Below are 71685 nucleotides of genomic sequence, written 5' to 3'. Positions count from 1 at the left end.
ATTAATAAGAGTGAGTCCCGAACTCTGGCGAACCCCGTTCTTTTACAGAGCTGAAGCTGCGCATCTCACTTAAACAAAACAAAATGTTAGCCAATGGAGTCGCCCATATGCTAATTACAGAGGCGTTCTTACTCGCTATAGGTCACGCTGCAGTGCTAGTCAGGCGTAGGGCGGGGTTTCACGAGCTGGAGTATATAAACGCTTGGCAGCGCGAGCACATCTGATAGTGTCAGTGCCACAGCGCCTTTGGAGTCTTTATTTCGGACATTTTGCGATTTTTTATTTGAAGAAAATGAAGGCTATTAGTCCCGTCCGCTCGGTGAGGAGCTGCTACGAGGCCGTATGCTGCGTTTCGGAGCAGAGTCTATCTATTAGCCGCGGACGGAGCCAGTGCGAGTTGTCGGACATGAACGACTGTTACTCGAAGCTGAAGGAGCTGGTGCCCAGTATCCCGCAGGACAAGTCCATCAGTCAAATCGAAATTCTGCAGCATGTCATCGATTACATCTTCGACCTCCAAATCGCGCTGGAAAACGAGGCGGAGAGAGTGAAAAACTCCCAGGACGTGCTCCGGGTTCTGCAGGTGAGTTTCAGCAGGTTCCATGGGAACACCGTTCTGTAAAATTCAGCCATCAGTTTGAGAATTTAGTTTTTATTTCGGTTCTAATTCTGTGTAATTTCTTTATTTCCCCCAGAGCTCCGAAGTGTTCCCTGAAGGAGACGGAGCCCTGTGTCACTGAGGCGTCACTGAGGGTCAGTCTCCTTCCGTTAGCCGCCGTGCTAACCCCCTCCCTCAGACCCACACCCGCTCGTTCCGCTTCATTCACACAATAAATAAAACACCTCACTATCACTTTTTACTCAGGGCATGGAGCTTAAAAACGAAACAGAAATACAGCAACGTTTTACAAATCTAACAAGTGTATTAGCTTGTTTTACCATAAGAACGTCTGACTTGAAAATGTAACCTCATTATTTCTCAAGAACAAAACCAAGCTACCGTTTCATTTTTATAAAAATACAGACCTGCAATCTTAAATTCGAACTACAATGTTAAAATGTAGCTGGTTTCAACATTATTCCTCACAGGGAACAGCCTCAGTCTCTTAATGTTCATTTTACAGATCTACATAAACATAACGAAGATTGAATTCATTTATTTTAAATAAAATAACTACGTCCTTCACAGATGTATTTTTTTATGAAAATGAAAAATACCGTGTGAGTGAAAACCCGAAGCCAAAACCCTGGAGTTCTGCTCCCATCAGCCGGCGCCACACTGTCTGCAGCTTGAATGGAGTGTGTGTGTGGGGGAGACAGAGATATTGAGGGGGTGCTGACTTTATTTTTCTTTTTCCTGTCTCTGCTGCAGGTGCTGAAGTTTCTCAGCTCGTGGGTGAGACAGAAGGAGACGGAGGGAGCGTGGCTCTGTTGTGGAGACTGTGGGAACAGACAACCCCCTCACCCAAACACACACACCCTGCTGAACCCCCCCTCTGAAGTTTGGAGGAAAACGCTCTGACACAAACTGCTTTTATTCTCCAGCGTCTCGAGTCATTCCTTTTCGTGATGCTACAGTTGGGTTTACAGTGTTTCTGAAGACATTCCACACCATCCGGACTGATTCTCCCGCTCTCCGGTCCCTGCTCGCCTCACTGTGCTTTCTGGAGTTGTCTACTTTTTTCTCGCTCTCCCACACACACACACTTTCTCTCAGACTGCTGTGTTTTAAACTCCTGTGCCACGTGCTGACAGAAAGACTTTTACTGTTTTATAATGTGTACATATTCTTGTGTGTGTGTATGTGTGTGTGTGTTGGGCAGTTTGTGGATTATAGATTATATAATGTAAACTCTATAAATATAGAGTGAATTGTAAATGTTTGTGGGGATTCTACATTTCTGCAGACTGTATCTGCTGAGTTTTATAAACTCCTTTATTTTTGCTTTCTTTTGTATATGTTAACTTTTTCTCACAAAGAAATAAATCACTTTAAGGAGAAAGTCCAGTGGTGCACCTTAATATTCAACTCTTACTAAGACACAGATATCTTTCAGAAGGTCTTTTTGTTTAATGTAGATAGCTGCAAATGTCCTTTATAAAGATCTTTAGAGGGAAGTATCTTCAGAGTCTCAAAGTTTACACTGAAATGTTTTTCCAATAGCTCTTTATTTCCTATTTCCAAGTCTTAATACTGGAATGTCTAACTAAAAATGTAAACATCTTAATGCAGAGTCGGTATCAACAAAATTGATCTAAAAAGCCGTTCAGACGTGTGAACACATTGTTTTAAGGTTAATGTTTGTACATTTTAAAGGTGTGTGGGGGGTGTTGTGGACATAAGTTTCTTCATGATGACGGAGTTGGTGTGTTTCTGCTGCTGTTGGGGGAAGGCCTTAGTCCAGATGATGGAACATTGTTGTGAGATTTGAATGCATTCAACCACAGGAGCTGTAGGTCTGTTACTGAAGGTGGCTGATGAGCTCAGGATTAGTCCAGAGGTGTCAGACAGAGCTGCTTCTGTGAGCAGACTGTGAAAGACCACCCCACCCTGGGCCCAGCGAGCTCCGGGGCTCCAGTTTTCCTGCGGTGCTCACACTGTTCAGAGTTAAGCGTCTGTCAACACAGTGGCTGCTCTGTTACTGGAATAACTCGGGTTAAGGTTCTGATGGAGACTCAGCTCTGAGATAAACAGGTTTTTAACAGTTTGGTGACACCGCTTGTAGAAACAGTGGTAGTGCAGAAGGCCTCAGTGCTATCACCGCAGCAGATCACTTTTGGCTGATCATTACATTTCTGATATTAATAACATAATATCATTTATTGTTTTCTAATTCTAAGATCTGGATTAATCTACAATAATCTCATCCACACAGTTGCACGGCAGGAAGTGTCTCTCACAGCTCCAGGGATATGTGTGTGTGTGTGTGTGTGTGTGACTGAGTGGGTGTGTGTGAGTTACTGGGTGAGTTTGTGTGAATGACAGGGTGAGTGTGTGAGTGATTGGGTGAGTGTGTGTCTAACCCACCGTGACTCTGAAATGAAATGAAAAATTCTAGTTGAAAAAGTGATGTAGTGCTCCACCTTGTGGCTGTTTAAATAATATTAAAACTGCGGTTCTAGGAAGAGTTTACAGACTGTGGAACACTGCTGTGAGGTTTTGATTGTGTTTCAGTGACAGGAGATATATAAATTTCCACTATTTCTTTGCATCTCCAGGTCTTTAACCCGCCACTAAACAACACTCAGCCTTTCACTGACCACAGTGACTCCTCTGCAGCTGCTCCCGAGACTCCCTTCTTACCTATGTGTCTTCGTACCTATGAACTTGAAAAACAACAATTTATTTTAGAACAGTCCGTAAACGTCATCATTAAAATGTTATTACACACTTATTACAATCTGAAGTTGTCCAGTAGAGGGCGCAACGGCCGATGCTTTTTACTCAGCAGTGAATTTAACACAAAATTAAAGCAGTAACATTCACTCTCTGAGACAGAACATGTTGATAATGTTACATCAGTCCGTTTAGATTTGATTAAAATATATTTACTGAACCCTCAGGCAGACGGCTCTGTGAATGTGACACTTCAGTTTCTGCTGAGTTCAAATGAAAAGATTTTTAAAACATTTTGTCTCAGACCACAGTGAAGTAGGTGCAGATGTAAGTTTACTACGGCCTCGTTTAGAGCAAAGCCCTGCAGTTTGCTCACCACAGAAATGACCTGGCGCTGCCCAAGTGACCGATCGGGCATCGTACAAACCACAGGCAACCTCCAACTCACTGACACATTTCAACAACCAGCTCACAACAACCTCGTAAACAGAAAAAAATACACCCTACCCCCAGTGTCCCTCAGAAATACACACCCTCCACAATGCCCCTCAGAAATACACCTCACTCCCAGTGCCCCCCCCCCCCCCCCCCCCCTTCCAGGGTCACTTAGATATACAACCCACTCCCAGTGTCCATCAGAAATACACCCCCTCTCTGTGTGTCCCTCAGATATACACACCCCACCCAGTGCCCCTCAGAAACACCCCGCCCTCAGTGTCCATCAGAAATACACCCTCTACCCATATTCCCTCAGAAATACCACCCCCCTCAATGTCCCTCAAAAATACACCCCCCACACAGTCCTTCAGATATACACCCCACCCTCAGCGTCCCTCACACCAAGCTGCCATGGCAGGACGTGGGAGAAACAGTCCCCTCTTCCTCTAAACACTTTTAGTCAGTTTACTTGAAGGCGGTAACTGTGGCAAAGGTCTCAGGGCGGCGGTGTGTGAGAGTATGTGCGTGAGTGTGTGAGTGTGTATGTGTGAATGAGTGAGTGTGTGCAAGTTAGAGTGTGAATGTGTTAGTGTGAGTGAGTGAATGTTTGAGTGTGAGTGTGAATGTATGTGAGAATGTAAGAGTGAGTGTGTGTGTGTGTGTGTGAGAGAGAGAGAGAGAGAGAGAGATGGCAGGGTGTGAACTGCAGTAGTTATCTGTGTCATTGGGAGTCTTTAATCTCCTTTGTGTGTGTGGAGGTGATAAAATGTGAAGCTTCACCTCCTCCATACACACACACACACACCCTGCTTTATTTCAGTTCAGCAAAATTGTAAAACTGATTCAGATTCAGTTCTGAACTGTTTGGGGCGGGGCTTACACTTTACACTGTGATGTTGCTCTTCAGTGGTTCCATCACTGTGAAATGCCCCCTTAAACTTGTGTGACTGTGGCTGCACTTGGGTGACCGCTCTGGGCCTGGGTGACCGCTCTGGGCCTGGGTGACCGCTCTGGGCCTGGGTGACCGTGGGCTGTATCCGGCTGTCCCTGAACTGGAGTGACCGCGCTGCTGTCATTTGTTTCCTGAAGCGGCAGAAATCTCGCACTGTTTCTTTAAAATGGGCGGAGCAACGGCTCCAGACAAACGTGTGTGTGACTGAACGGACCAATCAGAGCCCGATATGGGCCGCGGGAGAATCTGAATTTCGCGGGACGTAAATTTGGCGCTAAAATCAGACAGAGAGAGAGAGAGAGAGAGAGAGCGGAGAGAGAGAGAGGGGGAGAGAAAACAAAGAGAAAGAAAGATAAGAACAAGGAGAAAGAGAGGAAGGCTCTTGTGGTGTTTATGCAGTGGAACACAGACAAAGAGCTCGTGGCCGGTTCCATTCGGTTCTGAGGATTTCGGGCAGATTATCGGCCTGCTCTCGCGCTCGCTGCCCCGGTGTGTCCGGTTTGCGTCGTGTTTGTTGTTGTGGGGAAGTTCTGAACCCGGATCCGGCCTGGTTCGGGATGCTGGCGGTGTCCTGCAGTGTGAGAGCGGAGGGAGGTCGCGCGGGGAGCTACAGCCCCTACACCCGGTTACCGGTAAGACCCCCACCCGGGCTGGGCTTTGTGTTTATAACACTGCTATAACCTTGTAGTGACCTTTATAACGCTGTAATAACGCGATGCGACTGGAAGAATCCGGCGGGGCTTTAAAGGGAAACACCACCAAGTTTATTTACAATTCCTGGAATGTAATAAATCTGCAGAATAAAGGCCTGAGACTACAACAATTAACACAAATGACGTCACAGATATTCAAACTAGAGCTATAAAGGGCACAGTCAACATCCTTCACACTGCCGCAGTGTTTATAACAGTGACATTTATTATTCTGTAATACAGATACAGTGACTGAATAAACAGAGTCTCTGTGTGTGTGTTTACTTATTTATTAACAATCAGTGAATATTTCAGTATATTTTCTTCTAATGACACAGTTCTTTAGCTCAGACTCGGCTCGGTTACAGACCCAGGCTTAGACCTGGTTTAGTGTGAACTGTCCATCTATTCATTCATGTTCTTTCATTTTAATAAGGTGTGTGTTCCTGTTTGGCTGGAACAGAAGCTTCTTTACAGCAGTGTGTTATTTACTACACACACACACACACACAATCACATAGACACACAACACACACACACATGCTCTGGCTTTAAGAACCTGATCCCTGGGGGAATAACTCAGACGACACTGAATTATTTTGTTTATTTAATGTGTTCATCGCATGGAAACTTTTCATTCATTCATAATTCATTCATATTAATTGAGTCACACACTACACACAACACCCTCACACTCCAGGTGTGAGACTGGCCAGTTTGTTCTCTTTTATCCCTAACAACTCTTTATTGCCCTTTTAACAACCACCCCCTTCTCCCCACCACACACACACACACATACAATCACAGAGATGGTCACAGGCACACACACACGCAGTCACACAGACAGACACACACACACACGGTCACACAGACACACAGACAGGCACTACACCTGTCTCTCTCTCTCTCTTTGTGCTGTTTGGTAAAAATGCTTATTCATGCCTCTGAGAATCCTGGATGTGAGGGAACATCACACACTTCCTCTCTATTGTTTAACTTTACCCTCTCTTTGTTAAGCTAAAGTAATGAAACAGTTCATTAAGAGGGTCACTTCTTTACGTTTATTAATTATTAAAATAATAAAGAGAAAAATAATGTTTTCACACGTTCACAAAAAAATGACAAAAAATAAAGAAAACAAATCGGTTTGAAAGAAAACATGCTCTGATTTGTGCAGTGCTAACTGCTAACTGGGTTTCACAATGTGTTTAATACAGACTTTATCCATTTACTGAAGCGTCTTCTGGAGGAGCGTTGGACTGACGACTCTGCTGCTCTTTAATGTAAATGGTGCAGAGAGCTGAGGGCGGGGCAGGAGGGGGCAGGGCCTGTAGAGATGGGTTGGTTGTTTGTGTGAAAGCTCAGTGTTATTTACATTTATCATTTATTTACTTTAATGGCATTAGGCGCAAAGCTTTTTCCTCAGACACTTACACCATTTAATCAGGTCACACAGTATTAGGCGTCCTGCCCAGGGACTCGCTGCGGTATTTCTGCCTTAGCGGGGAATAGAACGCCAGCGTCCACTCACTGTCTCACTTTCATAGTCAGTGCCTTTAGGAAGAAATCTGTTCTCAGATCCACTTTAGGCCAAGTGTGAGTTTACACTGAGCTGAGTGCTCTCTCTGTCTCTTTCTCCCTCCCATGCTCTCTCTTTCTCTCAGGCGAAGCGGAGGTTAGATTTGGAGGATCCTCTCTATCTGCAGGGTTTCCGGACTCCGAAGGGAAAAGTGAGCTCAGTGAGACTCTCCAGTCCCAGCAGTGAGTGTCGGAGCAGAGACGTTAGTTCCATAGTAAAGTTCCACAGTAAAATTAAACTCTTATTAAACACTTTCACTTTCTCTTATTGTTAGAAATGTACAGGTTCGTCTCAGGTGACATGGTTCTGGATTAATATTAAGTTTCATGTGTTTACTGACATCATTAATAGATCTTTAGCATTTTAATTGAATTAAAGAGCAATTTTCTGTTATTGTTGGTGTTTATGGCTCTGATCTCTGGACTAATCCTCGTTCTCTGTCCCCCCTCAGCCCCCAAGTCTCCCGGAGAGCGTACGAGGTACGACACCTCCCTCGGGCTCCTCACCAAAAAGTTTGTGGGTCTGCTGAGCGAGTCAGCTGACGGGGTTTTGGACCTGAACTGGGCCTCAGAGGTCCTGGAGGTTCAGAAGAGACGCATCTACGACATCACCAATGTCCTGGAGGGAGTCAAACTCATCTGCAAAAAATCCAAAAACAACATCCAGTGGCTGTAAGTGCTCTAATGTCTTCAAATCAGCACCGTAATGAGCAAAAATATATATTCAATATGTATATTAGTTAATATTTAACCATAAATCTAATGTAATATGAAATCATCCACTAAAATCTCTGTCTGAACTCCACACAGAAAATTAACCCTGAACAGAGAGTTTTCCAAAACATGATTAAGAACCGAACTGAAATGTAAGAACAGTTTAAAGAGGGAGATGTTTCAGTGAAACGAAGGAAGCACCATGTGGTGGAGCACCCTGTGGGAACTGAAAGTTTCTGAGGGGCTTTAAGGGCTGAAGTAAAGGTTAAAGCAGCCGCTGTTGCTCTGTAGAAAATGATGGGAATATTAGTTTATCACTGAGTTTAAATAAAACCAGGAAAATAATAAATAAATAAAATAATCTACAAATCTTTAATTATATTTGTGTTAACATCTGTCCATCACCTTCCTGTCTCATGTTACAATGTGTGTGTCTGTGTGTGTGTCTGTGCTGTATCTGTGTGTGTGTTCTAGAGTGAGTGGTGTGTTTGAAGGCTCAGCTGTTAGTTCTGAGCGGTCCAGTTCTTTACGGAGGGAACTGTTGGAGCTGGAGAGAAAGGAGAAGGCTCTGGATGAACTGATCCACTCGAGCAACGTCCAGCTCCGAGATCTCACTGAGAACAAGAGCAACCAAAGATATCCTCACGTCTCTGACCTTAAAACTCACATCTGTTCTTCCAGCCAAGGTCCTTTCCTTGGAGAAACACACTGTGCTGTCAAGGCTGAACATTGCTGTGAGGGAATTCAATTGCATTCAGCCACGAGAATACCAGTGTGCTCGGGGTCTCTTAGAGGCTCCTGTGGCTGGACACAATCAAATTCTCACAGAAATGTTCCAGTGCTTAGAGTGGACTCTTCCCATATGGTCGAATATCAATTAAAGTGAAGGATGTTTGTGTTCAAAGCTGTTTACCCTTGACTCGTCCCACATTTGGCTACGTAACCTATCAGGACATCCGCTCTATATCTAGTCTTCAGGAACAGACCATCATTGCCGTCAAAGCTCCTTCGGGAACGAAGTTGGAGCTGCCGGAGTCAGCTGAGGTCAGTGAAGCCCAGAGATGGGTGTCTTTTTTCTCTGGACACTTCCCTGAGTCCAGGCCAATCACATCACTTTCTCCAGGTCATTGGCCTATGACCCATCCACTCTCCATCTGAAATACATAATAATTAAATACTTACACATGGCCTCAGTCTGGCACCTTTAGTCAGAATCCTGGAGGAGGGGCTTAAAATATGCTTTTACTCACAATAAAACATTGCCTCACAAAACCCTGAAGAGGAAACACGGCTGTTTACTTCATAATCATCACATTTATCCTTCATGTTTTCCAAGTTGTTGAATGGGACCAAAAGAGTAATCAATAGAGGGTGTGTTCAGAATGTTTTGGCTGAGAGGATAACCGATAATTGGCACCTTGGAGGAGCTGATACAGATATTAATTGCAGATCATTTCATCTTTTTGTAATTAAAACAAATTCACATTTGGATGAAAGCAAAACAAATTCTTTTTATCATGTGTTTGTCATAGGACAAGCCTTTCTCCAGGATTAGTACATTTCTGCACGCTTGACTTTTATCTTTTAAGTTTTTTAGTTGTCGTTAATCTACATTTTACAAAGTGTTACTGCTGGTTCCGCATGAATAGTTTCTAGAGGGGCACTAATTAGTGCAGCACTAGGTTTGCTTTGGAGAGCAAGGGAGAGACTTGAGAGCGGCATAAAGCAACTCTGAGGGAGCGAGAGAGAGAGAGAGTGTTTGTAATAGTTTATCATTGTGTTTCAGTAATAAATTCAGACTCTGAATGACACTATTTTCATGTGTTTTATATCAGAAGGGCTCCTGCACTGTGGTGGTGTACTTTAATCTTTTTATCTTGTAATATCGATTACAATTATCTTGTAATATATACTGACCACCGATATATTGTGCATCACTAGTTATTTCTGGTACATTTACAACTTTACAAATCTACTAATTTGCTTTCTCCAATAAAGAAATGTCTCCCTGAACACTGACTAACACACCTTCTGTTTAAAGGAGGAATTCATTTTTGGTAAATTAATGTTTTTATATATTTTCTAAAAAGTTTTTTTCTCGCCCCCTCAGCATGGCACTATGCAAATTTACCTGAAGAGTAGAAACGGACCCATTGAGGTTTTCCTGTGTCCAGACGAGGGGCTGCAGGACGCCAGTCCAGTGAAGATGGCCAGGAAGGAATTTACCAACGGGGTCACAAACACCCCCCACAACAGCCTACAACCACCCAAACACCAGCAAGAAGGTGAGACAGGGGATGAAGGGTAAACCGTATCTGCAGAAGTAAATAAAATAGAAACCATTGTGTTATAAGAATAATATTGTTTGGGATTTTAATAGTGCCCCAATAATAACTCACATTTCAAATAATAAAACAAAACAAAACAAAAATAACCATCAACACACGTCTGTCCTGGAACACTGACTTATGATGGAAAATAAACAGATGTAAATAAGCTAATTATTTACTAATTACTTACTTAACATTGTTAACAAGCTTCTAATAAACATTTCTCAGTGCGTCCTCTTAGAATGTCTTTAACAAACATCCAATAAACAAACATTTTTCAGCCCCACCCCCTAAAGGCAACATTAACAAACATCCAATAAACAAACACCACTAATGCACCCTCTTTAAATGTTTTATAACTGCAAACATCCAATAAACAAACACCACTCAACGCTGTAGGTTTAGGAACATTAAATAAATGGTAGATTTTCAAATAAAGAATTTTAGAGTACAGAGCCAATGAAATGCACTGGGTTCTAACCAGAAGTGCAATATACAGTATTATTTACATAAAGTGCAATAAGTAACTTGTACAGGGACAAATAATACAGTAGATTGTAAAAAATAAATATAACTATTGCTTAAAAATGTTAGTTATTACTACTGAGCAATACTGTAATAGGCTTCTGCACATTAGCAGCATGTAAAGAACAAGGATGCAGTTAAGTGACAGTGCAATGGTTTCAAAGTTATTTTCATTATTTATCACATGTTTGTCTTAAATCTCTGAGCTGTGTGATGCAGTGTATAAATCTTATATAATTTATAAATCTTGTGGTTACCGTCAGATTTCTCCTCCATAGCTCCACAGTCTCACACTCAGTCATCTGTGGAGGGCAGCAGTAATGGCGCCCCCCTGCTGGACGTGGAGGGAATCCTGGGTCTCCCTCCCAGTCTTCTCCAGATCACCGAAGACCAGCTTCCCAGCACAGCCTTCGCCCCTGACCCCTCCTTCGTCAGTTTCTCGCCCCCTCTTGATCATGACGACTACCTCTGGGGTCTGGAGGACGGGGAAGGGGTCTCAGATTTCTTTGACACCTACGATCTCGGAGATTTACTGAGAAGCTGAGTTTCACTAATTTCACTAAACAGCTTAAAATTGAAAAGATACGACTGTGTAATGTTTGGATACGTCTGGTCAAACAGAAGAGAGGTTAATACGGAACAGATGTTTTACATTCGAGTTAGTGTTCCCCAGTAAACGTAAATAAACAAAAATCCTGCATTAAAATGTGCAGAAAGTGATCAATTCAAATGTTTCCCTTTGAAAATGAAAATGTACCAATGATACCAAAGGTATTAAAACATTTGCATACAGTAAAATGTATTAATAATTCTATTTGTATTTAGGAATATCATCTAGGAATATATTAGCAACATATTTCAGTTGATTTTATTTCCCTCCGGGACGAACTGAACTGTGTCGAGAGGCTGGAGTGACTGTAAAGTTCACACAATTTGATATAGAATTTAAACCCTGAACTTTTGCTTAATCCTAGGATTAAACTTAGTTCTGGGTCTCTGTGGTCATTCGTTCTGAGGTTCTGCAAGACTCTAGGATACTTCTTTAGCTCTTTAGTGTTAGGGTTAGGCTCCAGGTTTAATTCCGAGGCAGAAGAACCTTGTGGAGCTCAGGGCTCAGTTTTTCTTGTTGACAGTAATTTGTGGTCGTACCTGAAAGTGTAGAATTAGAAGTTTTTATCCGTATTTTTCTTTTGGTTTGACTCCTCCACTTGCTCTCACCCCCAGAGGATGTTCCCAGTATTGTCTAGTACAGGGGAGGGGGTTAATGTTTAATCCGACCATGTCTCAGGCTGAGTCTGAGTCTCTGTGCTTTATTTTTCAAACGCCTTCATTTCCCGCCGAGGAGTGAGAACATTTCACACGTTTCCAGCAAAATGCAGCGACTAACACTGATCAAAATAGTATTTATTATTTTCACTGTTTTCTTTAAAGCGCCGCTCTGAGGAGATGAACACTTGAACCGCGCTGTCGCTCCAGAGTGAATCAGACAACTCTTCGCTGAGCGGGTCCCCCACGCGGGCGTTCGTTTTTAAAACAGGTTTAGGGCAAGAGTCTTAAAACTTCCAGGCCACCAGGTGTCAGTATAACAGCTGTTTATTAGAGAAAATGGCTTGTTTAATAAAGTAATTAAATGTTGAGCCCCCTCTAGAGGGAACCCAGGTAGATTTGATGAGGCCATTAATGTTTTATATTAATGAATGAATCAGTGAAATAGTTTTTCTGAAATGTTTAGCTTGAGATAGGTGTTTTTTACTATTTTAAAAGATTGTACTTTTTATATTTTAAATAATTTAGTCAGCTGTGTGTTTTGTTTCGGTCGACACGGACTGAAGTTGTTTACACTGTTTATGAACTGAACAGCCAACAAGCCTCGAATATTTAAAAACAAATTTAAACTCAGGAACGTTAAAGTCTTCCAAAGCTGAAAAACTGTGATTGTGTTGATTGCAATTGAATAGTGTTTCCAGTAGAGGGCAGGATTAGACCAGTCTCAGTATCTGCCCTTGTTTGGGGGATTGTATGAGGGGGGTGGAGGTGTTGGATGTGGGGTTGGTGTGTGTGTGATGGGTTGGTGTGTGTGTGATGGGTTGTTGTGTGGTAGTGATATTATAAATAAAATAAAGTCTTGAGGAAGCACCAACAGGTGTTATCATGGAAAAGCTGAAATGAACCAGTTTTGTCCTTTTAGGGCCCGGGTAGTTTTCTGTCCAGGTCAATGTTGAATTTTCCCCGGGGTTTTTCTTAATTCCTCGTCCCAGTTGTGGACAAACGTCCTGTCCTTAAAACTTGAACATAGTGTGTGTGTGTGTGTGTGTGGATCTGGAGGCTGTTTTTTGGTAATAAGCATTATATATATATTCTCCTCTTGTACAGAATGGCTGTATTTATGAAAAATTCAGCAGAATTAATTTTACTGTGTAATATGTAAATGAACTTCTGTAAAATGCAGCACTTAACGTTTTTTAATTTTGTGTTTTTTATTTATTTTTTATTTTTTGTTTTAAACTAATAAAAGCCTGGTGTGAAAAATACTCACTTTATCAACAACGGTTCTCTCTGTCTCCATAGTAACAATATAATGAAACTTGGGCGCACTGGACTTGGGGAGCTGCTGCTGTGTCTGCATGTACTTTGACGCCGTTGGCTATCGCCTGTATTGATTTCTTGACAGAATACACACACTGAATGCGAGGAGAAGGTGTAGTGAGTTTCCTGACGGCGAGTGTCATTTCAAAATAAAATTAAAGTAAAAACGTTAATAGAACGTCTGTTACAATCTTTAATTAACTAAACTGAAAGCCAGTGATGCACTACCCAACTGTTACGTTGTGACAAATTATTTTTTTGGTGCCCACAACTTTGTCTTTTTAAACCAAACTTTAAACAAAATGTGAGAAACTAATCCTTGCTAGGACATCTGGTCCTAGAAAATATAAAAATACACCACCCCACACAAACAAAGTCAACTTCTGTATGATATAATAGTAATAAATAAATAAATAAGATTATGTCGCTAAAGTGTCCATAGATCGTCATTTCACCATACAGCAACATTATTTAATAATAACTTTGTGACAACGTTGTTCAGACAACGTAACTGATGTTAAAAAAAAAAGCAGCTTCACAAACAAAAACATAGCAGCTTCGCAAGCTTCATAAGACAAAGTTTTGACATGAAATGTAAAGATGTAAAAATGAGAGTAAAGTGTGACCAGGTGAGCAAGACAAGGGTGACAGTGGCAAGGAAAATCTCCCTCAACTGAGGAAGAAGCCTTGGGAGGAACCAAAGCTCCCAAGGGGTGACCAAACCTCCTCTGGTCAATCTACTGGTGATAATAGTTAGGAGTCCGTGAAAACTTCAGTGTAGTGGGTGGGCAGCTCCAAGGAAAGTGGTGGTGGCTGGAGCGTGGGCAGCTGGTCTGAAGCATTTAGCAGGAGCTCGACAGTCATCCATCAGTGTCCAGTCGGACAGGTGGGTAGTCTTTTACTCAGATAAAGGTAAAGGGATGGAATTAGTTTTAATCTGTTTGGTGTTTGTAAAGCAGAACATTTCCAGAGTGTGGCTAATGACTCCGGCAGATCTGACTATGACAGCTTTAACTAACAGGAGAGAACCAGGAGGACACACAGACACGGGAGCATCCTGAAACACTGGCATCCCTCCGCTCCACCGTCAACAAACCTGAGTGATCGCGAGAAGCGGCGGGACGACAGCACCAGCGTCTCAGTTTACTATAATTCCCTGTGTCCATGGACCCCCTGGATATGCCACATTTATCTATGGGGGAGCATTAGCTACCAAAACTAAACTAAACAAATGAGTTTTTAGCCTAGATTGTCCCAAACATTTTCTGGAAGATCATTCCAGAGTTTGGGGGCTTTATAAGAAAAGGCTCTTCCCCCAGCTGAGGCCTTCTGAATTGTGGGAACTATTAAAAATCCAGTCCTCTGTGATCTGAGTGAACGTGGAGGTTCATAATAGGAAATAGTAACTTGAAGGTATTCAGGAGCGAACCCATGTAGAGCTTTATATGTTAATAACAGAATTTTGTAATCGATGCAGAATTTAACAGGCAGCCAATGAAGTGATGATAAAACTGCTCTGATATGTTCTAATTTCCTAGTCTTAGTGAAGACCCTGGCTGCAGCATTTTGAACTAGTTGAAGTTTTCTTAAATTGCTGCTGGTGCATCCTGACAGTAGTGCATTACAGTAGTCAAGCCTTGAAGTAATAAAGGCATGTACTAATGTTTCTGCGTCCTGGAGGGATAAGGCATTTCTAATCTTAGCAATATTGCGAAGATGTATACAAAGCTGTCCTAATGATACTGTCTATGTGTTGATCGAATGGTAAATTCGGGTCAAATATGATGCCAAGATTTTTTGCGGCTGGACCAGGTTTAACTGGGAAGTCAGCAAGATTGAGGGAACAGGAGAGAGATTTTCTGTATTAAATCCCAAACACACTCAGTGATGCTAATGGCTGGGCTCTGGGTCCATCTATTGTTCTGAGAACACCTGCAGTTTGATTGCAAATGTTCTTTTTGTGTCTAGGTAAGGTCTAACTCTAATCTTAGCCCTAACCCTAAGCACTGATCTGTTCTGTTCGTTATGGAAGGGTGTTCACAAACAACTATATATTTGTTCAGATCTTAAATTCTTAAGTGAGTTGTAGCTGAAGAAGTGTTTTGTGCAACACCAGAATATATATTATATATTTGCCTGTGTTTAACTCACAGCAACAAAAAACTGGAATTTCTGAATGCTGAAAGATAAATGAGATAGGAATGCTACAAAATGTATGATTAAAATGTGCAGTGTGTGTTGGCTCTGTGTCATTTTATATATTTAATTATTTTCTGGCTCACAACAGAGGATGAATCCTGCAGTAGTACCCACACCTGGCGTGTCCTTGGCAGGAACCCCCACTGATGAAATATCCTGCAGCATGAAAACCTGTAGAAATGTCACCATTCAAATCACCAATCACAGTGAAATTTACACTTTAGCAAATCCAAAGTAAATACATAACACCAGTTATTTTTTTAATTCTTAAATATAAATGTAATTCACTGTAATCATTTCAAGAAGATTTATCAGTTTGTATTATGTTGTCTTAAGCCTGTGTGTTTTAAAAGAATCACAGTCTGCCCCATTGAACTTGTCAATTTTTAGGACACACACCATTCGTGGATGCTGCTAACATCCTCCACAGCCCACCATTGCGAAGAATACCAGTGAAGTGTGCTGCTTCTGCAAAACACCATTTGTACCTCGTGGAGCTGTTGGAGTCCTGACTACCAGAACTGGCCGTAATGTTCTCCGTACCTTTTGACTATAACTGGTTTAAAAACTGGTTTGCTGTTGGCATTTTTAATGCGCTCACTCTCTGTAATTCTGATCTGTTCTACCAAATGTATTACGCTAGTGGTCCATTCATCAGACATGAAGGTAAAGGAAATTCCATAACACATTCTGGCAGTAATGTTCGTGTGGTGGGAACAATGTCAGCTGCTGGGAAATCAATAATGAAGGTTGAATTTTGGGATGAGTAATACGCCTTTTACAAAAACCTGAAGAAAACAATAACCTTTAATTTCCAATATACACATTTTCTAATGAGTGCTTCTTTAAAGTTCATCTACTGCTGAAATCTGGGTTCAAATAATATTCTTCGAAATTCTTAGCTTTATCCCAAATCTACATTTTCTCCTTTCATGACTATAGAACTGACATGTTTTTTCTGTTACTGAATATTCCTTCAAGACAATTTAGTTGAAGGTATGAAAGCAAAATAAGCTACAATCATCAGCAAAGGAACATGATTTAGCAAAGATTAACATCCTCCTGGTGTTCATTATAAGGCTACAATTATCACACACATTCACACCAAAGCAGGCAGCCTAGGGCATTAAGCAATTAAAGGCAGTTCATCGAAACATAGACAGTAGCAGTGTTGTTTTTTTCTTCTCAGTTTGCAGAGCTGTGATGTTAGCCACAGTGCTAAACTACAATGAACGACTGAATGAATGAATTCATTTTTGTCATCTGTGGACACTGAATGAGAGAGGAGACAGAAATATACTGAAATGAGAAAAGTGTTTTAATGAATACAAAATAAATACAACAGATAATATATACAGGCAGAATTAACGTAAATAAGATGCTATGTCAAAGACAGAAACATCAGTGAAGCACAACGCTAGACTGCACTGCCAGAGAGCTGCAATCACATGACCAACTAACAGCCCAACGTGAGTGTGTTGATTGTAATTGAATAATCTTTCCAGTAGAGGGCAGGATTTGACCATGTTTTTTTTTTTTTCTTTTTGCATTACATTAACTTTACATAATATTATAATATTGAATATTAGACTCCAGCCTTGTGCACTGAGTCTGTACAATTTCAGACTCTCCTAAAGACTCTGGCAAAGCCTTAAAAGCTTAAAAACCCTGACACAGAGTTTTATAACGTAACACTTTCTTAATTATTCCTTTTCTGTTGACTCAAATACATTATTCATTCATTCATTCAATCATTATCTGTAACCGCTTATCCAAGTCAGAGTCGCGGTGGGTCCAGAGCCTACCTGGAATCATTGGGCGCAAGGCCAAATACATTATTATTATTATTATTATTATTATTATTATTATAACAGACATTAATTTAATAATTAAGCAAATCTGGAACATGAACTTAATGCTCTCACCATCTGTATTTCTCTCTCTCTCTCTCTCTCTCTCTGGTCCTGACTGTCTCTTACACTGTCTCTCTCATCTGTTAATTAACTCATTCACTCATTTTGGGGTTTTCTTTGTGTTTAAAACTACACTTTCTCTTGTCCTCTGATAACAATAAACAGTGAAGAGTTCAGTCCACTGCAGGAGAAACACATACAGGTTTGTCTTGGCTGAGTTCCTTCCCAAAGGATGTGCTTCAATATACATTTTACCAGAGAATCTCTGTGATTTTAGTCTGTCCAAAAACAGTCAAGCGATTTTGTGAACTGCACATCAGTAAAGTTCACAGTGCTGTTTTTCCAGTATCAAAAAAACTGTAGAAATTAACCCATGTTATATGAATACTGTGAAAAATGAAATAGTGTTGTTACAGCTTAGCATTTAAATTCACAGACGAACTAACACAGCTCATCTCAGATCCTCAGTCCTTGTCAGAGCACGTCTGCGTCTGTGTCTTAGGGCTAAAATCTTTACTAAAACCAACAGGACTGCAAGTATGAGGAACATTTTGATTAATACTAAATACAAAAGCGTGAAGATTATTGAATAAAAGGAGCTTGAGCGCTGAAATAAGACACATTGTTTTTATTAATTACATTTTTATTACATGTAAAAAAAACAGTACCAAATTAAATATTTTTAAAATGATTACAGAATAAATTAATAAAAGCATTGCCAAACTACATTTCTCTTGTGTCTTGTGATGAAAGGTCAAGATAATTTGTTTCCGGAATAAGTACGTGTTGTCTGAATTCCCCCTTTTGTGTCGCTCACTGGTTCCCTATATAGTCTTCTACATAGTACAGCCTATACAGTGATCAGTGAACGAGTGAACAAGTCGATCATTTCAGACACAGCCTGAGTCTTAGTTGATGTTTGCCATTTGAATTGTTTTGTGATGAGTTCTTTCTCTAGTGTCCTTTAGCCTGGTTTACTGTCTGCTCCTTTGCTCTTTTACTTGGTCCCTGGTCTCTTTGGGAATTGATTTTGTAATTCCTAGTGTTTATGTCCTTATCTTATTCATTCATTCATTATCTGTATCTGTATTCATAACCTTATCCAATTCAGGGTCACAGAGCCTACCTGGAATCATTGAGCGCAAGGCAGGAATACACCCTGGAGGGGGCGCCAGTCCTTCACAGGGCAACACAGACACACACACACATTCACTCAGACACTCACACCTACGGACACTTTTGAGTCACCAATCCACCTACCAACGTGTGTTTTTGGACTGTAGGAGGAAACCGGAGCAAACCGGAGGAAACCCACGTGGACACGGGGAGAACACACCAACTCCTCACAGACAGTCACGGGAGCGGGAATCGAACCCACAACCCACAACAAGGCCCCTGGAGCTGTGTGACTGCGACACTACCTGCTGCGCCACCCTGCCACCGCCCTTATCTTATGTTATTCTGGACTTTTTTTTCATTGTTAGTATATGTTACCTTTCAGGTTTCCTGGTTTGAGTCATTTGAGTTTTAGGTTTTGTTTCCTTTTCCACTTTTTAGAACTGTCTAGTCTTTGTTATTGTGAGCTTGTGTAAGTCCTGTTTTAGGTTCTCGTGATTTTCTATTCTGTATTGTGCCTTGGTTTATTTACATTTGTCTTTGGCCTTTTTCTTGTCTGGCTTTGTGTATCTTATGCTTTGTTGTACTTAGTTTGTTGTAGCTACACTGTCAGAAAATTTGTTACTGTGGTGGTACCTTTTACTGTCTCTGTGGTGGTACCCCCAAGGGTACATATTTGTACCTTTAATTAGGGAATATAATTGTACCATATTTTGTTATGATTGTAGAGTTTAAAATTGTGTTGATTTCATACATAGTTTAATCTCCAGGACTACTGTAACGTACCATTAAGGAAAAAAGCTGGATTTTTAAACACTGTTGTACCATTAAAGGTAAATTTACACAGTTTGTAACATTAGTGACCAATATTGTACCTGTACTATAGTAAAATACTATATACCTCTGGGCTGTTGTTTGCAGAAAACAATGCGACAGGAGGAGTACAGGTAAAGGTCTAAACCTGAGATGTGTGTCTGGGCTGAGAATGCTGACTGGTTTGACGAAGGATTTCTCACGCTGACGTCTCAGTAACTCTGACAATGAACTCACACTAACCCTGATTCACTTTAACTTCTCGGCTCCTTCCTTAAAAACCAGCGACTAAAATAGTGCAGGAGCCAAGAACGGAGAGCAGGTTCCGAATAAATTATACAGAGTACAGTAAAATAATACAAATATAATAACATTATACACCATACAATATTTCATTAATGCTATAAAATTAATACAATCTCTTTATATTTGAAGACACTCTTTAAACTTTCATTCATTCATTATCTGTAACCCTTATCCAGTTCAGGGTCGCAGTGGGTCCAGAGCCTACCTGGAATCATTGGGCGCAAGGCAGGAATACACCCTGGAGGGGGTGCCAGTCCTTCACTGGGCAACACAGACACACACACCACTGTGCCTCCCAAGCTCTTGTTTATTAATTACTGTATTCTATGGTGGTGTGGAAAAATAAATAAGTTTATTAGAGATTACACTCTTCAGTGTGTGAAGATTTAGCCATGCAGTTAGCACCATGCTAATGTTGTATATTTACTTTGTGCCAAGAAGCTTCTGAGCTAAAGGCCTAAAGAAATCACAGCTGATTGAATCTCTTTGGGGTAAAGAGAGTAAAACTGTTAAATGTTGTATTTTTATAACTGTATTGTGCTTGATAACGAGTGATGGATGATAGCTCTCGGTTCCACTAAGAGCTACTAGGAAATGAGTGGAATGTGCTGCTGCTGGTTCCTGCTGCGGGTCTGTCACATATCGTCTGTGTTTCCCCTGTGTTGACAGAAGGCCGGGGTGTGTCAGAGCAGATCTACCTGAAAAATTTCCAAAAACATTTGCAGCAGGACAAAGCAGGTCTCTGATCGAACACGGCCATAAACCATCATTTTCTGAAAAACGTTTTAATAAACACGCTCGTCTCTGTTTCTAATGAATTGAAGGGCATTAAACGGAAGGTTGTTCTTCTTCTTTGCAGCAACAGCCTCTGTTTTTCTGGGAAGGTTTTGCAGAAGATGTTGGAACATTGTTGTGAGGATTTGATGGTATTTAACTTTAAGAGCCTTAGTGAAGTCAGGTGCTGATGAGGGATGATCAGGCATCGTCCAAAAACTATGGAAGCAAATGAATGCGAGCACTGAATTTTTTTGCATTTATGCATCTGAATCTTGTTGCTTTTGAATTTAAGTCTTCAGATTTCCACCTCTGAATATTTTGCTCCATAATTATGTATCTGAATATAATTGCTCTTGAAAAGAACTCATGAATTTTCAAGAACACGTTTTCACTGTTATTATTCAAGGTTAATAAATTGAGATAAAATAAAAATCCAGCTCAAAAAAATTCAAACAATATTTTTCGAAGTTGCTCAAATTCGGTAGATGAAACTCAGATACCAAACTACGAGTTACAAAAAATCAGATACGCATCCGGGACACCAAGAATGAGCGATCGATTCATTAGGATTTTCTCTTTCACCTTAAATGATGCACTAGTTGCATTCTGTCGCCGCTAGATGGCGAAATACGAACACAACTTCCATACCTTGGAAAAACTACACGTTTAGCTTCCTTCCGCGGATATTATCTCTTTATTTTCAAAGTGTCTCAAAAATATGAAAGGCTCATTAAAGACACAATATAACAGACTATTGATATCCTGAATATGAGGACATTTTTTTGTCATGTCCCTGTGAACAGAGCATGCTTTTCAGATGCATCATTTCAGTGCAAAATAAATTCAGTGCTACAAATTCAAAGGTGGTAAAATTTCAAAGTCTGATGAGACATTTTTGCTTCCACAGTAACCACTTGGCCTCATGTGTCAGCTTCTTCAGGAGGTTTGTGAGGAGTGTCTCGATGCTGAAATCCCTGCAGACTGTCAATGTCTTGAGTGTCTGTTACTCATTATTTTCAGGTTCCTTGATCTCAGCGTAAATCCATTGGAGAAACTAGAAGAGTCTGATTGGACTGGGGCTGGGTTTATTAAACATGTTTCAACACAGTCTCTCATTAACAGCCATAAGTTAGAGTTTGGTCATTTCAGAGACGTGTGTTTAGTTTCAGCCGCTCGGTCACACCCAGAGCACAGCAAATAAAACCTCCCTGTTCCACAGTTTCATTAAAAACTCTGACTTTTCCTTTTAATCTGGGAAGAACACTGCTGTGAGGTTGTTGTGTAAAGAGAAGCAGATGTGTGTGTGTGTGTGTGTGTGTGTGTGTGTGTCTGTGTGTCTGTGTGTGTCAGCACTTACTGAGGAGTTTAAGTGAATCATAAACCGTTACTTTCAACATTCTTCAGTTGCTGGAGTTTACGTAACAACCTGCCGACAACCAATATTCAGTCTATAGACCCTGCACTGTCTGTAAAACCTGTACAGTCTACACACACTCTACACAAACTCTATACTCTACACACGGTCTTTAACCTACACACACACACTATGCACACTCACCCCCACCCTCAATTCACTCCCCTGCAGTCTTAAATCACGCCCCCCAGTTTATTTCTGTGTGTTACAGTAAGTGCTGGCCCCTCTCTCCTGTTCTCTGCAGGAAAACTGAGCTCTTCAGCCTGGTCTGAGTCAACAGCTCTTCGCTTTGCACATGGGGGTCATTACTGTGTGCTGGGAAACATGACTCTACACACCACACACAAACTCTCCAAACACACTCTGCACTGCCTCCACTTTACCGGAAACCTTTAGCGTCCTGCGGCCAAATTAAGCCATTTTAGGAAGAGTCTCTTTCCCCTCAGCCTCCAGAGAGTTACACGCTGCATTTCTCCTCAGGACCATGACACATGGCCGAATGAACCCACTTTAACACGGCCAGGTGTGAGGAGAACTCACTATAACACGTGGCCTCCAGTCAATTCATTTGTGAAAACTTTAATACAGCATTTACACAAAATATGATGGATGTGGTACAGATCTATGAAAAAGAACAGAACGCTGAAGGATAAACGAGTGACAGGACAGTCCTGATCATCTATATGGCATAAAACATCTGGGCAGTTAGCGATCTCCTCTGTGTGTGTTGAGCTGTCCAGCGACACTGTGTTAGCAACAGTTTGAAAAGAAACAGTAGTTGGTTAATTATAAGAATTCAAATAATAAAAAAAAAACTTGAAAAATGATCTTGAAAAATGTAAAGAACTAATCGTTCAGTTCTAAACCCACCCCTCCCTGAATCTGATTGGTAGGTTTCTGTGCTGTGAAAGGGTTGTGGGGTGGGGGTGGGGGGGTCAGGATGTGTCCTCAGTGCTGGGAGAGAGGAATGAAAGAAAAGTGAAGAATGGAGGAGGAGAAAAAAATGAGAAAGAAAAGGGCAAACAGAGCTGAGTCACGACAAACACAGACCACAGCCTCAACACGACAAAAACCTGCTGTGTCTCCTCTATACACTCTTTCTCTTCTCTCTCCCTACACACTTCCTCCACACACACACACACACACACACACACACACCGCTCATACAAACACTTTACATCTTACTCTCGTTTCTTCCCGTGTGTGCTCTGGGTCTGAAATTAATTTTTTCTCTATAATCTCAAGTCTTGGGGATGTTCCCGAGTTCTCAGAGAGGTCTCTCCTCTGGGAAAAGTAGTGAGCTGTGGAATGGGAGACTCTGGAGTCTATGGTCCTCATGCCCAATGTCAGAGTCAGACAGAGGGATATAAAGCTGTGGAGCAGTGGAACCGAGGGAGCTCCATCCAACTGCTTTGTGTTAAGGCAATTCAAAACCATGGGGCTGAAAGGACATGGATCTGTCCAAAAAGCCTTGCAGAGAAAACAGTAAGTAAATAAGGAGTAAATAAGGAGAATCATACTCAGAGGCCGTTGTTGTGCTGAAGAAAATAGACGGACCCCCAGAACCCAGACCTGAGTGTGTTGGGGAATGTAACCTGGAATGTGGAGGCAGAGAAAATGTGAAAGTGAGGAAGTGTGGAAATGAGGAAGTGTGGAACTGAGGAAGTGTGGAACTGAGGAAGTGGATGGAGGTTGAAGGGAACAGAGTCAATTTTGAACACTGATGTTGTCTTCAGTTTTTGAGGCGGCATAAATATATATTAAACTTCATTTTCTGATTTCCTTCTTGAGACTGAAAAATGACATTAATTTGCACTGATGTTCTGAAAAGACGTGCTTTTGTGTGTGTGTGCGCGCGCGTGTGTGTGTGTATGCCCTTGTTTAGCACTTTTACTTTGTGTTGAATTGTATACTATACACACATGATGCAGAGGTAGTGACCTATAAACCAGGACCATTACATATACATCCCCCATAAACACCCCCCCCCCAATATAAACCCCCCACCCCCACCCAAACACACACACACACACACACACACACACAATTGTGACATCTGTTAACGACGACATAATAAACCAATAACTCAGTGACCTGGAAGACCACAACCGAGCTGAAAAACCTCAAGCAGAGAGCATTACCTCAGAGAGAGAGAAGGGGGGGGGGGTAGAAAGAGAGAGGGACTTATTCAGATCAAAGAAAGGAGAGCGAGAAACGAAAAGGAGTGATGAGGGACAGAGTGGAGAAAAGTAGAAGTAGAAAGAAAAAAGAAACAAAAGTGTGAAAGAGTCAGTGAGTGGGTGCTGGGAGAGAGGAAGAGAAAAATGATTCACATCAGGGAGAGAGAGAGAGGATGAGCGAGTGTGAGAGAGGTGGAGATTCTGGATCAGTTTAACTGTGAACCTCAGTTTACTGAACATTTTAACTGAAGAGCTGTTATTTACTGCTTTGAAAAGATACAAGGCACACACCACAGACAGACACACCAGAAACATACACACCACACAAATGCACACACACACACACACACATTCATTCGGCAGTTGTTCTGAAATCCAGATCCTGATTCATAGCATTAACACACTCTTTGTGACAAGGCTTTACACTACATTTCAGAACATTTCTGTCAGTGTTTGATTGCATTCAACCTCAAGACCCTCAGTGAGGACAAGTGATTAGTTCTGGATCCTAATCTCCATCACTCCAGAGAACAGAGTCCCACTTCTCCACAAACCAGTGTCTAGATTTACACCCCTCTGACTGACACCTAGCATTGAGTCTGGGGACGTTAGGCTCATGTACAGCTGCTTCAGGACATACCATCTATTGTGCTTCATTCTTTTCTATGAAGATTAAACTCACTACTGTGTTCACAGCAAGAAGCAGCTCACAGTACAGCCGGGGAAACCAATAAATAACAAGTGACACAGAGATCAGCTTTAAAGTATAAGAGCTTTCAAGAACAAGAGTTTATAGAATAAGAACTGTAAAGAATAAGAGCTTTAAAAAAAGTTTTAAAGAATTACAGTTTTATAGAATAGGAGTTTTATAGAATTAGAGATTTATAGAATAAGAGTTTTAAAGAAACAGAGTTTAATACAAACCAGATTCCAAAAAAGTTGGGACACTAAACAAATTATGAATAAAAAATGAATGCGATGATGTGGAGGTACCAACATCTAATATTATATTCAGAATAGAACACAAATCACAGATCAAAAGTTTAAACTGAGAGAATGTATCATTTTAAGGGAAAAATATGTTGTTTCAAAATTTCATGGTGTCAACAAATCCCAAAAAAGTTGGGACAAGGCCATTTTTACCACTGTGTGGCATCCCCCTTTTTCTTACAACACTCAACAGACGTCTGGGGACAGAGGAGACCAGTTTCTCAAGTTTAGAAATAGGAATGCTCTCCCATTCATGTCCAATACAGGCCTCTAACTGTTCAATTGTCTTGGGCCTTCTTTGTCGCACCTTCCTCTTTATGATGCGCCAAATGTTCTCTATAGGTGAAAGATCTGGACTGCAGGCTGGCCATTTCAGTACCCGGATCCTTCTCCTACGTAGCCATGATGTTGTGATTGCTGCAGAATATGGTCTGGCATTATCTTGTTGAAAATGCAGGGTCTTCCCTGAAAGAGATGACGTCTAGATGGGAGCATATGTTGTTCTAGAACCTGAACATAGTTCTCTGCATTAATGGTGCCTTTCCAAACATGCAAGCTGCCCATGCCACAAGCACTCATGCAACCCCATACCATCAGTGATGCAGGCTTCTGAACGGAGCGTTGATAACAACTTGGGTTATCCTTGTCCTCTCTGGTCCGGATGACATGGCGTCCCAGTGTTCCATAAAGAACTTCAAATCTTAACTCATCTGACCACAGAACAGTCTTCCATTTTGCCACACTCCATTTTAAAAGACCCCTGGCCCAGTGCAAACGTCTGAGCTTGTGGAGCTTGCTTAGAAATGGCTTCCTCTTTGCACTGTAGAGTTTCAGCTGGCAACGGCGGATGGCACGGTGGATTGTGTTCACTGACAATGCTTTCTGGAAGTATTCCTGAGTCCATTCTGTTATTTCCTTGACAGTGGTATTCCTGTTTGAGGTGCAGTGCTGTTTAAGGGCCCGGAGATCACGAGCATCCAGTAGAGTTTTACGGCCTTGACCCTTACGCACAGCAATTGTTCCAGATTCCCTGAATCTTTTGATGATGTTATGCACGGTTGATGATGATAACTTAAAAGTCTTTGACACAGTAAAGTCTTAAAAGACACTGACACTCTGAGAAGCTCTTTTTATACCCCATCATGATGTCAATTGACCTAATTAGTGTTAATTAGTCTTCCAACTGTTCGTTATATGCTCAATTTCCTTTTTCCAGCCACTTATTGCTACTTGTCCCAACTTTTTTGGGATTTGTTGACACTGTGAAATTTTGAATCAACAAATTTTTCCTTTAAAATGTTACATTTTCTCAGATTAAACTTTTGATCTGTCATCTATGTTCTATTACGACTAAAATATTGACATTTGCCATCTTTGCACATTGCACATCATTGCATTCAGTTTTTATTCATAATTTGTTTAGTGTCCCAACTTTTTTGGAATCCGGTTTGTACAATTTGAGTTTTAAAGAATTAGAGTTTTAAAGAATAAATTTAAAGAATAAGAACTTTAAAAAATATGAGTTTTAAAGAAAATGAGTTTTAAAGAATTATAGTTTTATAGAATTAGAATTGTAAAATATTGGAGTTTTAAAGAATTTGAGCTTTAAAAAAAATAAGTATTTTAAAGAATAAGAGCTTTAAAGTATAAAGAAAAATTCAGCTCAGAACTGAACAGAACAGGAGTGTGGGATGGTGTAGGTTTGCAGTTATTGTGCTACTTTAATCTCAGAGATACAGTTTAAAACTTAATCAGTAAACACACACATCAGGAAAACTCAGGTTTGATTTTCAGCCAGATCCATCTTTAAAGTAATGAAATATCCATTGTGAAATCCTGTATGAATTAATCCACTGTAGGACTGAGCTGTCAGAAAGAGCCTTACATCAAAGTGGAGTCACAGGTGTGTTTTACAGGTGACGTCACATCTGAGCAACTCTGAGACTCCAGGCCACACTGCACAAGATCAGAGCAGAAACTCGACACACTGCTGCAGAGGGCACAGGTAACTCTCATTTACCTGAGGGGACAGGTCTCTCTCTCTCTCTCTCTCTCTCTCTCTCTCTCTCTCTCTCTCTCTCTCTCTCTCTATCACTCTCTTTCTCTCTCTGCCACTCTGTGTATCTCCCTCTCTTTCCTCTCTTTCCTAGTTACAGCCAAAACACAGCATTTTCTTGTGATGTTTAAACTATTAAACTATTTAACTATTTCTGAGTCTTTACAGCTCGTGCTGTGAGTTACTCAACTGTCCTAAAGCTTGAGTAAAAGGCAGGTGGAGAGTGAGTGAATGAAAATGTGAGTGAGTGAGTAAGTGAGTGAGTGAGTGAGTGAGTGAGTGAGAGAGATGTGAGGTGAGGGGGTGAGGTTTGAGGTAGGTGCAGAGTGAGTGAATGAGTGAGTGAGCGAGTGAGATGTGAGATAGGTGGAGAGTGAGTGAGTGAGGGAGATGTGAGGTAGGTGGAGAGTGAGTGAGTGAGTGAGCGAGTGAGATGTGAGATAGGTGGAGAGTGAGTGAGTGAGGGAGATGTGAGGTAGGTGGAGAGTGAGTGAGTGAGTGAGCGAGTGAGATGTGAGATAGGTGGAGAGTGAGTGAGTGAGTGGGTGAGATGTGAGGTAGGCTGAGAGTGAGTGAGTGAGAGAGTGAGAGAGATGTGAGATAGGTGGAGAGTGAGTGGGTGAGATGTGAGGTAGGTGGAGAGTGAGTGAGTGAGTGAGAGAGATGTGAGATAGGTGGAGAGTGAGTGAGTGAGATGTGAGGTAGGTGGAGAGTGAGTGAGTGGGTGAGATGTGAGATAGTTGGAGAGTGAGTGGGTGAGATGTGAGATAGTTGGAGAGTGAGTGAGTGAGATGTGAGGTAGGTGGAGAGTGAGTGAGTGAGTGAGTGAGTGAGATGTGAGGTAGGTGGAGAGTTAGTGAGTGAGATGTGAGATAGGTGGAGAGTGAGTGAGTGAGTGGGTGAGACGTGAGGTGAGTAAGTGAGTGGGTGAGATGTGAGGTATAGTGAGAGTGAGTGAGTGAGTGAGATGTGAGGTAGGTGGAGAGTGAGTGAATGAGTGTGTGAGTGAGTGAGTGAGTGAGTGAGTGAGTGAGTGAGTGAGTGAGTGAGTGAGAGAGATGTGAGATAGGTGGAGAGTTAGTGAGTGAGATGTGAGATAGGTGGAGAGTGAGCGAGTGAGTGGGTGAGATGTGAGGTGAGTAAGTGAGTGGGTGAGATGTGAGGTATAGTGAGAGTGAGTGGGTGAGTGAGATGTGAGGTAGGTGGAGAGTGAGTGAATGAGTGTGTGAGTGAGTGAGTGAGTGGGTGAGATGTGAGGTATAGTGAGAGTGAGTGAGATGTGAGGTAGGTGGAGAGTGAGTGAGTGAGTGAGTGAGTGAGAGAGAGATATGTGAGATAGGTGGAGAGTAAGATGTGAGGTAGGTGGAGAGTGAGTGAGTGAGTGAGTGAGATGTGAGGTAGGTGGAGAGTGAGTGAATGAGTGAGTGTGTGAGATGTGAGGTAGGTGGAGAGTGAGTGAGTGGGTGAGATGTGAGATAGTTGGAGAGTGAGTGGGTGAGATGTGAGGTAGGTGGAGAGTGAGTGAGTGAGTGAGTGAGATGTGAGATAGGTGGAGAGTTAGTGAGTGAGATGTGAGATAGGTGGAGAGTGAGTGAGTGAGTGAGTGGGTGAGATGTGAGGTGAGTAAGTGAGTGGGTGAGATGTGAGGTGTAGTGAGAGTGAGTGAGTGAGTGAGTGAGGTAGGTGGAGAGTGAGTGAATGAGTGTGTGAGTGAGTGAGTGGGTGAGATGTGAGATAGGTGGAGAGTGAGTGAGTGAGTGGGTGAGATGTGAGGTAGGCTGAGAGTGAGTGAGTGAGAGAGTGAGAGAGATGTGAGATAGGTGGAGAGTTAGTGAGTGAGATGTGAGATAGGTGGAGAGTGAGTGAGTGAGTGGGTGAGACATGAGGTGAGTAAGTGAGTGGGTGAGATGTGAGGTATAGTGAGAGTGAGTGAGTGAGATGTGAGGTAGGTGGAGAGTGAGTGAATGAGTGTGTGAGTGAGTGAATGAGTGAGTGAGTGAGAGAGATGTGAGATAGGTGGAGAGTTAGTGAGTGAGATTTGAGGTAGGTGGAGAGTGAGTGAGTGAGTGAGTGAGATGTGAGGTAGGTGGAGAGTGAGTGAATGTGTGAGTGAGTGAGATCCTGATCTCTAAAAAATAACCTACTGCAGCTTTAATGGTTACTTTCCACAGCCCCCCAGGGACCCCCAGTCCACAGAGTTAATGTGGGACACTGATTATTGTAACATGGTAAGATATCTGAGTAAATAACTTTCTTTTGGGAACTACTTTGCCTAATAAAACCTGTACGTATCCCTCCACCAATAGTGGATTGTAGGCCCAAAAACTTCTCAAAACCATTGCCATTTAATTTAGAAAAAAAAGGAAAGTAATAACCTTTAGAGGCAAACGTCTGGTTCCATACAACACCACAGCACAGACAAAATCCATCCTTAAATATTAAATTAGCCCCGAGTGTGTTTGGAGGCGTGTGTGTGACTGTGAGAGTCAGGGCAGTGTGTAGTGAGTAAAGCTGGGTTGTGTTGGTAAATCCTATGTGTGATTTCAGTCGTTCTGGTGAATCAGCCTGTTTGGTCTTGTAGAATGAACCTGTAAAACCAGGACTTCACCACTTAACTCAGGAAGGCTATCATCATTAAACCACCTATCATTTCACCTGAATTCAGTCATGTGACCTCCGTAAGTCAATCAAAAAACCAGCAGTAAAATAACGGGGTCCCACGGGGGTTCACGCCACTCTGATCCAGTTTGAAGCACATCAGTTTGGTTCTGTTCATCACCAAACAGTTCCGGACACCTGATGGTGCAGCATTTTTCCAGTGAAGGTTTACACTGTGTTGGAACATTTCTGTGAAGAAACAGTGGAACACAGTTCTGTTTCTTAATGATGTCTGCAACCTGCTTTGGTTCAAACCCCACGAGTCCCACAGCAGCATTCTTACCCTGTCTAAACAGCCCAGTTCAGAATGTCCGCTTTCAGTGCCTGTTTCTTTAAATGATAATGAGCTGCTGGCTGTTCACCCCGACCCCGAGCGCACAGCAGTGAGGAGACGAGCAGAATGTCTAGTTTTTAGCCGTATTCGCTCTGTTCTCTTTTTTCTCAGTTCTTGTTTTCTCCGTTTTTATTCGGTGCTCTTATTTCTCTGCGCTCCTTGTGTCTGTTTTGCTGCGTTTAAGCTCGTCTTTGCACTCTCACATAAACAGCGCTGTGATTGGACAGACTCTGACGAGGGGGTGGGGCGATTCTAAGGTCTCTGCACGTGATGTTAGAAGCGGAGCAGAATCAGAAAAGCTTGTTTTATCCTGTGTTTTCTGGCTTAGGCAGCGCACAGTAAACAGACTGGGAGGACTTGTTTCACAGTGTGTGGGATGGTGGACTCCAGATTCCAATCTTGATGTAATAAATTCACCAAAATAAATAAATAAATAAAAATAATCACTTACATTATTTAATTGTAAATTAATGAAGGTTACTAGGTCACAGCGCGTTGCTGCTCTCCCCCACCAGGAGGAGTGTATATACACACACACAGACACACACAAACAGAGAGTGAGAGAGAGAGAGAGAGAGAGGGAGGGAGAGGGAGAGATTGAAACCGGAGAAGTGAGTTTGTTGAAGGGGAGCGCGCGCTGCTTTCTCTCTTTCTCTTTCTCACACAGACTCTCGCGCGGGTGTGGAAGTAGACATGGCTGTGTGTTCACGGTGGAAAGTTCTGTTGCGCGCGGATCTGGAACTGCGTTGAGGACTGACTCGGGTTCGGGAAGTTAGGAGGTTTAGTTATTGTTGTTGTTGTGGTTGTTGATATTGTTGGGCCACGCGGAAATGCCGGAGAAACTGAGCGTGTACGACTTCGTGAGTTTAACGAGTCAAGACCTGGAGAACCCGAGCGCCTCCGACTTTCAGAACAAAGCCCGAGAGTGTAGGGGAACCGTCAGCACTCTGGAGGAGGTGAGAAAACACACACACACACACACACAACACACACAGATAAAAGGGACAAGGGAATTAGAGAGAATGTGTGAACCTGTGTTTAGCCCTCACTCTCTCTCTCTCTCTCTCTCTCTCTGTGTGTGTGTGTGTGTGTGTGCGCGTGTGTGTGTGTGTGAGTAAAAGAGTCTGTGAGTGTGTGTTTAAGGAGGAAGTAGTTTAAGGGGGATTTTTTTGGCGTTATTCAGTTAAATATTTTAAAGTCACTGTGTTAGTATTAAATGACGCTGGGTAGTTAAAGGTGAGATCTAGAGATGATCTGTACTCTACAGGTAGACTCACATACAGCGAATCACCTGTTCACTGACTCACCTGTGCAGCATCTCACTTGTACTCAAAGTGGCCTGTACATAGGTAGAGGTTTACCTGTGTACAGACTGGACTCTGCAAAGTTCTCACCTGTACACAGACTGGTCTCTGCAGGGTCTCACCTGTACACAGACTGGATTCTGCAGGGTCTCACTGGTACACAGACTGGATTCTTCAGGGTCTCACCTGTACATAGACTGGATTCTTCAGGGTCTCACCTGTACACAGACCGGTTTCTGCAGGGTCTCACCTGTACACAGACTGGATTCTTCAGGATCTCACTGGTACACTGACTGGATTCTTCAGGATCTCACCGGTACACTGACTGGATTCTTCAGGGTCTCACTGGTACACAGACTGGACTCTGCAGGGTCTCACCTGTACACAGACTGGATTCTGCAGGGTCTCACCTGTACACAGACTGGATTCTGCAGGGTCTCACCTGTACACAGACTGGATTCTGCAGGGTCTCACCTGTACACAGACTGGATTCTTCAGGATCTCACTGGTACACAGACTGGATTCTTCAGGATCTGACTGGTACACAGACTGGATTCTTCAGGATCTTACCGGTACACTGACTGGATTCTTCAGGGTCTCACTGGTACACAGACTGGACTCTGCAGGGTCTCACCTGTACACAGACTGGATTCTGCAGGGTCTCACCTGTACACAGACTGGATTCTGCAGGGTCTCACCTGTACACAGACTGGATTCTGCAGGGTCTCACCTGTACACAGACTGGATTCTTCAGGATCTCACTGGTACACAGACTGGATTCTTCAGGATCTCACTGGTGCACAGACAGGATTCTTCAGGATCTCACCAGTACACAGACTGGATTCTGCTGGGTCTCACTGGTACACAGACTGGATTCTGCAGGGTCTCACTGGTACACAGACTGGATTCTGCTGGGTCTCACTGGTACACAGACTGGATTCTGCAGGGTCTCACCTGTACATAGACTGGATTCTGCAGGGTCTCACCTGTACATAGACTGTACTCTGCAGGATCTCACTGGTACACCGACTGGATTCTTCAGGATCTCACTGGTACACAGACTGGATTCTGCTGGGTCTCACTGGTACACAGACTGGATTCTGCAGGGTCTCACTGGTACACAGACTGTACTCTGCAGGGTCTCACCTGTACACAGACTGTACTCTGCAGGGTCTCACCTGTACACAGACTGTACTCTGCAGGGTCTCACCTGTACACAGACTGTACTCTGCAGGGTCTCACCTGTACACAGACTGTACTCTGCAGGGTCTCACCTGTACACAGACTGGATTCTTCAGGATCTCACCGGTGCACAGACTGTACCCTGCAGGGTCTCACCAGTACACAGACTGTACCCTGCAGGGTCTCACCTGTACACAGACTGGATTATGCAAGGTCTCACCTGTACACAGACTGTACTCTGCAGGGTCTCACCTGTACACAGACTGTACTCTGCAGGGTCTCACCTGTACACAGACTGTACTCTGCAGGGTCTCACCTGTACACAGACTGGATTATGCAGGGTCTCACCTGTACACAGACTGTACTCTGCAGGGTCTCACCTGTACACAGACTGTACTCTGCAGGGTCTCACCTGTACACAGACTGGATTCTTCAGGATCTCACCGGTGCACAGACTGGATTCTGCAAGTTATCACCTGTACACAGGCTTGACTCTGCAGGGTCTCACCTGTACACAGACTGGACTCTGCAGACTGGACTGCACTCTCCTTTGGATAATCCTGTGCACTCTCCTGTGGAATTGGACCTGAGCCTGTCTCCTCCATCTGTGCTGAACCACTTTTGGAGGGGACTAACCCCTGTACAGAGGACACTCCACATTCTCGACTCTAACCTGAACTTGATGACCATAAACTCGGCCCTCGTGCAGATCCTCACACTGACCGTTTCTCCTTCTTCCCACATTAAATTCAGGAAAGAACCATTCACTTTCTCTCTCTCACAGACACACACACATGCACACAGATAGACACACACAGAGACACAGATAGAGACACACACTGACATAGAGACACACACATACACACTCAGATAGAGACATACACTCACGCAGAGACAAATATTCACACAGAGAGAAACACGCTCACAAAGAATCACACACACACACACACACAGACAGACACACTCACACAGAGAGACACACACACGCAGAGAGAGACAGACACACACTCACACAGAGACACATATTCACACAGAGAGAGACACATACACTCTCACACAGACACACACTAACAAAGACACATAGACACGCACACACACACACACACACACACACACACGGGCAGTTGGGGGTTGGGGCATTGTTCAAGGGCCCCTCAGCTGTGGATGTTGAGGGAGGAGATTGTAATTTAGTCCCCACACCCAGTTTCCTGTCAGCTGATGGGGGAAAGACACAGCGACATTCTCGTCCCAAACGCACTCCCATAAACATTCCGGCAACACCAACCTCAACATTTATGGACTATTTTGTCTCGCAACCCCCTGTTTTTATCCTTCCACCGGGTGTGGACTTCATTTGAATATAACATTTAAACATTCGTGATGAGATGGACCCAGAATGATTCCAGCATCAGTGCGGAGTCTCACAAAAGCTCTTGTGGCTGATAGCCATCCAATCCTCACAGCAGTGTTCCATCACTCTGTGTCTATAAACCGTTCTTAACGAGCAGAGACTGTTCCTGCAGCAACGAGAGACATGTTCCACATCTTTCACTTGAGGAGAAACTCCCATTTTTACCTCTGTATCCACATCATGTGACATCATGTGGAAATGGAGAAAGCGTGTGTGTGTGTGTGTTAGGCAGTGTGTGTTTACCTGTCTGTCATTGTTGCTAATTGCCTTGGTGTATGTCTCTCACACAGAGGCTGTCGTATTGAACCTGGGTCAGATGAGGGTCAGAACAGAAACCCTGAGATCTTTAGAGTTGTAAAGCCCCTGTCACTGGGCTGTGGAGCAGGGGGAACAGTGTTCTCTGGAGTGTAGGAGCTCCATCTCATACATATGTGATCCAGGACTAATCCCCCAACATCAGAACCGTGCCTCAGTAAAGTTTAAATCACTGAAATTCCTACAGCAGTGTTTTAGTCTGGAAACAAATCAAGCCCTGAAACCTCTCCTCACTTCAGACCCATCCTGGATAAACTGGTGCCCCAGCATTTTTATTGATGGTGTGTGTGTGTGTGTGTGTGTGTGTGTCTGTATGTGTGTGTCCGTGTGTGTGTTTCCAGTCTTTGGAGCTGGATCTGAACTGTCTGCAGAGGATGAGGAAGATGGTGAAGAGCATCCACAGCACTGGACTCAGTGAGTGTTTCAGAGTTTAAGGAAGTGGAGTTTAGAATAGATTCTGATGAACAGGAGTCAGAAACCTCTCACCTTCCCACTTTCTCACCCTCTCGCTGTCTTTCTCTCTCTCTCTCTCTCTCTCTATCTATCTATCTATCTCTCTATCTCTCACCCCTACCCTATCATCCTCTCACTCTCTCACCCTCTCACACTTTCACTCTCTCTCTCTCTCTTTCTTATTCTCTTACTCTCTCACCCTCTCATTCTTACTCTCTCACCCTCTCATCTTCTCACACTCTCTTGCTCTCACCATCTGATTTTCTCATTCCCTCTCTCTCTCTCTCTCTCTCTCTCTATCTATCTCTCTATCTCTCACCCCTACCCTATCATCCTCTCTCTCACTCTCCCTCTCTCAAATTAATTTGATCTTTATTGACAGGATAAATATTGATACTTGTATTGCCAAATCTTTGTTCAATATCAGAAGAAACAGAACATAAAGTAGTGTAAATGTAAACAGATTTGAACCAGATACTAATTATAATAACAATAATTACAAGAGTAATGGTAATAAAAATAGTAATAATAATATTGTAATAAACAGGTGCGTATCATGACCACTAAGTCACTGTCCGTTCACGGTCTATTCCTGGTGTGTTGGAGTCTGAGGGTCTGTTCCTGGTGTGTTGGAATCTGATGGTCTACTCCTGGTGTGTTGGAGTCTGAGAGTCTGTACCTGGTGTGTTGGAGTCTGAGGGTCTGTTCCTGGTTTGTTGGAATCTGAGGGTCTACTCCTGGTGTGTTGGAGTCTGAGAGTCTGTACCTGGTGTGTTGGAGTCTGAGGGTCTTTTCCCGGTGTGTTGGAGTCTGAGGGTCTGTTCCCAGTGTGTTGGAGTCTGAGAGTCTGTTCCTGGTGTGTTGGAATCTGAGGGTCTACTCCTGGTGTGTTGGAGTCTGAGAGTCTGTTCCTGGTGTGTTGGAGTCTGAGAGTCTGTTCCTGGTGTGTTGGAATCTGAGGGTCTACTCCTGGTGTGTTGGAGTCTGAGAGTCTGTTCCTGGTGTGTTGGAATCTGAGGGTCTACTCCTGGTGTGTTGGAGTCTGAGAGTCTGTTCCTGGTGTGTTGGAGTCTGAGAGTCTGTTCCTGGTGTGTTGGAGTCTGAGGGTCTACTCCTGGTGTGTTGGAGTCTGAGAGTCTGTTCCTGGTGTGTTGGAGTCTGAGGGTCTACTCCTGGTGTGTTGGAGTCTGAGAGTCTGTTCCTGGTGTGTTGGAGTCTGAGGGTCTGTTCCTGGTGTGTTGGAGTCTGAGGGTCTGTTCCTGGTGTGTTGGAGTCTGAGGGTCTGTTCCTGGTGTGTTGGAGTCTGAGGGTCTGTTCCTGGTGTGTTGGAGTCTGAGGGTCTGTTCCTGGTGTGTTGGAGTCTGAGGGTCTGTTCCTGGTGTGTTGGAGTCTGAGGGTCTGTTCCTGGTGTGTTGGAGTCTGAGGGTCTGTTCCTGGTTTGTTGGAGTCTGAGAGTCTGTTCCTGGTGTGTTGGAGTCTGAGAGTCTGTTCCTGGTGTGTGTTCAGGTCATGCGGAGAGTCAGGAGCAGTACGTTGAGGTCTTGGAGAATCTAGGGAACAGTCACCTGTTGCAGGACAACAACGAGATTTCCACAGGCTTCCTGAACCTGGCTGTGTTCACCAGAGAGATCACAGCACTCTTCAAAACACTTGTAAGTCTACAACACACACACACCCACACACACAGATTAAAGATTATTACCCTAAAAATGTATGTGTTTAAGCAGTAGATTTTTCTCGTCAGTTGCGCGGAGTTCAGTAACTGAACCAAACTCATTAACATATTCAAATTACAGCCCAGTGAAAGAGAGACAGTTTAGCAGCATCTGCACTTCGTTCTAGATTTATAAATAAACACAGCTTGCACACACACTTCTATTTGCATGTTTGATGTTGTCTGTGTGTGTCAATAAGGCATTAGTGTGTGTATGTGTGTGTGTGTGTGTCTGCCCTAGAATGTGTGCTTTGTGCTGGATTTCATATATTTGAAAATATGATGCAATTCATGCAGCCTTCTCAAAGCAGGAGTAGTTAGTTTTTTAGAAACCAGGGAATATAAACTATTTTTACATTCAAAGCCACGCCCCCAAAACACACAAACCAGCACTGCCTGACTACAGCTGCAGGAGTCCACTAGAGGGAGCAGAACAACTTGTTCTCATCACTGTATTCATATGCCTCCTGTCCCTGATAGAGGACACATCTGGATCCAGTTTGACCCCCTCTGGCTCCATGGCTCTGACCCGAGGAGTGGAACATCTAATTCTGATTAAATAAGTGGAACATGGTAACAGTGTCTGTAAACTTTAATATATATATATATATATATATATATATATATATATATAGTGTAAATAAAGGAGAGGAAGTTAGAGCGAGAGAGGGGGGAGACAGAGACAGTTAGAGAGAGAGAGAGAGCAGACAGAGAGAGAGAGGGAGAGTGGAGACAGAGAAACACACAAACGCACACTCAGAATCAAAAAAGCACAACATACACACAAAACTGACACCAATTGAGGAGTCCATAAATACAAACAGGTTTTGGGAATAAATATATCTACAACAGAAGATTCAGTCATTCAAAACGCAGACATTTGGATCACACATTTTAAATCACTGTATTAAACATCCACAAACATAACACCTGAACACAAAAAGAGCGAGGTCAGGGTGACAGTGGCAAGGAAAAACTCCATCAGCTGAGCAAGAAACCTTGGGAAGAACCAAGGCTCACAAGAGGGGACCTATCCTCCTCTGGTCAATCTACTGGTAATAATAGTTAGGAGTCCGTGAAAACTTCAGTGTAGTGCTATCAGGCCCTAAATCAACAGTACACTGTAGCAGAGTACCTCAGTGACTGACCACACACAGAGCCACACAGACCAGGTACAGACTCAGCACCTACGGACTGGCTGCTACAGACAGACCTGGCTCCCCAGAGAGGAGAGATACTGCCAGCAGTGCCACAGTGGCGCTATAGAGACAGAGCTGCACTTTCTTACAGAGTGTGAAAAATACAAACAATTACAAGAAATGTATTTCCCAAAATTTGAAAACATTCACCCACATTTACTTTTATTATTACATTTAATATTTAACATGTTTTTTGATTCTTCATGTTCTTTTAGATTGTTGTTTTATCAAAATATTTTTATTATTATTTTTATTATTTGTTTATTATTATTATTTAAAATAATATATTGTTGTATTAATGCTTTGGCAATACTGTATCTAAATATGGTCATGCCAATAAAGCTTATTGAATTGAATTGGAGGAGAGGTAGAGAGAGAGAGAGGGAGAGAGAGTTAGAGGGAGAGGATGAAATGGAGGAGAAGGCTGTGTGTGCAGCTGCAGTCTCTCTGAACCTGTGTGGTCTGGATACCCCCACCCTCAATCTCCATGGTGACCTTAATTTATTCCAGACCCAAGCATGTGATTGGACAGTCTCATGATCCCCAACCTATCAATCACAAAGGTCACCAGGGACACAGAGCTCAGCAGAAACTGTGCTAAGAAAACAAACTCAATGTGATTTATTCTCTCTCTCTCTCATTCTGTCTCTTTCTCTTTAAGTCTCTCTCTCTCTTATTCTCTCACTCACTCTTTCTTTCATTCTGTGTCATATTTCCACTTTAACAGCACTTATTGGAACATTTTGAGGTTTCGGAGCCTTGCAATTTACAAATATTTTGGTTCAGCTGAGGATTGAACCTGAAAACACGCCACGTCCTGGAAAAATAAAGGTCCACTTTTCAGCAAAAAGGAGATTGGTGCGATATATGAACCTGATCAAAACATCGCCTTCACCCCCAGTTCATTCAGTTCATATATAGAAATGGATGATTGTGATGTCACAAACCTAAACATTTACTCCAGAGCGTGCAGAAACATGCCGCTCAAGAGGTTCCATTGGGGTTGTTTTGTGGTGAACAGTGAGCGGCTCATTTTCATTTAAAGGAACCCAGTGTCAGCTGCAGAACCCTGCAATAACCAAAGAACATAATAGGGTTATCCATGTTTATTAAGGTTGATATTTAAAAGAGCTCTGTGCTGATTGGCCATTCTAAACCTGAAGGTTTGCTTCCAGACAACCAGGAACAGAACAACATTTATCATTTTCCTGTAATTTGACCACATTTACAAAGTTTAATTGTGTTACAGGAACCCTAACCCTAACACAGCTGGTCATGTCACCAAGCTTCATGCTCAATGCAGTGTTGGTTAGGGGATATGGAGCCCCCAACAGCCAACCCCCCGACTCTGGGCTGTACAGCATTAAAATACAGACTGAGCGTCTGCTCGGTTTGAGTCTGGATCCCTCTCTCTGCTCTGAGGTGATTTTTTCCTGGAGTGGATTTTCTCACACATTCTTTCCAGAGGAAGATTTACACAGCCCTGTGCAGCCCAGAGCAGCTTGGCTTCAGCACAACACACAGAACCACATTCAGCTCCAGAGGAAACTTGACTGGAAACCAGGGGAAAATGGGCTGGACGTGATCTGTTTGGTTTAAATGTGTCTTTGTTTTCAGTGAGAGATCTTTTCATTCAATTTAGATTCGCTTTTTAAAAGAATTAAATGTAAAGAAACTTTACCTCAATCCTCCGTGACATGTTTACTTCTTAAAGACAGAGCCTAGGTCAACATCTCTATGTTGTGTCACAACATGCTCCGATATTCAGAAAGGTCTCAGCTAACGTAATTAAAACAGGATGTATTCTCCCCCACAAGCCCCGCAGAAGCTTTCTCCCCTTGTCTAAATAGCCCTGTTCCTTTAAATGATAATGAGCCACTCGCTGTTCATCCCGACCCCGAGTGCACAGCAGTGGGGAGCAAGGAGCAGAAGCTCTGGTTTTTAGCCTTTTTTCACTTGGTTCTATCAGTGCTCTTATTTCTCCATGCTCGTTGTGTCTGTTTTGCTGCGTTTAACCTGGTTGGTTTTATTCACAGCGAGGGATGGTAGGAGCTCTAGATGCAGACATTAATGTGCTATTACACTCAAATAGTGATTATATTTCATCCTATGACCCCTTTAACGTAATGTGACACAGTAACGTAATGTGAACTTCAGTGCAGCTTCCACTCCATAGTTTATAAACATCAGAGGAAGAAGGAGGTGTGGAGTTATTGAACAGAAACACACCAGGAGTGTATTAACTTTCGGTTTCTATATAACTTTACTTTAGAAGTCCCTGAATAAATCAGTTTATGGGTGCCCCACATGTCAGTATCACGACACGAAGAAGAAATACTGAAAAAAATGACCGACAGCTCCTTAAATGATATGGTGACACTGTGTGTTGCATTTTCCTAAAAATAAATCACATTAATATGAAAATAACCCATATGTGCACTGCAGAGTTCTTATGAGACTACATCTGTGTGTCTGTCTGTCTGTCTATCTGTCTGTCTGTGCAGGTGCAGAATCTGAACAGTATTCTGACTTTTCCTCTGGAGAACATCCTGAAGAATGAGCTCAGAGACTCCCGACTGGTGAGAGGCACTCACACACACCACACGATGCATTAAAGGTTCAATAATGGGTTCAAATCCACATTAAAATGCCATAAGCCTTAGTATTGTCGGGAGATCACACACTCGGGCACTGGTGACGCTGGAGGTGTCTGTAACTAAGAGTCCAAGAGGTCAAAGCTGAACTTGCTCTGTCTGAGTGTGTAAGATCTGAGCTACATTTACATAAGGAAGAGTAAGCCCAGTGTCTCTAAAGAAGTGTCCGGTGAAGGGCTGGTGTTATTCCAGACATTAGAGAACGTGCTGAAGGGTGTGTGACCATGTGGGGTGAGAATACAGTTGAAGAGTGGAGGTTTTGTTGGTGAAGTATGTCGTGTGGCGATTGTGTTGATTCAGGACTTTGGATTTTCGTCGGAATAACAACAACATTAAAGGCATTGTTACGACAAACTGCATTGCACCCAGTTTATTTACCTCTAAAGCTGCGTTAATGTTTGTTCGGGATCTTGTTCGGACGACGGGAGAGTTGAACCCCTCCATAACGTCATCTCCAGCTCATCCCAGAGACCTCCAGTGTGTTAAAAGTCACAACTCTGTGGTTATTTTGTGTGTGTTCTCCCAGAGTCACCAAAATAGTACTGGAGTAAATCTGACCATCAGGTAGAATGAGCGAGGGGTAAACTGGATACGCCGCTGATTTTGCTGCCCCATAACACTGCTCAGCCCACAGACACTTCCTAACCCACAGAAGCCCCCACATTACACCACTGTCTAAAAAGACTGGTCGACTGCTGAGTAAATGTCTGACTCCCAAATCGTGACTAAGAGACCTTTGCAGGATTTGGAGACACAGGCTTTAGAGACACAGAAGACTCTGGACTGTGATTTATCTGTGTCTCTCTCTTTCTCTCCCTCTGCCCCCCCAATCATCCATCCATCACTTATCCAGTTCAGGGTCACGGTGGGTCCAGAGCCTACCTGGAATCATTGGGCGCAAGGCAGGAATACACCCTGGAGGGGGCACCAGTCCTTCACAGGGCAACACACACACACACACATTCACACCTACGGACACCCCTGAGTCGCCAATCCACCTACCAACGTGTGTTTTTGGACTGTGGGAGGAAACCTGAGCACCCGGAGGAAACCCACGCGGACACGGGGAGAACACACCAACTCCTCACAGTCACCCGGAGCGGGAATCGAACCCACAACCTCCAGGTCCCTGGAGCTGTGTGACTGTGACACTACCTGCTGCGCCACTGTGCCGCCTCTCTCTCAATCAGATAAATTCAATAAGCTTTATTGGCATGACCATATATAGATACAGTATGGTCAAAGCATTAATACAACAATATTGGTTATTAAAAATAAATAAATAAATAAATATATAATTAAAAATAAATAATAATAATCATAAAACATGTAAAAGAATCAAGGAACATGTTAAACATTAAATGCATAATAATTACAATTAAACCTAAATGAACATATGGAAATGGCAACAAACAAGGCACATTTTGTGTGTGTGTGTGTGTGTGTGTGTGTGTGTGTGTGTTTGTCACTCACTGTCCCTAAGTGTGTGGCAGACGGATGAATATCTTGCTGCCAAGGCGCTGCTCCCCACCCCCCACGGGTCTCTCAGAGCAGGACGCTCAGTTTTGCTACATTAAAGAAGCTGGGAAATTGTGGGTGAATTTTTTTCCAATTTTGGGAAATACAGTTCTCATAATTGTTTGTATTTTTCACACTCTGTACGAAAGTGCAGCTCTGTCTGTACAGTGCCACGGTGGCACTGCTGGCAGTGTCTCTCCTCTCTGAGGAGCCAGGTCTGTCTATAGTGGCCGGTCTGTAGGCGCTGTACCTGGTCTGTGTGGCTCTGTGTGAGTGGTCAGTCACTGTGCTGAGGTACTCTGCTCATGAAACTAGCGGTAATCAAACCAATTATCACTTGTGCTCGCAAACTACAGGCCAATATAAAACCTCCCTTTTATTGCCAAGATTCTAGAAAAAGTCGTGTCACAGCAGTTGTGCTCTTATCTACAAAACAATGACATTCATGACATTTTTCAGTCTGGATTTAGACCAAATCACAGCACAGAAACAGCTCTAACAAGAGTAACTAATGACATACTCCTTTCACATGATAAGGGCTATATCTCTATCCTGGTGCTGCTTGACCTTAGTGCAGCATTTGATACCATAGATCATGTGATGCTTCTTGATAGGCTGGAAAATCTGGTAGGAATAAAAGGGTCTGCCCTCTCTTGGTTCAGATCTTATTTATCTGATCGTTATCAATTTGTTTATCTGAATAATAAATCCTCTAAACATACTTTAGTTAAATATGGTGTTCCACAAGGGTCAGTGCTTGGCCCTGTATTGTTCACACTCTAAATGCTGCCACTGGGTAGACTATTCCGTAAGCATGGTATTCAATTCCACTGTTACGCTGATGACACACAACTGTATATAGCAGCCAAACCTAATGATGTTGCTTGTCTACGTAAAATAACAGAATGTCTAACTGAAATTAAAGACTGGATGATGCGAAATTTTCTCATGTTATATTCTGATAAAAGTCTGATATAAGTCTTGTTACTAGGTACAGATACTCAGATACATTCACTCAGAAATGCTGCTATTAATCTTGATAATTCAACAGTAAAACACAGTACCATCATTAAAAACTTAGGGGTAGCCTTTGATTTGACTCTCACATTTGATACCCACATATCCAATACAGTCAAAACCGCCTTCTTCCACCTACGCAATATTGCCAAAATTCGGCATATTTTATCTTTAAAAGATGCAGAAAAACTAGTGCATGCTTTTATAACTTCACGTCTAGAATACTGCAATGCGCTCCTGGCAGGGAGCTTGTGCAAAGCGTTACACAAGCTTCAGTTAGTTCAAAATGCAGCAGCCAGGGTGCTCACTGTATTAACTCTGTCATATTACCATAGCTACAGCTTTTTTAGTTAGCTTTCTAGTAACCTCCAACACGCTGTCTGTTGCTGGGTTCTCTTGCCTGACCGTGGAAGCTTTTTTCACAGGACAATTTTGCCCGTTCTTTACCATGACCCTACTAACCTCTGTATTTTTATTTGTTCCTTTTGTCTGGTTTTCTTTCTCCTGTCTCTCTCATGCTTTGAGATGTCCTGCTGCTCTCCAGGTGTTGCCTTGATCCAGCCCCTGACCCTGTGTGTCCTGTACAAGATCCTGGCCTTGTCTCATCTACACTATCATTCTTGGCCATGCTGTTTTATCTCAGATTAACTCTGCACCTACTTTTAACTCACACAGAATCACTGATCACCTCCTCCTTCCTCAGACTCATATATCACTAATATACTACATTCACATTACTATAACCCATTCATCTGTCATCAGTTCACTTTTACTTCTGTTCTGTTCTGTTCTCTGTTGTGTGTCCGGTGTCGACCCGAGGAGGATGGGTTCCCCGTATGAGTCTTGGTTCCTTCCAAGGTTTCTTCCTTGTGTGCTGAGGGAGTTTTCCTTGCCACTGTTGCCCTTGGCTTGCTCATAGGAGGCTTGGACCCGGATCTCTGTAAAGCTGCTTTGTGACGACTTTTTGTTGTGAAAAGCGCTTTATAAGTAAAATTTGATTTGATTTGATTTGATCCGCTACAGTGTACTGTCAATTTAGGGAAAGATAGAACTGCATTCTGCTTTGTGCCTGTGTTTGTGTGTGTGTGTGTGTGTGGGGGGGGGGGGTGTTTCCAATGGGTGAAGTAGTTTTTTGTAGTGTTATAATTTGGTTGGCTCTGATTGGGGGTGATTCAGACAGGTCCTGATGGGGCTTAGTGTGTGTTAGTGAGGTCAGGGTCAGGACCGGCTGTGTGAGGGAACTCTTCTCTTTACGCAGCTCCTAGCTTTGCAGGCCTTTGTAGTGATAGGAGTGGGGGTCACTGTTTTTTTTTTAGATGTAGCCAATATTTAATCATTCGTTTTTGTGTTCTCAGTAACAGAGGGTACTGACCTAATTCCACTGTGCAGCCGTTGTTTGGCACTGTGCACCCTGCTGTGCACTTGCAGGATGATTTTACAAAATTCAATATGCATAATTTCCATTGGGTGTTTGTCCCATTGGTCAAATCAAATTTGATGGCATAGAATGTCCTTCATGCTTTCTCTCTCAGTTCATTGACCGCTGGATTGAAGCTTCCTGTTGAACTGATCTTCAGTCCTAAATAGTTATACTCTCTACTGGAGTCTAACCTGTGTGTCCCTAGTGTGAATCAGGGGCGGTTACTGCTACAGCAGGTCCAGGATCTGCTGTAAACCCTGTTCTGTGGGGGATAGCAGAACCAGGTCGTCTGTGTGGAGCAGGAATTTAATGAGTCGTGCAGAGTGAGACCGGGTGCTGCAGAACACTCCATAATCGTGGCCAATTCATTTATAGAAATGTTAAATAGTGTTGGGCTTAAGCAGCATCCCTGTCTCAGTCCGCGCTTCTGAGAGAACAGCCCTGTCCTCTTGTTTGTGTACATGGATTTAATAATGCCATATGTTTTAAGTTTGTAGAATAAACCACTGCGCCCAATGGAATAAAACGCTTTTTTTGAAGTCAATAAAACATTCATATATTTTTTTAATTCTTTTTAACATGAAAGTCAATCAGTGTGTTTAGGGTGTAAATATGATCAGACGTGTGGTGATTTGGTATAAATCTAATCTGAGTCTTTCTCAGGATACTGTACATAAGGAAGTGTAAAAGTCTTGAATTGATGATGCTACACATTAACTTCACCAGGTTACTGTTCACAAAGATGCTTCTGTAGGTATTAGGGTCGAATTTGTCCCCTCAAATTATCAGACCTTGATTCCAGATGTCAAGGAAGTGACCCACAGAATCATGTTGAATAGATTAACTGGAATTTTTCGCTTGTACATTTTATCATTTCATTTAAGGTGCTGTCAGGGTTGCTTGATTATTTCGGTTTTAGGTTTGATGCATTGTTTTGTAGTTCCTGCGCAGTAATGGGGGAGTCCAGGGGATTCTGGAAGTCTTTCATTGTTAATTCCAATCTCTCTCTCTCTCTCTCTCTCTCTCTCTCTCTCTCTCTCTCTCTCAGGACCTAAAGAAGCAGATGGAGAGAAGCTGGAAGGATTACGATGTTAAAATGTGAGTGTCTCTGTAAGTTATCCATTGAGAAGACAGATGATGTGAGACAGTTCTGGGTTACTGGGTTAGGAAAACAGTGAGAAGTTTTGAAGGAGACATTCCAGAACTTTGCAGTTGTGCCGCTGGACATTTTTCTAATGTTAATTTCAATTTATATTTTTTACTCTGGACAGTTTCTATAAAAAATATTGTGAAATTACATTTTCAGGATATTGGACAGCAAACAGTTAGAGGTAAATGCATTGACAAGTGGTAGTAGCAATAAAGTGGTTAGGTTTGTGCATGAGGGGGAACATATTCAAGATTATTCGACAATATAGGTAGATGTATAGGGTGAAGCACAAGATTAGAAATTATTGATGGACGTAGGTAAAAAACTGCAAGTGTATTGCATTAACTACACTGAGGCAAGATATGGTGCTGTACTCTGAAAGTAAACGGATAGTTTATTTCATAGAGTTAACAGGTTCGTTTGAGAATGCAGCTGATGAAGCATTTGAAAGGAAGAAGCTGAAGTATGTGGACTTGGCGGCTGAGGTGAGGGAACCTGGGAGGCAGGCATATGTAAGACCGGTGGATATAGGTGTTAGGGGATTTGTAGCCAAGTCTGCCACATCACTGCTTGTGCAGTTCGGCATCAGGGGCCAGAAATACTGAGGGCAGCTGTGAAGGAGTGATCAGAAACAGCTGAAAGGTCTAATCAGTGGTTGTGGATAAGGAGAACACAGACTAGTTGGGGAAATGCACTGTAGAGGTGCTGTTGTGATGGTTGGTAATGTAGCACGTAAAGATCACATGGAACTGGTGGTACTGAGTATACATTAACGGTGCCAGTGGGGCTAGGTACAGCCTTAGTCACCAGGAAGGCCAGTGTGGATTTACGTTTGTTGATGGTTAAGTTTAAAGAATGACTGTAAAGCGGGTTGGAGGGACGGTCTGGGACACCAGGCTTTACTGTTGAGCCTTCTGGAGGTGTCGTGGGCTTAATTCAGCGAAACACTGACGAGGGGAGGTGACTACCTGATGACCCCTGCTAGTGATGAAGTGGGTGGTTTGAGTACTCATGTGATGGGCTCAATGATTAACTGTAGATGTTAAGAGAAGTTGGATGATGATCAGAACATAAACGGCCACAGCAACCATAGGGTGTAGCTGTAGGATTGGAACAATAGAAATTGTGTGGCTGCTGGTGGGAAGAGAGTGGGGTGGGCCCTATGTGAAGCTCTAATGGATTGGCATAGGATATTTTACATCTTATCTTGTATATGATTATTATTATGTTACCTGGAGCTTAAAATATTGTACCTATGCGCTCTCTCTCTCTCTCTCTCTCTCTCTCTCTCTCTCAGGATGAAGATGGAGAGGGAAAGGCATAAACAGACTGGTTTGATCCGGTTGGAGTGTTCGGAAGTGGTGGAGGACATGGAGAGGGAGAGGAGGACATTTCAGCTGCAGATGTGTGAGGTGTGTGTGTGTTGGGAGAATGGACCTAGACGGAAGCCGTTCAAGAAATAATTATGTACTTTGTGCATATATATTGGGTTATGAAGAAACTACTTGGTTTAATGGCACATACATTGGTTTGTGGGTACAATATATATACCAACAAACCAATGTGCATACAGAAAGTCCAATATATATACCAAGAAACCAATACATACAAACCAATATATATCCTAGGAAACCAATGTATAAACTGATAATCCGATATACACCCACAAACCATTATATACAAACCAAAAGTTTAAACCGAGAGAATGTATCATTTTAAGGGAAACATTTGTTGTTTCAAAATGTAATGGCATCAACAAATGTCCAAAAAAGTTGGGACAAGGTCATTTTTTAACACTGTGTGGCATCCCCCCTTCTTCTCACAACACTCAACAGACGTCTGAGGACAGAGGAGACCAGTTTCTCAAGTTTAGAAATAGGAATGCTCTCCAATTCATGTCTAATACAGGCCTCTAACTGTTCAATTGTCTTGGGCCTTCTTTGTCGCACCTTCCTCTTTATGATGCGCCAAATGTTCTCTATAGGTGAAAGATTTGGACTGCAGGCTGGCCATTTCAGCACCCGGATCCTTCTCCTACGTAGCAATGATGTTGTGATTGCTGCAGAATGTGGTCTGGCATTATCTTGTTGAAAAATGCAGGGTCTTCCCTGAAAGAGATGACGTCTAGATGGGAGCATATATTGTTCTAGAACCTGAACATAGTTCTCTGCATTAATGGTGCCTTTCCAGACATGCAAGCTGCCCATGCCACAAGCACTCATGCAACTTCTGAATGGAGCGCTGATAACAACTTGGGTTATTCTTGTCCTCTCTGGTCCGGATGACATGGCGTCCCAGTGTTCCATAAAGAACTTCAAATCGTGACTCATCTGACCACAGAACAATCTTCCATTTTGCCACACTCCATTTTAAAAGACCCCTGGCCCAGTGCAAACGTCTGAGCTTGTGGAGCTTGCTTAGAAATGGCTTCCTCTTTGCACTATAGAGTTTCAGCTGTCAACGGCGGATGGCACGGTGGATTGTGTTCACTGACAATGCTTTCTGGAAGTATTCCTGAGCCCATTCTGTTATTTCCTTGACAGTGGCATTCCTGTTTGAGGTGCAGTGACGTTTAAGGGCCCGGAGATCACGAGCATCCAGTAGAGTTTTACAGCCTTGACCCTTTACGCACAGCAATTGTTCCAGATTCCCTGAATCTTTTGATGATGTTATGCACGGTTGATGATAACTTAAAAGTCTTTGCTATTTTACGCTGGGTAACACCATTCTGGTATTGCTGCACTATCTTTCTGCACAACAATGGTGGAATTGGTGATCCTCTTACCATCTTGGCTTCAGAGAGACACTGACACTCTGAGAAGCTCTTTTTATACCCAGTCATGTTGTCAATTGACCTAATTAGTGTTAATTGGTCTTCCAGCTGTTCGTTATATGCTCAATTTCCTTTTTCCAGCCACTTATTGCTACGTGTATTTGTTGACACTGTGAAATTTTGAATCAACAAATTTTTCCTTTAAAATGTTACATTTACTCAGATTAAACTTTTGATCTGTCATCTATGTTCTATTACGAATAAAATACTGACATTTGCCATCTCCACATCATTGCATTCAGTTTTTATTCACAATTTGTTTAGTGTCCCAACTTTTTTGGAATCCGGTTTGTATATGCACAAAGTAATAATTATTTCCTGAAAGGCTTTCCACACTCAACCGTGGTAACACACACATACTTAATTAACACACACACACACACACACACTACATTAAGAGACACACACACAAACACACACACACATTACCTGGATATTTTATGATATTCTGATGTTTTTCAGTATTTGCTGAAAGTTCAGGAGATGAAGATTCGTCAGGGTCCAGATCTGCTCCAGAGCCTCATCAAATATTTCCAGGCCCAGCTGAAGTATGTTGAACTCTACACAGCGTGTTTCCTTTTTAACCCTCACACACTTTAATGAACACGTCCGCTGAAATGTAAAGTTTAGACTTTAGAAAAATGTAGAACAAATTTAAATTTTGGTTTTTCACTTTTGTAAGGAATCATTTGCCCAGCAGAAGGGGAGTAATATAGTTTATGGCTAAGCTAGCAGCAGGAGTTTGGTTTGTGTGATGCATGCTAGGCAATATAGTGGACTAACATTGAAAACAAAGACAGTATGTAACAGGACAGATGGGGACCCTCAAACTAAAGGCAAGGTAAAATTTTGTAAATCTCTGGACATTTTCTCGGTCCTCTTGCTCATCTACACTGTGTTTTACGGCAGTGTGTGTGTGTGCGTGTGAGACACAGGGTAACGTCACAGATACTGGATCTCCCAAAGTTCCGGATTAAAGGGGCTCTAAACTCAGTGGCTGGATTTTGTTTGAATTGTTATTTTTCACCGTAGTTCACGGTAGTGTCATTAGTTTGGAGATGTACAGATGCCAGAAAACTCACTGCTGTACTTAAAGGGGCCAGTTAGATGACAGCAGTGGGCCAGAGTGTGAGGACCCTGTGCTGCAGAAGACTGAGACCCTCAGCAGGACGTTCAGGAGACAGAGACCCAAAGGAACAGCGGATTACATTGTTTTATGTGAGACATAACAGTGCCACAAATAGAGCTTTTCTCTAACAATAACCATTCAAACACTCTGATCTCCAGAAGGAACTGAGGAGGTCTGAATAATATTGGCTTCTCCGAATCCTGCTTTTCTTTTAGTCGATCATCTCATGTTCCACAAATCTATTGTTTCTGTATCAATCAATCAGCTCAACAATAGCAGTGTTTTATGATTCAAGATTGTTCAAGATTGTCTTCTATATCCTGTCCTGCCTATCAGGGTGTGTTTCATACTGTGTTTGGGGGCGTTCAGACGCTTACGGGTTTCTAGATATTTTAAAATGATATCTTTGCCCAGTTACATTTTCATTTTAAAAAGTCCATTAGAATATGATTATTCTCTGTGGTATTGAGGTAGATATGGCCAGGCAAGCTCTACCATTGACTGGGATTTTCACCTAAGATTAATTACCAACAAAACCAGCCAGTGACAGAAAGTGAATCTGTGAGAAACCATTAAGTTCCAGATACGTCACTTTTCACATAATCCTTGGTTTAGTGCTCACCTAACATTGAAAATAGCATATGGGCAAAATCCAGGGACCTGGAGGTTGTGGGATCGATTCCCGCTCCCGGTGACTGTCTGTGAGGAGTTGGTGTGTTCTCCCCGTGTCCGTGTGGATTTCCTCCGGGTGCTCCGGTTTCCTCCCACAGTCCAAAAAACACATACGTTGGTAGGTGGATTGGCGACTCAAAAGTGTCCGTGTGAGTGTGTGTGTGTCTGTGTTGCCCTGTGAAGAACTGGCGCCCCCTCCAGGGTGTATTCCCGCCTTGCGCCCAATGATTCCAGGTAGGCCCTGGACCCACCGCGACCCTGAACTGGATAAGGGTTACAGATCATGAATGAATAAATGAATGAATGAATATGAGCAATATTAGAATTGTTTTATAATTTTTGACCAAATCCTAAACAACTGACTGATGTGTATTTATCTGTGTGTGTGTGTGTGTGTGTGTGTGTGTGTGTGTGTGTTTTATTGATTGCTGTTTCTTCTGTTGTGCTGTTAATATTTAATAGTTAATATCTGTGTGAAGAGCATGATCATCAATGGCAGTTTGTTCCTCAGTTTTTTCCAGGATGGACTAAAAGCTGCTGAAAATCTGAATCCATTTGTGGAAAAGCTGGCAGCCTCCATCCACACGGTAATATCTGTAATAATCTGTGGGTGTGTGGGTGTGGGTGTGTGCAAGCGGCTAATTGTAGTTGCTGGTCCTATGTAAATGGAGATATCTGAACTAAATTCCTAGCCCTGAAACAATTCATAGATGCCATTAAAAATCCAACATGAGTGTTGGTGAGTGTGTTTTCAGACAGTGAACTTTATTCTGTTTTATTGAACGATGCAGGTTTAATAACACACTCAAGGTTCAAGGGTTTATTTATGTTGGATAATTCCATATTTATTATTTCCTTGTTTATTTATTATTATAATTATTACTTATTATTTCCTGTTTGTTTTATGTTGCTGTCCTTGTTATTATAAGCAGACTTTACTCTCTTTGCCTTATTTTTCTTGTGTTCACACTCTTCTGTAACATGTTCAAATGTTGCGTACTCTATAAACATGCCTCTTCTCCTTGACCTTCAGGTCATGGAAGATGTAAGTGCTTCAATAGTGCTTTTTTTCTTCTGATGACATACACACACACACACACACACACACACACGCACACACACACACAAACACGGGGGGAGGACAACACAGAATTCTGCTAATTCCAATGTATACAGACCTTTAGATTACTCCAGACATTTATCATACCGTTCTCTCTCTCTCTCTCTGTGTCTCTCTCACTCTTCCTTTCTTTCTCTCCCTCTCCTTTTCCATGCGGGAGTGTATATGAGAATGAGGAAGTGTCTTGAATTACAGAGCCCATGGAATTTGATTAAAGCCTTCAAAGAAAGGGGTGTGTGTGTGTGTGCATGTGTAAATGTACTTCTACAATGAGCAAAAATCTGAGAATATTCTTTATCTATTTTCCAGTTATATACTGCCATTAAACACAAGTTATTAACTTTTTGTTTTTAACCCAATAATAATCCTCAACAAAATATTTGTCAACAAAATAATATCAACATAAATATTATAGCTTTCATTACTGTTACTCAGAGAACTCTACTGGGACATTCCTCCACCTCCAGAACTCAATTTAAACAGAGTTCTCATTGATTCAGTTTGGTTTGGTTTCACACTGCACTTCAGTGAGTAATAATGAAGAGGAATGAAGCCTGTGAGTGATTTGGAGGAACATTGTGTTGTTCTTGTGTTTGTTACCTTAGAGACTCTTTTGTTTTACACTTATTTTACTTTTGATCTTGTCCTTGTGCCGTTAGATCATTGTCTCTCCCATTTCTTCAGGAGTATCTCTGGGAAAATATTTAACTCCAGCTTGGTTTGAGACGACTGAAGGTGGTCTTTGACTTTTACACAGAGCGTTGGGTTCTGATTGGTTTATATCTTGTAGACATATTTAAGAATTTTTTTTGGTAACATATTTTCCTGTGTTAATTTATTCATTGCATGATCTCTCAGTGGTTCTCAGGGTTGCAGACATTTTGGTAGAGTCTGTTTACTGAGGTGTGTTGCAACTCATCTGTTTGAGGAAGGTTTTCCTCAGAGGAACTGGTTCAGTTGAAGCCTGTGAATATACGCTTCTCCTGTGGAGACTTGCCCTGGTTTAACTCTAATCATAACACACGGGAAAACACAAATCTCATGAATACAATGAACATTTGTCTTAATGACCCACATGCTTCAAAAAATTCCACCAATTTCAATGTGGCTAAAATTTTAAGTATTTGTTAAATATTGATATTTAGATATTTCTCCACACACAGTGTCTTTGACACTAAACCAGCAGTCATGATGCAGTAAAGTCTGTTCTAACAGTGGCGTTTGTTTACAGATCAGTTTTACACTGGTCCAGATTCAGAAAAGAGTTTAGATTTTATGTTTATTTTAGGTAAATAGGTAATATTTAATTAGATTTAATTTGTTGTAATATTAATATCTAATATTAATCTAATCTAATCTAATATTAATATTTAATCATTTCAATAAAAAAAATAATACTTAGGCTGTGTTCAATTTGAAATTCCCTTCACGTCAGTTTCCTGCTGCTGCCACTTTCTCTTTTTTCCCAGAAAATGAAGGAGTGGCTGAGCTCTGTCCAGGATTTCAATTTTCTAATAATCATCAAACAGCACCGGTGAGAGTGACTGAGTGAGTGATTGACTGAGTGACTGTCTGTCTGAGTGACTGAGTGAGTGATTGACTGAGTGACTGTCTGTCTGAGTGACTGAGTGAGTGATTGACTGAGTGACTGTCTGTCTCAGTGACTGAGTGATTGATTGACTGAGTGACTGTCTGAGTGACTGAGTGAGTGATTGACTGAGTGACTGTCTGTCTGAGTGACTGAGTGAGTGATTGACTGAGTGACTGTCTGTCTGAGTGACTGAGTGAGTGATTGACTGAGTGACTGTCTGTCTCAGTGACTGAGTGATTGATTGACTGAGTGACTGTCTGTCTGAGTGACTGAGTGAGTGATTGACTGAGTGACTGTCTGTCTGAGTGACTGAGTGAGTGATTGACTGAGTGACTGTCTGTCTGAGTGACTGAGTGATTGATTGACTGAGTGACTGTCTGTCTGAGTGACTGAGTGAGTGATTGACTGAGTGACTGTCTGTCTGAGTGACTGAGTGATTGATTGACTGAGTGACTGTCTGTCTGAGTGACTGAGTGAGTGATTGACTGAGTGACTGTCTGTCTGAGTGACTGAGTGAGTGATTGACTGAGTGACTGTCTGTCTGAGTGACTGAGTGAGTGATTGACTGAGGGACTGTCTGTCTGAGTTGAAAGGTTCCTCAACAAACATATTCATGACACCAAGGAAAGGTCTGGGTCACAGTTTGTTTCACCTGTTGTTTCCATCTGTTATTTTCACCTGTTGTTTCTATTTGTTGTTTTCATTTGTTGTTTCACCTGTGCATGAACTGATTCTCTAACTGAGAATATAAGAAGTGGAATAATGTGAGAGTGGTTTCCAGTAAAGTGACCATAAGTCACTCAGAATGGCTGATATTATTGGTTTTATAAATATGATAAAGTCTGGTTTTGTGGAGAGATAAGCCCCCCTTTACCATCTTGGGTTTTTTGTTTGCAGGTTCGTCAGGACCAGGATGAGGAAGTGAAGCAGCTCTCACAGCTGCGTAATGCTCTCAGGACTCAGCTACAGGTGGATGGCAAAGAGGCAAGTGTAAAACAGGACTACAGTGGTGATGGTGGTGACAGTGATGATGATGCAGACGGTGATGATAATGGTGACGGTGTTGGTGATGACAGTGACAGTGATGATGATGACAGTGATGAAGATGGTGAGGATAATGGTGACGGTGTTGGTGATGACAGTGACAGTGATGATGACAGTGATGAAGATGGTGACAGTGATGGTGATGATAATGGTGACGGTGTTGGTGATGACAGTGACAGTGATGAAGATGGTGATGGTGATGATAATGGTGATGGTGTTGGTGATGACAGTGACAGTGTTTATGATGATGATGATGATGACAGTGACGGTGACGATGTTGATTGTGATGATTATGTAACAGTTACAGTAATGATGATGATGTTGATGATAATGCTGATGGTGGTGATGATGATGGTGATAGTGATAGTGATGTTGGTGATGATGACAGTGACGGTTATGATGTTGAATGATTGTGATGATTATGTTGGTGACAATGCTGCTGATGATGACAGTGATGATGCGGGTGATGGTCTTTTTCAGGACTACCTGAACAGGAAGAATTCGGGTCATGGCTACAGTATCCACCAGCCGCAGGGGAATAAGAAATATGGCACAGAGAAATCTGGATTTTTGCTGAAGAAGAGCGACGGGTGAGGAGCTGAACGTTTACGTTTTTTACATTTAGGTTTACACGATGTAACTTCTGAATAAACTCCCGTCTGACCGTGTTTACACCTCCAAGGGCTCAATTACCATTAGACCCCATGAGTTCAGACTGGAGTTTAAGATTTCAAGTTCAAAATCTGTGCCTGAGCTGGACAGAGCTAATCAAATCTATACACATTCCTCTGTTGTATTTTCTACAGCATTCTCCCTTCATTCTCTCAGTTCTATAACTTTTCTATATTCATTTGTTCTTGGAGTATTTTCTCTGGTTCTCACCAATGTAAAATATTACCCCACTCTCAGACTGCTCCAAAGTAACAGTGTTAGAAAAAATCAAGAACGTAATGGAATGTCTGAAAATGCTCTTGTGGTTCTAAAATCGTCCACAGTTCTAAAATGTTCTGGTCCATTCCTAACCTCAATGTGGAGTGTTCAGGTCTGTGTTTGTTTGAGCTGAAGGGAGGTAAAGGGACTGCAGCTGGGAGTGTGAGTGTGTGAGTGAGTGAGTGAAAGAGAGAGACTCAGCTGTTGTTCATTAAGTCTGGTTTGAAATCTGACTAGGTTCTAGACAAAGGGTGGGCATCCTTATTCGCAGAGGGTCAGCGTGGCTGCTGTTTTTTGTTCCAACCTACCAGGAGGTCACATGATTACTGAGACCAAGTAATTAAAGGAGTTAAATCAGCGGTGCTCTGCCCTGAATGTACTACAATTCAGCAGCCACATGGGCCAGATTGCCCACCCCTGTTCTGGGCTCACACTCTCCAGGACAAACCCAAGCCAAACACACGTGTGTGCACTCGCATATGAAGGTGAAGAGGAATGTCCTTTTATACAGTGATAGGAAACATGGAGCATCAGGATGTTTTTACTCTGATGAACACTGAGATGAAAATTCACCTGCTCCTGAGAGTGGTACATTTGTTCACTGCTTAAGGACCTAGGGCTAGATTTGAATATTAAAGTATGTTTAAAGGACTGTCGTGGGGAATGTGGGGGTCAGAGGAGTGTATTTGTGTCTTCTGATGACTGAAGAAAAAGCTTATTACTTTCTTGTAATAAACATCTTCCTCCTTGGCCTGGGGTTTGAGACAATGATGAAGGTTGTTGTCATAGAAATGTATACAAAGTGAACTTTTCAGTAGTGATTTTTAATCCTTTGTTTTTCAGGATCAGGAAAGTGTGGCAGAAGAGGAAGTGTGGCGTTAAATACGGCTGTCTTACCATCTCACACAGCACGGTTAGCAGACACACACACACACACAAAGAGAGAGAAAGAGACTTTATTCATGTTGTTTATAATAAACTCCAGCTCTTTTACAGATGAATATTCACACCTCAGTGATATAAACATAAACCGCATATCCCCACCCACTGTGTCTCAGATCAACAGACCACCGGCTAAACTCAACCTGCTCACCTGCCAGGTGCGTCCCAACCCTGAGGAGAGGAGGAGCTTTGACCTGGTCACCCGTGAGTGAAAGAGTTGACCTTCTCTGAATCATCTGGGAGGAAGTCTACAGTTATTGATATTTCATGTTTATTTAATTTGAAATGCACAGCAATAATGTAATCATGACTGTAGTTACATAGTAACTTACACTTTGTACGGACAGATTCGAGTGTGTACTGCTGTGTTTGGTTGCGGGGGGTTGGGGTAGAGAGTTTGTTCCTGTTAGTCCAGTGTTATTATAAATATATTAAATACAGATTTGATTTTTGTTTACTTTGACTTCTGAGGTGAAGTGTGATGAAAAACTCAGACAGTCTGTGTGTGTGTGTGTGTGTGTGTGTGTGTGTGTGTGTGTGTGTGTGTGTGTGTGTGTGTGTGTGTGTTATAATCAAAAGCAGGTGCTGTAAATGGCTGTATTTTCTGTGTGTGCGGGTGGGGGGTGGGTGTGTTTTATATAATGAAAAGCGTGTGTGATGAGGGCTTGTCTTGGCCTGTCATTTGTGCTACATTCACTTCACCCCTTGTTTTTCCCACATTTCCTTCTCATTCCATTCACACCCATCTCTATTTCTCTCTCACTCCCTCTCTCTCTCTCTCTCTCTCTCTCTCTCTCTCTCTCTCTGCCTCTCTATCTCTCTCTCTCTCTGCCTCTCTATCTCTCTGACTCGCTCTCAGATAATCGTACATATCATTTCCAGGCAGAGGATGAACAGGAATGTATGATGTAAGGATTCATTTCCCTCTAAAAAGGACACACACACACACACACACACACATACACACACACACCTCATGAATAAGTCATTCAGAGTGTGTGTATCAGAGCAGGACACAGAGAGCCCAAAGCACAAAGTTCTGATTTTCCTTTTGGTGAAGAACAGAAAAACAAACATGTCGTCTGCAGAGTGTTTAACCTTTTCTCTGCCGTCATAGCTCGGCACTCTGCTGCTGGGCTGTTCGAGCGCACTCAGGGCGCAGTGTTACTACACATGGTGGGAATGTAACAACATGAGATAAAGTAAGATAGTATGATGTTGCTCAACACAGAGGGAACCACTGTGGCAGAACCAGTGAATTTTCCATAAACACTACATCTCCCTGAAATCATGGAGGATCAAATATGGATTTTGAAAGTGTGTTGGGGGGTGGTGGCCTAGAAAGCAACTGTAGCAAGTTATTTAGATCAATAACCCAGCAGTTGGCATGGTTTTGAATGTGTGCCCAAATCATCACACACGCAGCTCACTGCTTTTGGTCATTTCTCATGTTTTATGATGCTTTTCTCTCTCTCTCTCTCTCTCTCTCTCTCTCTCTCTCTCTCTCTCTCTGACTGTAGCTGGGTGTCAGTGCTGCAGAACAGTAAAGATGCTGCATTAAACAAAGCTCTGGGGGGCGATGAGCTGCAGTGGGGGAGTGGGCTGCAGGATTTGTCTTGTTCCATCATCTCCGGACTCCATAATCTTCCTGGGAACGATGCCTGCTGTGACTGTGGAGCTCCAGGTGCAAACACACACACACAAACACACACACTGACCTGACCTGGGTCATATCAGTGTTCTGTTTTAAGGAAGTCATAGGTGGACGTATAAATTTGTGTATAATATCAGTGTAGCACCAGTGAATAATAACCGTTGTGGTCTGGAACGCTTGTAGTTACCTTTGCACTGGACACTATTCAAGAGACTCCTCTTTGAAAGAGCTCAAGGACTTAATAAAACGTTGTGGCTGTTGTCTATTGCTGTGTTTTGTGTATGTAAACAAGTCTGCATGGGCTTGACCAGGATGAGACTTTCTTCTCAGCACTGTCTAATACAAATGTTCCTAAAAGACTTATATATAAAAACAGGATCTTTTATGTAGAGTCTGAAGGTTTTAGTTTTAAAAATACTCTTGACTTCTCAGACCCAGTGTGTGGACAGTGTTTTGTTCATTTGACAAAAAACCTGCAAATGTACGTAAATCTACCTGTTGATCCTGCAGCACTGCCCCCTCACAGGAGAAATACAATCTGAGCCCATTAGTATAAGCGTGCCAATCAGCCAGTCTTAAAACCACAGCAAATCGCTCCAGTGGACTTGAGCTGCTTCGTTTCCGTGGTGTTTCACCTCATCACCGCAGTGTGTCCTTGTTTACAAATGAAGTTGTGTGTTTTCCTTTCAGACCCAGGCTGGTTGTCCACTAACCTGGGAATTCTGACCTGTATCGAATGTTCCGGAATCCACCGCGAGCTCGGAGTACATTATTCACGAATTCAGTCGCTTACACTCGATATGCTCAGCACATCCGAGCTGCTGGTAAGCCCCCTCCCACCACACACACACGTTTTGTTGGCAGTCTGTACTTTGTGAAAGTTAGAATGCTGTTAAAGATGCGATTAATGATTTGGTTCTGGTGTTTTTATCTCAGCTGGCGGTGAGTATTGGGAACAGCAGGTTTAATGACGTTCTGGAGGCGAACCTTCGAGACGACTCAGTGAAACCTTTACCCACCAGCGACATGTGAGTTCACACCATGAACTCTGCATGACATTGCACATATTTAATTTAAAGTTACAGCTTCAAGGTCATTCTGATGCTACCCTGAGCTGTAATAGGGAGAACAGAGCTTCTGTCACAGCTACTCTGGGCCCAGCACTACAGAAACTGCACCATGTAATTTCTGGAGCAGAGTAGAAAATGCTTTGAAGCACATGTAAATTAAATGAGAAACAGGACATTTCTCATCAGATGAAATGTACAAAGATATGCTGACTCCATGCAACGTGTCAAGCATTGATCAGAGGGTGTAAAGCCACCAGAACTTGGCTGTGGAACTGTTGAACTGTGTTCTCTGAAGTGACTGATCCCCATTCAGTGGACTGAGGTCTGTGATCCATAAATAAGCGTCCACCATCTGTTCCTGGCCTCACTGATATTCCTGAGGCAGAGTGCCATCAAACACTCACAGTGGTATTTCAACCTGTGGTGGACGAACAAACTCAATTAACTCTTTTTATTCCAGAAGAAGTGAGATTAGCTTGGGGGTCCCGAGGGGTCAAACACACAGACATTCACACTTATGTAATTTACCTTAGTTCATATAAGTATTTTGTATTCAAATAATTATCCAATTTTATAAGATCTATATAGAAATTTGTGTGTGTGTGTGTGTCAGGAATGCACGAAAAGGGTTCATCACAGCGAAGTACGTGGAGCGACGCTATGTTTTACCCAAAGAACAGTCTGAGCCTCTGAGAGTTTATGACGCTGTAAAATCCAGAGACATTGTAACTTTACTGCAGCTTTACGCCGAGGGACAAGACCTCAGCAAACCTGCAGCTACACCTGACCAGGTAACACACACAGAGAAACACACACACACATATATATATATATTACACATATATTTCTATATATATCTTATGAAATTGTACAATCATTTGATTATCTTTTATTTTTATAGTCTCAGTCTCTCTCTCTCTCTCTCTCTGTCTCACTCACTCTCTCTCCCCCCTTTATAGGACCTGAAGGAAACCCCTCTTCACCTGGCGGTCCGTTTGGCAGAAAAAAGCTCTTTAGCGATGGTGGATTTCCTCATTCAAAACAGGTGAGTGTTCTGGTGGACGATCCTCCACTCTGAACAGGACACATCTCTTACAGAATTGAAGACTACCATGAAGACTTTACTATGTTTAATGTGTGTGTGTGTTTGTTACAGTGGCTGTTTGGAAAAGAAGACGATTGAAGGAAACACAGCTCTTCACTATAGCGCCACATTCAATAAACCAGAGTGTGTAAAACTGCTGCTTAAGGGGAAGGCAACTTTACATACGGGTATACACACACACACACACACACACACACACACACACATACAAACACAACATACATACACAAACACACACACGTCTCTCTCTCTCTCTCTCTCTCTCTCACACACACACATACAAACACAACATACATACACAAACACACACACGTCTCTCTCTCTCACACACACATATATATATATATATAAAACAGTATGTGTCAGTGAATAGTATATTTTTGTACAAAAAATATGTAAAATAAAATAAGCTGAATAACAGCATTCTTTAAAAATTTTTATCTAGAAATTTCTTCAGTGGAAATGTGGAAAGTTTCCAGTAAAATACATTATTTGTGAGTGTGTGAATAATGGACATACAAAGTTTTGTTTTTGTAATTTATATCTCTCCCTCCCTCTCTCTCTCTCCCTCTCTCTCTCATCCCCCTTGCAGTAAACTCAGCTGGAGAGACTGCCCTGGACATTGCTAAGAGCTTACAACACACACAGTGTGTAGAGCTGGTGAGTTTGACCTGACAACACACGCGTCCTCCGGTTATACAGATAAAGTTATCCAGATCAGACAGGAAACCTGAATTTAGCGAGATTAGAACTTTATATTGAAACCTTTTATTTTTATTTGTACTGTTTTCTATATTTGCCTTGCACTAAAAATGTGTGTATGTGTGTCCTTAGCTGGAGCTCGCTCACAGTGGAAAGTTTAATACTCAGATTCATGTTGAGTTTGTGTGGGAAACTCCGCAGGACATTTACGACAGTGAAGACGATCTGGACGAGAGGGTTTGTGTCTCATGCCATTTAAAGGACACATTAATATTTATAGATATTAACACTGTCCACTTTAACACATTTACGCTAAAAATTTATTTACTGGCCACTATCAGAAACACCTGAACTCATCTATTTATCACTGATCAGTCTCCAGCCACAGGACTCTTCACTTTTACCTCGACTAAAGATGTACAATTGAACACTGCCACCCACCTTTGAATGATTTATAAATATAAATGATTGTTGGAAATCCCTGAAGCAAAATCCAAAATTTTACAACGTTTCCATTATTTTATACTCTCCCTGTGTTTGGTGTAGGTCAGCCCACCCAGATTCCCTCAATCTCCTCTGCCCCCTGCTGGCAGTGGTGGGAACTGTCCCTGGAACTTTAACACGGGAATGACCAATAAAACCTATCAGAACGTGGACTTCCTTTATTGCAACACTCCGGCCAATAGCGCCCCCTCTGGAGACTTCACGCCCCCTCCACTCCCTGCCAAATCTATCCAGAGAGGTAAGACACTCCATAAATCACTTTAAAATTTTACCTGCAGGAGATTTTCAGATCATAATTCAGGTTATACATTGTCCTTTAATATTCATAAACATCTGTGATTTGTTCATGCATGACTCCATACATCGATTCCTCAGGAGAGGGTAAGAAAAACACTACAAGATTTGCCACACTTGTCCTAAGTGTTAAGACTGGAAGAAGGGGGACATGAGACAGTGTTAGCATAAATGCTAAAAACATTAGTTTTATAACTTAGATAGTGTTAGCTTAACCTCAAACGCTTAACAAAGTATTTATGATTGGAATGACAGGCCAGTTTTCTAGTTATATTTCTAGTGGTCTAGTGACTAAGACTTTATTAAGAGTTATTATTAGAGTTTGTTAAATTTTGTCAAAATTTTCTGAAGCTACTTTTTTGTGTGTGTGTCTCTGCAGGACGTTCTGACCCTCAGATCAGTGTCTTAGGGTTGGAATCTCACTCCCGCCACAGCTCCAGCTCATCCGGGGGCTCTTTCATGAACAGCCCCCACTCCTCACTGAATGAGGCCTCGGGACCCCTGTCTCGCTCACCCCTCTCTGCATCTGCACTAAAGAGACAGACAGTGTCTTGGGATGGACCTTCACCGACACACAGCTCCATAGGCCCGGTTGTGTAAGTGCTAATCCAATTATAAAGAGGCTCTAATGCAGTGTTTCTCAGACCTGGTCCTGGTTTTCCTCACACCACTGTGATTCTGCAAGGACCAGTTGCAGACCAATTGGTTAAAAAATATCTGGGCAGGGTGTCTCCAGGAGTAGGGCTGAGAAACACTGCTGTAGAAGATCTTTATAAATGTAATGTATTATTATTAATGACTACAAACCCATTTGATTCTTAGTACAAAACATTGTAATCACTGTAGTAAATAGTGTTTGTCTTTTCATGGTGTTAAAGTTTTATGTCTCCATTAAGCTACGTATTGATCTGACTCTCGATTAAGGGAATTGGTGACTATTGGATGAGTTTTCAGACACACATTCAGAGTCTGTTAAACATTTATCTAGATTTACAATGTGTATGTGTTTGTAGCTCAGAGAAGACAACGTCGTATCGGAGAACGAGTGGCAGCGGTGGACAGGGGAAGTGTGTGTCTGGTTCTCCTAGTTCTGGTTCTTCAGGTTCTGGAGGAAGTGTGGAGGAACTCTACTGCAGTGTGAACAAGAGAATGGCTAATGCCAATGCTAACCCAAGCATGAGCCCTAATGCGCTGCCTCTCATACAGCCTCCGCCGCGATCCCGCAAGAACGCCATGGTAAGAGGTGGAACACACACTCTTTATGCTGTGACTGTATGAGTTTAACTTTGTAAAGTGCTGTGAAAATAAATGTTTACTGACTGCATCAGATGAGGAATGGTTGGCTTCTGAAATTTGCTTCCTTCGTTTAACACTGAGAACCTAGTTAACATTGGAGCAAATACCCCACCTTTGCACCTGCTTCAGTAAAACAGAAGTACAAATGACATGAGGACACCTGCAAATCTTCAACTGCTGCTGTTAGCCGTGCTCAGGGACTGTAGACTGTGTTTAGGTAAAAACCCTGAGAAAACAGCGACATCTACTTTTCAGACACCAAACCATTTACTACATTTAGGGAACAAAGAGGAAACCTGGGTGAATTACAGAGAACAATCTAATGGTCCTCTGTGTGTGTGTGTGTGTGTGTGTGTGTGTGTGTGTGCGTGCATGTGTGTATGTTAGTGCTCCAAGAGGCCACGGCTAAGGAAGGTTCGGGCGTTAGTCGACTGTATGGGTGTCAGCTCTGACCACTTGGCCTTTTGTAAGGATGATATTATCGTAGTAACTGCTGCTGATGATCCGCACTGGTGGGTGAGTACACGCGCACGCACACGAACACACGCGCGCACACACACACACACACACACATACACACTTAAAATGTTTTTCCTAGTTTGATCGTGTGTCCCATCAAAGATAAAGCAGCCTACACTGGACACGAAAAACACACACATCCACTGAAGATATAACATCTACACTGAACTAGGAGTATTAGGCTCCTGTATTAGGAGCCTTTCTTGTTACTCCCCTCACTGTTCCTTCTCTCAGCTCCACTGTCCCCTCTCAGCTCCACTGTCCCCTCAGTGTCCTCTCTTAGCTCCATTGTCCCCTCACTGCACCCTCTCTCAGCTCCACTGTCTCCTCACAGTCCTCTCTCAGCTCCACTGTCCCTCACTGTCCCCTCTCAGCTCCACTGTCCTCTCTCTCAGCTCCACTGTCCCCGCACTGTCCCCTCTCTCAGCTCCACTGTCTCCTCATGGTCCTCTCTTAGCTCCACTGTCCCTTGTCAGCTCCCCTGTCCCCTCACTGTCCCCTCTCAGCTCCACTGTCTCCGCACTGTCCCCTCTATCAGCTCCACTGTCTCCTCATGGTCCTCTCTTAGCTCCACTGTCCCCGCAATGTCCCCTATCAGCTCCACTGTCCCCTCTCTCAGCTCCACTGTCCCCTCTCTCAGCTCCACTGTCCCCTCTCTCAGCTCCGCTGTCCCCCCTCTCAGCTCCACTGTCCCCCCTCTCAGCTCCGCTGTCCCCCCTCTCAGCTCCACTGTCCTCTCACTGTCCTCTCTCAGCTCCAATGTCCCCTCTCTCAGCTCCCCTGTCCCCTCACTGTCCCCTCTCAGCTCCACTGTCTCCGCACTGTCCCCTCTATCAGCTCCACTGTCTCCTCATGGTCCTCTCTTAGCTCCACTGTCCCCGCAATGTCCCCTATCAGCTCCACTGTCCCCTCTCTCAGCTCCACTGTCCCCTCTCTCAGCTCCACTGTCCCCTCTCTCAGCTCCGCTGTCCCCCCTCTCAGCTCCACTGTCCCCCCTCTCAGCTCCGCTGTCCCCCCTCTCAGCTCCACTGTCCTCTCACTGTCCTCTCTCAGCTCCACTGTCCCCACACTGTCCCCTCTCTCAGCTCCACTGTCCCCTCTCTCAGCTCCACTGTCCCCTCTCTCAGCTCCACTGCCCCCCTCTCAGCTCCACTGTCCCCCCTCTCAGCTCCACTGTCCCCCCTCTCAGCTCCACTGTCCCCTCTCTCAGCTCCACTGTCCCCTCTCTCAGCTACACTGTCCCCTCTCTCAGCTACACTGTCCCCTCTCTCAGCTCCACTGTCCCCTCTCTCAGCTCCACTGCCCCCCTCTCAGCTCCACTGCCCCCCTCTCTGCTGCACTGTCCCCCCTCTCAGGTCCACTGCCCCCCCCCTCTCAGCTCCACTGTCCCCTCTCAGGTCCACTGCCCCCCCCCCTCTCAGCTCCACTGTCCCCTCTCAGGTCCACTGCCCCCCCCTCTCAGGTCCACTGTCCCCCCTCTCAGCTACACTGTCCCCTCTCTCAGCTCCACTGCCCCCCCCCTCTCAGCTCCACTGTCCCCTCTCTCAGCTCCACTGTCCCCTATCAGCTCCACTGTCCCCTCACTGTTCCCATTCTCGGCTCCACTGTCTCCTCCTTGTCCCCTCTCTCAGATCCAGCTTTATTCTGTAATTATGTGGGTTGCTTGTTTACACTAATGTTTATGTTCAATGTTGTTTTCAGGTCGGGCACATAGAGGGGAAGCCGTCAAAAAGTGGGTCCTTTCCAGTAAACTATGTGCAGAAGTTGGGAGAGTGATTCTTCTGGAAATTTCATTCCTCCCGAAATGCAACACTGCTTTTACCTGCGTTCCAACCATGAGTAGTGAGTCTAGCTGTAGTGGTTTAGCGCTACTTAAGCTATAGTTAAATGCAGCTGGTGCAGTGTTTTTGTGGAATGCCTGTCACTTTACCCACACTGCCTTGACATTTTCCTCACAGTAACTTTTTTAGCATACTCTGCCTGCAATATCTGCCCATCTGTGGTCTGTTTAGCTAGACATCATAGCTAACAGTCTGATTACAAAGGGGATGTTTGGCACCCTCAAATCTGCCATATATACACCACTGTATATTATATTGCATACTACTTAATGGCACTAGCTTGGGTGATTAAAAGCAAATCTATATATGTTATTTGTGCCAAACAGAATTACAAATTGTGAGAGATGAGTTCAAGTCAAAAACAGGCTGCAGTATCAGAGTAAAGTCTGTAAAAGTGAGGAATTGCTAAAAGTCCAACAAAAAGAGTAGCATGGACAAAAAGGAAGAGAGGAATGGCATAGATCAAATATGCACCAAAAGAAGAAGTGCGCAAATATAAATAATGCAGCTGGAGAACAGAACATATAAGTTCCATCAACAAGAGACGAGCACGGCTAAATATCTATCAAAGGGTAAAGGACACAAAGTAAACTTTAGGAAAAGTGCTAATAATAAAGACACACTTATCAAACCACAACCTCAATCCTCAGTCGATTGGAAAATTTCTGTACAGAAACAGGACACTGTTTGGGTCAATGGGATAATGGATGTCCGGTCTGGAGACTGCGCCTTATAAAATAAAACTAGATAAATATCGACTGAATTCCAGTCCCAAAGTAGATCTACCACACAAACAGTATGTGCTCGTGTGTGTTTGTGTGTGTGTGTGTTAGGCCTGGGCAATAAAATGATAACAATATATATAGCAAATTACAGGGCATCAATAACAATAAGAGAAATAGTTAATAGAATGTTAAATAGTTTTACTTAAATGTGTTATGCCTTTTAGACATTTAAATGTAGTGAGCTTAGTCTCTATCGCAGACCTGCACTGAAATTTGGAGATTTTTATGGGTGTCATGTGGGTGAAAGGAGAGATGAAACGGCAGAAGCATGTGCAGAGATGAGTGAAGTTTAATGTATTCAAAAAGGAACACACAGGAACTGAAACACTATTACACACAGGAAACACAGAGAACCGAAACACAACAAATGAGCAACAAACATTGACTAACATAACAGGGCATAAATAACAAAGAGCATGTGTATACACCTGTGAATTCAGTCACAAGACTGCTTTAGAGGTGTGGGGCATGGCTAAGGGAGACAGGGGGGAATACAGTGGACATGGAACAAAACAAGAATCCTGACAATATTTTACATTACATTTCTTTATGGTAAGAGGATTATGTTTCAGTTTTTCATTATCTGGGCAGGAGAATCAAAATGTCTAGTGAAATCTTTCCTTGTGGGTTTGTGTAATTTGCAAACTGGACATGTACATTGTGTACTTATAAATATTTAATTATTTTAAAAATGATAATGAAATAAAAACATTTCATTAAAAAACATTTGTTTGTACATCGTTATATTTATGTTTCATTACTGATGTCATTAAAGACTCCACAACATGCACTGAATTCTCATGTGTTTAAACATGCTAGACACATTTTACAGGAAATTACAGGAAAAATATACTTACTGTAAATCTGTAAAAGAAGCCGTGTTAGTGTTTATACAAATCCTGTTTAAAGGACAATTGTGCAAGTCACACAGCATCCCATCTGCTGTTGTTTAGCATTATGCTAACAAGCAAAACACTAGGCCAGTACCTAATACAAACTCTATTTAAACATAGCACAAAAGTAAGGAAATTTTAAATGGTGACATATTTGTAGGGAGCATGCATTTGTGAGATGAGCAGTAGAGATGATTAAATGGGTTGCGCCCATAAAAAATTTGCCAAATCCTCTCTGCCAATGCCAAACAGCTTAATCTGCCATTGACTCTCTTGGTGTTTGGTGTACTGGTTCATTTAAGTTTCATTTTTAAGTTCATTTAACAAACAGGAGCCTCAGTACCATGTGGAAAAACCATACACAGCCACTACAGCCTCCACCAACGTGTTTGTGTTGGTCACTCTGGAACAAACAAAACACCCAGGCTGATCACACAAGTGTTCAATGGGTTTGAGGTCAGGACACTGGCAGGCCATTCCATCCACTCCACTCCCAAATTCTGAAGGTAGTCTCTGATAAACCCTGCTCTGTGGGGAGAGTGTTGTCATCTTGGAGGATAGAGTTCGGTCCCAGACTGTGGAGATATGGAATTGCCACTGGTTGCAGTATTTCATATTTACATCTCTCTGCATTGAGATTGCCTCCAATAATGACGAGCCTATTTTTCCAGTGAGGGAGGTGCCGCCCCACACAATCACACAAAATAAGCTGTTGGGCATTGGCAGAGAGGATTTGGCCAATTTTTCATGGTGCTATCCACAACTGATAAATGTACAAAGAATGGATTTCCAGTGTTTTCAATTAACAAATTAATTGTGCTTTAAAATGTAAGCAAATTTAGGTTTAGAAATTGGAAAGGGACATGTTTTTAGAATTTCAAGTTTATGCAGGTAATACAAAAAATGATAATTGGAGCATCCAACAAAGGTTCAGATATTGCAAAAATGGGTTCCATGTGGCAGAGTTCATGAGAGAATGGTCAGAAAATGGTCTATCCCTGCTAGCAGCATGTGGAAGAGGCAATATCTGTCATGGTATTGGAGACCATCAGTAACCACAAGCATGGGTGATGTGCATTCTTGGGAATTTAATATTGACTTAGTGTGGTGTATTGGAGTTTAGAGTGATATCAATACTTTATCTTTTCCTGGAAAGTGCTACAACAGTGTGTGCTTGACAAACCAGTTAGGGATCTGTCAACTGGGGTCACCATGAAGAGCAAAGTCAGACCACGGACTGTTGAGCAGCTGTAGTCCTGTATGAAGCCAGAAAGAGCAAATATTACACTTATAAAACATTTGATAACTATTTGAATAAATCAAGTTTAAAGAGAATTATTTTATTTACAGCATTTTAGAAAATGTCCCATTTTTCTGCAAATGTGGTTTGTATTATCTGAATATACCTTGCCCAAACAGCAGACTGTACCCAACAACCAACCAAACACACACCCCAAACTAATCCTGCTTTAGACAGTTTAGGACCACCTGCTCAGTTAACAATACAGACACAGGAATAAATAAATGTGGAAATATGGAAAAATACAAATGTAAAAATATGGAAAAACATATAAATGTATAAATATGGAAAAATATAAACAAATGTTTCCAATACTTGAAATCTCTCTGTGGCCACACATTGGTACTTGGGCACATATCCAACATATTTTAGGATTAACATATGTTAATTTCTAGAATGTTAAATTGTTTTATTTTGAACAACAAGGGTACTTTTTATTTATTTTATTGTTGCTTTGTGACTTTAAAACTCATTCAAGCAGCTGTTCCATATTCATTTTATCCAAGTTTTAAGAGAAAAGAAAGGATGGGAGAAACTGAAGGCAAGAATTTAGGTTAAAAAATAATAAATAAATAAAAATACATGATGTCAACACAGTGTCACACAGCTCCAGGATCCTGGGGTTGTGGGTTCAAGCCTTGCTCCAGGTGACTTTCTGTGAAGAGTTTGGTGTGTTTTCCCCGTGTGTTGCATCCAGGTGCTCCGTTTTCCCCCCATGGTCCAATAATACATGTTGGTAGGTGGATTGGTGACTCAAAAGTGTCCCTAGGTGTGAGTGTGTGAGAATGCGTGATTGTGTGTCACCCTGTGGAGGACTGGCAACCCCCTCCAGGTTGTGGTCCCGCCTTGCGCCCAGTGATTCTGGCTAGGCTCCGGACCCACCGCTAACAAATATTGAATGAATGAATGATGTCCACAAGTGATTGTAATTATGATAGTACAAAAGAAGGGTCTTAAAAATGCTGAGTTTCTAAGGAGGAAAGATGGGCACATTAGTTTGTCAACCAAAGTGTCAGAAATGTACATGTGCGATTTCATAAAACCCCATGATTCCAGGTAAGCTCCAGACCCGTCATGACCCAGAAATGAATAAGCATTTACAGAAATAAACGAATAAACTAATTCACACATAGCACTGACAATTTTACTGTGCAAAACAGACGCCTCATGTTGACTTCTCTGGGCTCTGAGGTGTCGGAAACAGTGGAAATGTTTATTGTGTCCAGACAAATCCATGGATACAGTATCCTCTGGACCATGAAAAGATGAAAGATGAAAAGAACCATCCTAACTGTTTTCAGCAGCAAGTTCAAAGTCAAGGTCTTTGAGGATCAGGGTTGTGTCACAATCACTTGGCAAAGGTGATTTACACCTTTGTGATAGCAGTATTTATGCAGTGGCATTTTTACAGGGTCTCTGCATTTTTCAACAAGATAATGAAAAACCTCAATCTTTACGCACTACAGAGGGATGTCTGTGGAAGAGGAGGGTCTGGACTGGTCCAACCAGAGTTCTGACCTGAGAAATTTGAAACAAAATGTGATTAAAAAAAACAAAAAACATGTATTTACACAGCTTGAGACATGTTTGCAGAAAGAATGGGACAAAATAACACCTGAAACTTCTGTGCTTAATATCTTAGAGGCCAAAATATCTTTTAAAATGTCTTTTATTTTTAAATATCCTTGGGTACAGCTGGATCATAATTGAGTTTTAATTTACTCTCATTTATTTTTCAGTGTTTTTTTTTTAACATTTACTCCAGTTTGATTTAATAGAAAAGAAGCATTCCACAAAAGCTCTGCTGTTAAATTATGTTTATTGTGCATTGTTCGTGTTTTAAATCCATGTGTGTAACAGAGCACATTTATTTCCTTCATTCAGTTACAGCTTTACATACATTCATTTTCATAGTTTCCAGAACATCATGAAATAGAACTAACATGATCAAAGCAATGACAGAACACTTTCTGCCTGTAACCCATGTTTCCCGAGCCCAGGCTCACACTAAATCTTCATTCTTTCTCAGATTCCAGTGCCAGGAAGCTTGTAATGAGCTTCACAGCATGACATAAGAAGAGATTAATGTTATACAGAAAACTGGAACAGGAGTGAATTTTATCTGATTACACAGCTGGATATCTCTTACATCGCTAATCCGACATCATACGCATTTGAGGGAATCTTATAAAACTGCCGTTTTACTCTTTCTGATGCTGCATTTAGCCATGAAAACACATTATGCAATGCCTCTGCCTGACATTAATGGCAACATAAGCGTTTTTCTACTTAATGCTTATTTTGCTGTCTGACCTTGCCTTGGATCAGTGCCCAAAAATGCAGTTATTCAAAGGTGAACAGACTCAAACATAGGTATTTGTTCTTGAAAATCTGAAGCCTTTTATTAGATTAAGGAAAATGGTGTCTCAAATCGAAGTCTACATAGTCAACTTCTATCCAGAGAACTTAAATGAGTGTCCTAATCGGCTCATAAAAAGGATCAGACCTAGCAGAACATGACAACAAGGGTCACTTTACATTTTAAGAATGGCCAGGCAACATTGTTATGTTTCTGCAAGATCAACTATCCTACATTTATGAGGTTGATCCTCCAACATGGCTCAGGAAACAAAGGTTACAATATCAGCACACAATTTACAGAATGCATGTCCTCTTAGTCTATTGGCCTCTCAAATTCTGCTGACTCAGAATCTGCATCCTGATCTACCTCTTCCTGAGATACACTGAAGTCATCCTTCATCCCTCCGCTAATGAACAAACAGCACACATCCATCATCTAATTCAGCTTCATTTATATTGGGATAAGTCCATCCTGGCAATTCAAGGACACACATAATCAGTGACGTTATATCCATTTGAATCTGAGAGGCATTCTGTTCTGGAAAAAAGTATAATAGATACAGTCTACAGTTTGTTATAAAGCTATGTTTTGTAATTAGAAAAGCATATGATAAATGTACATTTACTAGAAGGAATAAATTCAGTTTCACAGTGAACTAATAATGCAGACCATTAGAGACCTGGACTTTCAGAAATCCCTGTAGCGAGCCTGGATTTGACAGTCTTTAGGAGTTGCAGGATTTTATTTTTAAATCAACATGGATTTCATAATGAATTTCTAACTTAAAATCAAATGCAGAGAACCTAAAATGCTAGAATTCTAGAATGACCATTCAAGCAGGAGCTGGAAAGCCACAGGTATAGTATAGCATAGAGCCCCAGAGGCCTTTCATATCAAATCTTCAGAAGTCTTGCCAACAGATCTCTAGAATCCTTACGTGGACAATAAACCCCTAGAATGCTAAAGGGATCCATTCAGATAGCTTGGGTGTTATTATAATTATTAATAATATAAGTACTTCTAAAAATGGTGCTTGTTGCTATAGATACATTTTAAAAATTGTTTACATGCAGCTTAATAATTAGAAGTCTACAGGGATCATTATGGTGTAAGGGCAGCTTTAAACAAACACATTTACATCAAGAGAAAGTGTCTCTACAGTGTAGAAATAATTAATATATAATTACAGCATGGCTTTGTGACCAGGCATTGTAACTTGATTTCAGGCTTTCCATAGAAATAAAACTACAACACATTCCAGTGCCTTTTTCAGACATAATGATATACAGTACATTCATTCTGCATGTGGGCCCCGTCTCTAAGGTCTTTGGAAAAGCTTATTTTTTCTTTTATTCTTTCTTAGCAAAATCTCAGCACGATGCAGTGCAAAAAGCAAGAAAGTGATGCCTCAGTCAAATCCTGGGCTTTACATTAATAATTCAGTGTCAAGTACAAATGATGTATATGCAGGATTCAGACTGAGTAAGGCATTAGATGAACAATCAGCATTATTTATATCTTTAGAAAGTGTGTATTGGAGTAGATTATTATTGTTGTCAGTTATAGTTCATGGTTAAATTGGTACAAATCTAGATTCAGCAGCTGAGTGACTACTTGAATAAAACATGCACAAGAATACTGGCCTGAACATTTTACTCATGCCCAGCCACAGAGCAGTTGGCTAAAGAACAGCACTTCTATCATTATTCAGCACAAAATTGACAAAGAAACCAATCAGAGGTAAAATACAATCATATCATAAGGGACATAGCCTCATCCCTTACATTAGCTTTCATAGTCACAATGAGATTTTTGCTTCTTAGCAGTAAAGTTATTAACTCCACCAAATACCCT

General features: G+C 42.3%; 4 protein-coding genes across 4 annotated transcripts; all 4 read left to right on the top strand.

Moving 5' to 3' along the window:
• Positions 1-63: 63 nt before the first annotated feature.
• On the top strand, positions 64-1995 carry id3 (inhibitor of DNA binding 3). The gene is made up of 3 exons (XM_066682977.1): positions 64-583; positions 696-753; positions 1373-1995. Exons 1-2 carry the CDS (start codon positions 293-295, stop codon positions 738-740), a joined length of 336 nt encoding a protein of 111 aa, XP_066539074.1. The 5' UTR covers positions 64-292; the 3' UTR covers positions 741-753; positions 1373-1995.
• A 3105-nt stretch (positions 1996-5100) lies between these two features.
• e2f2 (E2F transcription factor 2) lies at positions 5101-11188 on the top strand. Its single transcript, XM_066643671.1, has 7 exons — positions 5101-5359; positions 7084-7180; positions 7450-7669; positions 8186-8347; positions 8641-8755; positions 9822-9996; positions 10845-11188. Exons 1-7 carry the CDS (start codon positions 5285-5287, stop codon positions 11108-11110), a joined length of 1110 nt encoding a protein of 369 aa, XP_066499768.1. The 5' UTR covers positions 5101-5284; the 3' UTR covers positions 11111-11188.
• A 4254-nt stretch (positions 11189-15442) lies between these two features.
• LOC136675840 (DELTA-sagatoxin-Srs1a-like) lies at positions 15443-16121 on the top strand. Its single transcript, XM_066652655.1, is given in 3 exon segments — positions 15443-15585; positions 15742-15864; positions 15866-16121. Coding segments are annotated over 3 exon segments (522 nt in total).
• A 14367-nt stretch (positions 16122-30488) lies between these two features.
• On the top strand, positions 30489-65965 carry asap3 (ArfGAP with SH3 domain, ankyrin repeat and PH domain 3). Its single transcript, XM_066672923.1, has 26 exons — positions 30489-30864; positions 34462-34534; positions 36080-36225; positions 39991-40065; positions 45144-45193; positions 46543-46657; positions 48541-48626; positions 50391-50466; positions 53488-53574; positions 54115-54224; positions 55408-55477; positions 55623-55710; positions 56366-56414; positions 57027-57190; positions 57851-57984; positions 58097-58188; positions 58844-59021; positions 59190-59275; positions 59387-59502; positions 59928-59995; positions 60170-60274; positions 60584-60779; positions 61215-61431; positions 61849-62071; positions 62519-62647; positions 64352-65965. Exons 1-26 carry the CDS (start codon positions 30739-30741, stop codon positions 64424-64426), a joined length of 2934 nt encoding a protein of 977 aa, XP_066529020.1. The 5' UTR covers positions 30489-30738; the 3' UTR covers positions 64427-65965.
• The last annotated feature ends 5720 nt before the right edge of the window (positions 65966-71685 follow it).

The sequence above is a fragment of the Hoplias malabaricus genome, chromosome 1 (genome assembly GCF_029633855.1).
Source record: "Hoplias malabaricus isolate fHopMal1 chromosome 1, fHopMal1.hap1, whole genome shotgun sequence".
Taxonomy (NCBI): domain Eukaryota; kingdom Metazoa; phylum Chordata; class Actinopteri; order Characiformes; family Erythrinidae; genus Hoplias; species Hoplias malabaricus.
This window is presented reverse-complemented; position numbering and strand designations above follow the sequence as displayed.

What these genes read in the sequence shown, in the direction of transcription:
- id3 (XM_066682977.1), top strand. Translation starts at nt 293, where the DNA reads ATGAAGGCTATTAGTCCCGTCCGCTCGGTGAGGAGCTGCTACGAGGCC. An exon ending in ACGTGCTCCGGGTTCTGCAG is followed by an intron (nt 584 to 695) that starts GTGAGTTTCAGC and finishes TATTTCCCCCAG; the next exon opens with AGCTCCGAAGTGTTCCCTGA.
- e2f2 (XM_066643671.1), top strand. Translation starts at nt 5,285, where the DNA reads ATGCTGGCGGTGTCCTGCAGTGTGAGAGCGGAGGGAGGTCGCGCGGGG. An exon ending in GCCCCTACACCCGGTTACCG is followed by an intron (nt 5,360 to 7,083) that starts GTAAGACCCCCA and finishes TCTTTCTCTCAG; the next exon opens with GCGAAGCGGAGGTTAGATTT. An exon ending in GAGACTCTCCAGTCCCAGCA is followed by an intron (nt 7,181 to 7,449) that starts GTGAGTGTCGGA and finishes GTCCCCCCTCAG; the next exon opens with CCCCCAAGTCTCCCGGAGAG.
- asap3 (XM_066672923.1), top strand. Translation starts at nt 30,739, where the DNA reads ATGCCGGAGAAACTGAGCGTGTACGACTTCGTGAGTTTAACGAGTCAA. An exon ending in CCTTTACCCACCAGCGACAT is followed by an intron (nt 58,189 to 58,843) that starts GTGAGTTCACAC and finishes TGTGTGTGTCAG; the next exon opens with GAATGCACGAAAAGGGTTCA. An exon ending in GATCCCGCAAGAACGCCATG is followed by an intron (nt 62,072 to 62,518) that starts GTAAGAGGTGGA and finishes TGTGTATGTTAG; the next exon opens with TGCTCCAAGAGGCCACGGCT.